The sequence below is a fragment of the Chionomys nivalis genome, chromosome 7 (assembly GCF_950005125.1).
Source record: "Chionomys nivalis chromosome 7, mChiNiv1.1, whole genome shotgun sequence".
Lineage (NCBI taxonomy): Eukaryota > Metazoa > Chordata > Mammalia > Rodentia > Cricetidae > Chionomys > Chionomys nivalis.
The window spans coordinates 62163253-62235341 of NC_080092.1; positions in this window are offsets into that span (position 1 = coordinate 62163253).

Below are 72089 nucleotides of genomic sequence, written 5' to 3' on the forward strand. Positions count from 1 at the left end.
CCATCCTTAGAACTAAATATGTTTCTTTTCTTTGTCTTAGCATTATCTTGGAAGGGAAATGGAAAGAGCTCTGTATAATGAGAGGCTCATCTTGGCAAAGGAGGCCAGAAACCGAGAGCACCGAGGCAAAAAGAGATAAAGGGAGAGTGACTCCAGCAATATCCCTCCTCACGGGAAGTGAGCCCCGCTGAATCCGTATTTCTACATAATTAGCTGTTTGGTGGAGGCTTCAATGTCTCTTCATCAGCACACGAGAGTGTCACAGAAATGCCCGCGCCCCTGGAAGGAGGTCTCTGTGCCTGCCAGTCTCAGAGGTAACTGGCCGCCAGCTGGGTCCCTCCAGATGGTATCCTATGCCCTTTCGGCTTAAGCTGAGGCTACCATGTGATCTGAGTGCTGAGAAATCACTTTGTTTGGTGAATGGCTCTCTTCTTTCGAGGGATAAAGATGTCACGTGGCACCACGCTCACGTAGTCATTGGCATATTGTTAGATTCTTCAAGAGCCACAAATCTTCCGGGGGCTGTTACATGGTTAAACTAAATCTCAGACTGGCTGGGGAGATGGCCCAGTGGATAAAGTGCTTGTAGTGCAATCATGAGGCTCAGAGCTTGGATCCTCAGAAGTTCCTTCCAATTCAGGCCAATATAGCAGGCACAGTTGGGGATCTCTAAGACAAGCTGGGTAGCTGGATTGGTTGGAATCAGCAGGCCTCAGATTCAGTGTGAGATCCTGTCTCAATAAAATGATGAGTTATGGAGGAAGACATCCGTCCAAAGTCAGTTTGGAACCTCGTCACATATGTATGCATAACTGTACAAAGCACACACATATGTGAACATGCGGATACACACATGCAAACCACAAACATGCAGTAAATAAATCAATCCAGGCTTTTCACCATATTTCAAGATTTCACTTCCATATGTGTGTTTGAGAGTGTAGTAAATAAGTAAGCCATGGCCTTCTCGTCCTTGCCAACCACACATCTGTTTCCTTCCTTATTCTGTTCTCAGTGCTTAGATTTGATTCCAGGACCCACTTCTTCCTTGAAGCAGTCTTGGGTATTAGCCAGCCTTTACTCTGTGGGTGAGCTGAGCTGGCTTGGTCCGACCTTATGTCCTGTCACTGGGTATGTGAGATGATTTGGGCAAATGATATATGAGGTGTCCATTTGGGCTGGGAACGGTGGACTATGAGGGAGGGATTGTGGTGGGAGGGAAGCCCTCCTCCTGGCCTAGGATGATGTGCTCTGAGGCAATGAGGTGGGAGGTGCTAGTGTTTTTTTGGCATCATTGTGAGGAGGAGGGGCATAGACAGGCAAAGGAGGTCAGAGAGCAGGGAGGGGTTAGGCCTGGGTCCTGTATTGAGTGCTCTTCTCCTTGCAAACAATATGAGGATGGAAGAGTTTATTTTGGCTCCTCATAATGTGAGAGTACAGTCCATTGTGATGGGAGCAGGGGAGCGGTAGACAGCTGGTCACATTGTCTGGATAGGAAACGGAGAGAGGAGGGGACGAGAGAGAAAGGGAGGGCGGGAGGAATGGAGGAAGAGAGAGAGAAGCTGGTGCTTAACTTGGCTTGCTTTCTTCTTTTTATTAAGTCTGGAACCCCAGACCATAGGGCTATAATTTTAATTTTAATTTATGCCCTGGCAATGCTGAAGCATGCATAGGCAGCCCATATATGGCGGTTCTGATGAACTTGTCCATATTGAGTTTCATAGTCTAAGCTGATGAGGACGACTGACCAGGTCTCAAGAGGGCACCAGATTTCATTACAGATGGTTGTGAGCCACCCTGTGCTGCTGGGAATTGAACTCAGGACCGTTAGAAGAGCAGGCAGTGCTCTTAACCACTGAGCCTTCTCTCCAGCCCCAGCCCATAGAATAGGGCCTCTCATACTCATAATGGGTCCTCCTTCCTCAGTTAAACCTTTCTGAAAGCACTCTCACCGACAGACCTACGGCACAGGTTTCCACAATGATTCCAAGGCCCACCAAGTTGACAGTGATGATGAACCCCCACAGGTCTTGATAACAGCCCCATTCTCTGTGAAAGGACACAAGTGAACAGAACCCCTTCTGGATTTTTCGGTGATGTAAGCCAATTCAGTTGCAAAGAGCCATTTTGGAACAGATAATCTTATTGGCTACAGAACTGGGAAAGCCAAGGCCAAGTGGCCATTTCATCTGCTCTCAGTGAACTCTATTTCTTTCTGCTCCAAATTTATAGATTCTATGAGAACCAATGTTTACTGAGGAAGTGTGCCAGGAATTCACTTAATATTTTCTTGCTTGTTGAGTCCCTCACATGACCCAGCGAAATGCACACTGCCCTTTGATCCTTTTGAACATGGGGAAAAGGAGGAAACAGAAGTAATTCTCTCAAGGTCAGAGAACAGTAAATGGCTGAGCCAAGCTTTACTCTGACACCAGGTTCCTCATGTCTCCTACAATTCCTGTGTCCTATCACCGCAATTTCCAGAAACGAAGCCCGTGACTCTTCCCTCAGGGAACTATTAACCACATAGCAAATTTCTCTGCCTAGAGCGTTCTCAGCTTTTCTCAATTCTGTCTCCTAATAGTCAGTTGTGTTCTTACCTCATCTCAGATCCTCCCCTATGTCTGGCACTTTGGTGTCTGTAACACATCTCCATAGCACTAAAATTAAGTTGTAGCCAACCACGTCCACCTGCTGTTCAGCACCTGCTGTTCCAGAATAGTCCCGAATGCAAGGTTCACAGGCAGAGGACATGCTAATATAATGTGGTTATAATAGACCACATTGGGCTAGGGACTAGATTCCCTGGAAATCCCCAAGACTTGTCCGTGTACAGCGTGCTAGTTCTGTCTAGCTCTAGGGTTGGGAATGGAGTTAACACATATTTCCTACAGGTTTTTCTTCTGCCTATTCCAAGTCTATCCTTCAGGCCCAATTAGAACTACAGAAATTGCCATTCTCCCCACTCCCTGTCCAGTGTTTGCAGTCAGTCTTTCCATACTTTGATATACCGAGTGTGCTTACTTTTGGTGCCATCCTAGCTCTCCTTGCTCTCACCTGTCACTTCATATGACAGCAAGGACAGGATCTGAGATGGGCTCTGCCTGGCACAATTGTGGTCACTCAGAGAGAAATATAAAGAGGCACATACTGGCAAGCAGAGAACAACCGTCTATTACATCAAAGTTCTGGGTGCTGAGTAACACCCTGGCTTTCCAAACGCTCACATCCTATGTGATCTATTGTTCAGCACACAGGAAAGGAATGCCCTTGTGTGTACGGAGCCAGCACGTATGCCAGCCATCCCAGCTATACTTTCTGTGTCAACCAGATAGTGTCTTACTTACATGAATAAGTGTGCTCATGTGACTATACATTAGAGGGGTTACTGCCACAGACCACACAAGAAAACCTTCAGGTATCCAACTGTTGAGTGGTGTATTGATCCAGTCACTTTACTATTCATCCAATTAAACTTTCTTTTTTTTTTAATTTTTATGGTTTATTTAACTTTATTTTATGTGCATTGGTGTGAAGGTGTCAGATCCCCTGGTGAGCTGCCATGTGGGTGCTGGGAACTGAACCCGGGTCCTTGAGAAGAGCAGTCAGTGCTCTTAACCGCTGAGCCATCTCTACAGCCCCAAACATTTATTTATTTATTTATTATGTATACAATATTCTGTCTGTGTGTATGTCTGAAGGCCAGAAGAGGGCGCCAGACCTCATTACAGATGGTTGTGAGCCGCCATGTGGTTGCTGGGAATTGAACTCAGGACCTTTGGAAGAGCAAGCAATGCTCTTAACCACTGAGCCATCTCTCCAGCCCCCCAATTAAACTTTCTTAAGGACCTGGTTGAGCCACTTTATCTGACACCAAGGATCTAAAGATGAAAGATGTGTGTTTTATGCCCCCAGAGTTCATACTTTAGTGAAAAAGAGACAAATAAATAGACCATTTCTGAGTGTTCAGGTAAGCTTAACAGAGTTCACCACGAGGATCGTAAGAAGACAGAAGAAAGGCCATGCTCAGAAGCCAGAAAAAGGCTTCTTAAGCAAAGGCAACTCCAGGGATCAACCGCTGCGAATCACAGTGGCGGTTCCTCCTAATCACTTCCCACCGTCTGTGCTCTGTTCCTTCCCTCTGGTGGTAAAGTCAACCAGGGTTTAGCTGTGCACACTGGCCAGAGGCTCACCCTCCCTTCCATCTGGGTGGAGCCAGGGAACTAAGTTCTAGTTAAAGCAGGATCTGAACAGAAGAGATGCACACAGTGTGCTGACATCCTTGACAAATGTGTCGTCCTCTACTCCCTTTCCCCACACTCAGGCTGATGATAAAACGGAGGTGTCCTGGCCCAGATAGTGTGGAGCAGAACCAACGTTTCCTGGTTAGCTTTTTGCCAACTTGGCACAAGCTAGGGTCATCGAGGAAGAGGGAATCTCAATGAGAGAATGCCTCCATCCCGTTACAAGTCTGTGGGGCATTTTCTTGAGTAATGCCCTGCACACTGCCTACACTGTGAGCGTCACTACCCCTGTGCAGGGCGTCCTGGGTTATATAAAAGAGCAAGCTGATCAACTAAAGGGATCAAGACAGGAAACAATGTTGCTCCTCAGCCTCAGTTCCTGCATCCAGGGTCCTGTCTTGAGTTATTGCCTTGACTTCACTTTGGAATAGACTGTAACATGTAAGCTGAAACAAAGCCTTTCCTCTCCAAGCTGCTTTTTGGCCATGGTGTTTATCACAATAAAATAATAATAATAATAATAATAATAATAATAATAATAATAATACAGAAGAATTGACTGGGCTGTAAGACAGACAGAAGAACTGAGATGCTTGGGCAATGCTGTGGGGCGGAACTGACCACTTGCCCCTCTTCTAATGTCATGTGTAGATGTTCTTTGCCTGTGTCTTTATGACATAACTGACTTCCTCCAGGCCTGGCTCTTGTGAGACAGACTTTTCCTGGGGAAGAGCACACACACACACACACACACGCACACACACACACACATACACACACCGTATTGATTACACCAATGTCTGAGTTGGTGAGCCTGAGTTACAAACAGGAGTACAAGTGAGGGGTGCTTACAAGGAGCAGGGAAAACTCAAAAGCAGCAGCCACATCCAGAGAGCTGCTCACCCCAGCACAGGAAGCAGTTCCTAAAACTACAACTCTGGCGCTCTCCAGGATGGTTCTAGGCAGCTCTGCTGCCCACACATCTTTCTTTCCGCAGTTTGGCTGTTCTGACTCTCCACCCTCAGGTATTGTTTATTCCCTTAACACTGTTGGTGAGGGCCCTCGAGAATCTCCCAAGTTTCTATTCTTCCTGGACCTGTGGCCTTCTGTTTACCCTTTGTTTGCCACCTACAGCTGGCGAGCCTCACTTCCCTCCAGGGGCAATTGCTTCTGTTCGGAGGGAACATCTCGCACACCTGTACAAGAAGATGTGATCTCTAAGCCTGTGGTGGTCACCCTTGGGCTCCGGTGAGGCTTGGAGCCATAGGGAGAGTTCCTACTGTGTGTAACTTCCTTCCTTACCCTTCTGTCAGGTCGCTACTCTGACGGCTGCTTGGACAGAAAGTGATTTTGAGGTGGGCCAGATGACAGGCAGAGGGTAGCTTTCTTCAGCCTATGACTGAGGGTTACACACGCCCTGGTACACTGCCTCCCACCCTCTTCTTGTTGGGTCTGCGGCTGCTCTTCCCAAGTCTCATGCCATGCCACTTCTGCGATTTAAAGACGGCTTTGTTTATTTCTTGTATTTCTGCAGCCTTCTTGAGGCTGTGTTCTAGTGAGTTCTTTTGTACTGGAGCCTAAGATTTGGGATCCTTCCTAACTGAGCCTTCAGTCAGTTCATCTCCGTGACCCTGTCACTGGACCCAGTCTGTGGCATCACTTTCTGCCCTCTTGCTAGTGTCCTCGCTTGCTGCCCTATTGCCTTTGTCCCCCTACTCCAGGAGCTCTGGGTCCGGCTGAAGCATCGGAGCTGTGCACCTGCCAGAACGTATCTTAAGCTTCCTTTCCTATGCTGCTGTATCATCCTCAGCTTTTGCTTCCAAGTCATGCGACCAAGACCAGATCCAAAACTCCTTTTTGTACTAAACATTATCAGAGGAAAAATGCCAAGGACAAAGCGAAATCTTCCCTCCTCTCCAGTGTTTCTCACGTCTGTCGGCCAGGGAATGACGAGAAAGTAGTCAGCTTTCTCACCCGAGAATCTAAATAGGCAAGGTAACAGGGCAGGCAGACGCAACAACCCCATGCTAGTCTTTATTCCAGACAACCTGCTCTGGCCTTTATGAAACAAAAAGAAAAAGGAAGCCTATAGGAGCCTTTGGTGGTTTTCTGTTGGGGCAGGGCTGGATTTGTAGGCATTTCCTTTCCTATGATCCTCATCCAAAGCCTGGATGTCCTGGAACTGCAGGCCCATCATGTATGTGACATCCAGCCCTGGTGCACACCTCTGTGATCCTATTGCCCACGTTGAGAATGAGTCTCTCCTGGAAGGTGAGTTACTGTCTTCATACTTCTTGGTACACCAGAAGAGCTTTAGGGGTGTTTGTAAGGCACGTGGATCAGCTGAAAGCATGGTTGGCCCACCTACCTGTCACAGACCCTTCTGAGAGGCCCGTGACTACCACCACATCCCCAAACACTGCAGGCCTGAATCTGGGTACCCATGACCCTCAGTTCCTCACCTCTGTGTACCACCATAGAGCACTTGTAGCCCATCTCACTTGTTGCTTGCTGTTGGAAGAAACCTTGCTTTGGAAGAAACTTCTCCCTTTAAATGTTTTGTTTGCTTTCAAGTACATTTGAATTCAGAGATCTAATGGAATTCCATTAAAATAATGTCCAGGGCTTAGGGATGCCAGGATAAAAAGCAGGGAATTGCCCAATTCTTTATGCCAAGCTTAGAGCCTTGAGCTTCTTAGGGAGGTGACAGTTCCCGGATGAGTGGGGAAGTGGGCTGTCAAGAAAACTTGTGGGCCATATTTCACGCTGGTGTCCAGCATCCTGCCCGTTTTTCTTAGTGTCACCAGGCACTTCTAAAGCCACAACACAACAGTCAGCTTCCAGCACTTCCCCCAAACACTGAATTATCTAATCATTCAACAGGAAGATTGTCCCTTAGCCTCAAGGGCACATTCTGAAGTCTCTTGGAGGAAGGTAACAGAATGAGGAAATGTGGGATCTGCCAGAGTGGACTTTGAAGATAAGTCACTTTATAAATTTCAGAGTTGGAAAGATCTGCCCCCATTCCCTTGAAATATGCTTGTTCTGAGACCCAGAAAGGGATCGGAATAAACACAAGTCACACAGAAAATGTCTGGTTCCTTCTTGTCTTTGTCCCCAACTTATGTGGGATGGATAGAAGGTTCTACACTAGAATATTCTTGACTGCTGTTAGATCCAAGAGTTAAAGACTGGAGGGGCAGACCTGGGAAAGTGCCCCAATAAAGTCACAAAAACTATAGCAAGGTTGAATGTAAGATCTTAAAGACCGAGACCCTGGGATTCTGAAAAGGGAGACTTCTATCAGCCATGGACTCATGGACTGCACTCAGGAACTGAATCATATTTTTTGAAAGGGTGTTGAAAATAGAATGAATTCTGAGAAAGTCACCAGTGTAGCAAGACAAAGATTAGATAACCTGAAATTTACTTTCCCAGAAGTTGTTAAAGGTGAGCTCATGACTATCTCTAAGTGGGTTTAATGTCTTCAAGCAGTGGGCAAATGGGAGGTCTGGCAGGTCTCCCCAATGAGCCGGCATACTTTAATACTTACCAAGTGGCTCCTCCCTCCTCCTTCTCAGGACCAATGTCTCAAAGGACCTAGTCAAGCCCTTTTAGGACTAAGAACACTGTCCAGGGAGAGTCAGAAGAAATCAGCATCTGCTTCCCTGGCCTGCCGGCCAGATGTGAATTCACACACAGGTGCAGTGTGGGGGAGGTGGTTGACAGACAAAGACCCCGTGTCTCTCCCCCCACACCAACCACTTTGCACTTCGGATTGCAAAAACAGTGACTACTAAGCCTTCCCCCAGGATGAGGATTCAAGGTGGAGTAAACTTCCTGGTGAGACAAATGAGCTCCTTTATACACAACCCATCAACTATATTGTGTGTTTCTACAACAAGGCTTATTAAAAGAATCAGTGTCTAGCTGCTTCAGAACAATTATAAAATATAGTTATTCTTTTTATTTTTTTATTTTTTTCAAGACAGGGTTTCTCTGTAGCTTTGGAACCTGTCCGGGAACTCGCTCTTGTAGACCAGGCTGGCTTTGAACTCAAAGAGATCCGCCTGCCTCTGCCTCCAAGTGCTGGAATTAAAGGTGAGCACCACCACCTTCTGGCAAAACATAGTCATCCTATGCTGAGTATTTATAACAATAATGTTAACTATCCTACATATTATCTATTTTAATCCTCACAACTATTTTGTAAAATGAAATATATATATGTATCTTAAACGGATTAAGGAGGGAGGACCTTTTTTAAAGGTAGCATTTTTGTATGGGCATGGGTTTATGTTCATATAGGTTCAGGCATATATGCAGGTGCATGTACGTGTGTGTGTGTATGTGTGTGTGTGTGAGAGAGAGAGAGAGAGAGAGAGAGAGAGAGAGAGAGAGAGAGAGAGAGCGGGTCTCTCATTGGTCTGGAGCTCACTGAACATGCCAGGTCGCCTGGCCAGCAAGTCTCAGGGATCCACCTATCCCACACTCCCTAGTTGCCCCTCTGTTTTACCAGAGCTCTGGAATCTAACTCAGATCCATGTGCTGGCAAGGCAGAGTACCTTATTTCCCGGTTTTGTTTCTGAGGAAGAGTTTCACTATGTGAGACTTCAGGTGGTTTGGAACTTGCAGTCCCCTGTCTCAGCTTCTGACTGTTGGGGAGGAGAAGTATACAGAGTTGACTTCCAGCTGTTTTCCGGTTGCAAATCTTCAAGAGTCTCTTGATCTCTTGGGGAGTAGCTGACAGCAGGTGGGGGAACCTGCTAGAAATGTGGGCTCTGAAAACCAGACACTGGTGTGCTGGGCTGGTGAATGACAGTTCTGGTGTTGGTTGTTTTCACTCTTTACTCTTTTAGGGGCTCACCACCCAACCCCCCAAAATAAATACACGGAGGCTCATTCTTACTTATAAACACCTGACCTTTGGCTGGTTTCTGGCCAGCTTTCCTTAATTTAAATTACCCCATCTACCTTTTACCTCAGGGTTTTTTCCTTTTTTTACTTCTGTATCTCTTATCTTTACTCTTACTCTGTGGCTGGCTGTGTGGCTGTGTGGCTGTGTGGCTGGGTGGTTGGCACCTATCATTCCCCCTCTCCTTGTTCTCTATTTTCTCCCTTTCACTCTCCTCTATCTTTTCTTCCCAGATTTCTTCTCCTTTTTATTCTCTTTGCCTGCCAGCCCCGCCTATCCTTTCTCCTTCCTAGCTACCGGCCATTCAGCTCTTAATTAGACCAATCGGGTTTTTTAGACAGGCAACATACCACAGTTTCAGAGAGTTAAACAAATGTAACATAAAAGAATGCAACACACCTTTGCATCCTTAAACAAATGTTCCACAGCATAAACAAATGTAGCACATCTTCAAATAATATTCCACAACAGAGGCCAGGGTAGTTCAGGAAAAGAACCTGTACCCCAGCAGTAAATCTCAGTGTCCAAGTGGGTGTGGAAACCTGGCGGAGCGCCTCTTGGCACTGTTAGGACAGGAATGGCTGAACATTAAGCAGAGACTAGTAGAATGGCTCTCTTGGTAAAGACAGATACCCTGCAAATACCCAATGTTTGAGAGCCAGACTCCAGACAGACTGACCTGCAATGCAAGGAACAGAGGCCAACCCCAGTGGCACTGACTGGTGTAGACAGAGTGATTTGGGGGTCCACACCAGGTGAGCTGTGGTTCAAGGAAGGGGGTCAGACTACGCATAGGGCAGGATCCACTTGGGCCTGGGGCAGTTGCCAGGGGGACTCCTTTAGCACTGAGACTCCTTAGCTCACTTGTACCTAGAAACACGGGGTTCATCCCATGTCCGCTTTCTGAGCTCCCATTGACCCCCGGAGCATCAGAAAAAGAAACACAGGGAACAGGCTGGTCTTGCATCAGAAAATGCATGCCATCCCTGATTGTCTTGTCTGGAGGCATCAGAGGAATCAGAAGACACAGGGGCATTTTCAGTTGGTGGCATGGAATAGAGTCATGGTTGTAGGCTCTAGATTTTAACTGAGTCCTGTATTCCTACCTACTGAGGCCTGTACTTTCACTGGACAACATGGCGAGAGTTGCAGCTGCCATTCAGGGTTAGGTGACGGATCTGAGGTGATGCTTTATTTAAAAGCATACAAAGAAACTCACATTTCATCCCCCGAGAGGGAAAATGAGCAGTTACACGTGGTTTGTTTAAGAACGGAGAGAGGCGAGTCTGAACTTCTCAATGTTTGTAGTGTAGCAGCTAAAGAAGGTGATGGGCACCTGCAATGGGCCAAGCGCCATGCTAAGTACTCTAGGGAAACAAAGAGGACTGAAAGCTTGGGCTCTGGGGGCTGGAGCAGGTAGTCAGAGTCTACTGAAAGAATCACAGCAGGGCAAGTTTTAATGCAAAGCACATGAGCGTGGAGCGGCCACAGGGGCTCAGAGCCAGGAATGATGTCTTGAGAAGAGAAAGGCCAGGAAGGGACTCACAGGGCAGCTGGTCTCTGAACGGGGTGGTGTAAGATTATAATTGAGAATAACAGCAGATTCTGGTCAGAAAACCATCAACTGTGGGTTTGCATCCTAAACCAATAGGTTTGGCTCTAGAGGACTGAGTCCAAATGGTAAAGTCTGCACAGTGACCCCCCTCCCCGTTTATTCTATTGAGCAGCTGTCCTCAATAATGAACTTGCTTGAACCTCTCCCAAGCTTTAGTCAAGACTCTGCTTAAATACAGTCCCTGAGGGAGACTTGAGAGTGTTTCTCTAACATGTCCCCAGGAGAATGCCGATGCTGGGGCCACACTCCTAAGAGTAGCGCTAAACTAAATGTCACCTCGTTCTTTGGTTCCTACTGGGATAGTAGGATGTAGAATTAAGAGGCATCTTTAAGCAGAAGATGCTTTTGAGGCTGGGGAGATGGGAAAATGGTTTTGAGGTTAAGAGAGTGGCTGGCAAAGTGCTTGCCTTTCAAGCATGGTGGCCTGAGTTTGATCAGCAGAACCCAAACTTGAGAGGAGAGAGAGAGAAAGAGAGAGAGAGAGAGAGAGAGAGAGAGAGAGAGAGAGAGAGAGCACGAGCTGGGTGTGGTGGTGCACAGATGTAACCCCAGTCTTGGCAAGGTAGAGACAGGAGGCTCCCTGGGGCTTGTTGGCCCCATAACCTAGGCTAATTGGTGAGCTCGAGGTTCCAATGAGGGGCTTTGTCTCCAAAGTAAGTAGATAACTATTTGGGAACTGCAAATAACGTTGTCTCTTGTCATCCACCTACACGTGTGCATACATACAAGTGTACTCACAAACACACATGGACCCCACAAACATGCATGTGTATACATATGTGCACACACACATACACACAATTTTGAAAGTAAATGAGAAAGCTTTTCTATTCTGAATAATGAAGAATTCATATATACCCAGTCACCTCAGAACTATTGCCTGTTCAAGTAAAAGAAAGACTCCCAGGAGTCATAGAGCACATCTGAGGCCATTGTACCTGTCTTCACCTGACTTTGTCTGCACTGGTACCCGTGTCTTAGTTAAATTCCTCTTTCCGCATCTGATCCATGAACGCCCCTGAATCTGAGCATCCATCCTGTCTCCGACCCAGAGATTTTGTTTTGGTTTTGGTTTTTTGAGATGGAGTTTCTCTGTGTAGCTTTGACTGGCATCAAACTCACTTTGTAGAACAGGCTGACCTCAAACTCCCAGAGATCCACCTGCCTCGGCCTCCCAAGTGCTGGGAATAAAGGCGTGCACCACCACTGCCCGGCACTGTCCCAGAGATTTTAAAGAAAGATATTCCTGATCTTTTTGTCTTGTTCCTCAGAGCTCAGCTTCCAGGCAGTTTCCTTGATGGGGTGATATGGTTCACACCAGACTGCTAAGACCAGACGGTGCTTTGTGTGGCTTCACTCCAGTACTCGCTCTGGGAAGGTTTGTGCAATGACTTTGGGTCACATTTGTCCTTTGCTCCTTATAACCTTCATTTCCGAAGAAAGCCTTGTCCAGAGGAACAGTCTGTGAGTGGTTATAGTGTGAGGTAACCCTGAGAAACCAACCCTGCCTTTTGGTTTGAAGAAATTGCTTGATGGAATCACTGGACTGGCTGACCCATTGTGAGATTGGGCCATTTGAACACTTTACCTATTGACAGAGGACATCCGGATTTCAGGACCTCAGCTTTTGGCCTTGTATTGCAGGTTCCCAGAATTCCATGACTCCTGTCTGGCTCCTACCCCTTTGACTTTAACCTCAGCAGCTTGCTTTTTTAGAAGCAACATTCATGTGCATCTCAACGAAATGGCACAGTCTTTTAAATTTTTTTTCTTGTTTTCCCCCTCCCAATCAAGCCTTTTGTGCTAAGAAAAGCCTTGGATGAGATGCTGCAAATGGAGTGATGAACTGGATTTGGTCCTCTATCCTCAGGGTGCTCCTGGACCACTGGAGGATGATGCATGAGCACACTGCACAAAGCCAGACCACCCTCTGTTCGGACAGAGTTGCCTCCATCAGATCAGCCTGTGGACATGTCTGTGGGACATTTACTTGAGTTATAATGGATGCTGGAGGTTCCAGAGGCAGTGCCACCATGGCCAGGTAGTCCTGGGTTGTATATGGAAAAAAAAAAGCTGAGCATGACATGAGAAATAAAAGCCAGAACACAGCGTTGTCCTATGGTCAATGCTTCAGTTCCTGCCTGGACTTCCCTTGACGATGTAATCTACCCCATGAGAGGTAACAAACCCTTTCCTCCCCACGTTACTTGCAGTCAGTGATTTATCACAGCAACAGAGAGGCAGACTAGGACAGCCACTGAGCCTCCTCTCCAGCCCCTACAAGGAAGATTTGACAATACTTATTCTATTAGCCACAGATGCCCATTGGACACTTTCCACATGCCAAGCTCTTAGTGAAGTAACGTTTACACGATGATGAATAAATATGTCCTTACAACAGGCCCATGAGGTGAGAGTATTCCCCTTTTCTTTGGGGGGAAACTGAGGCTTTGATTAAGACACTTTTTTGGGACCTTAAATTCCCTCCTCAAGAATTCAAACAAGGGGGTCAGGCTGCTGGGAGGAGAAACGTGAGCAAGCAGCATGGTGGGCCAGGTCATGTCACCAGGAGGAGAAGCCTAAATAGCAGCATGACAGCCTGCAATGACAGCAGTGGCCTCCAGAAATTATCTAACCACAGGAACCTCAGCCCTAACCCTGCCAACATCAGGAGAAATAACTGACTTAGCCTCGTGCCTGTGGGCACCTGGAGAGTGATCACCAAAGACTCTCCTCGACCTACACCTGAAGGAGTGATCAACAGAGCCACAGGCCCCAACTATACCAATTGGAGGAAAAGGAACCCCCCCAGAACACAGGCTCCACCTGTTCCAATTAGAAGAAGAGAAGGGTAGACAACAGGGTAAGAATACACTCAACAACATGAAGAGCAATACAGCATCATCAGAAGATAGTGGTTCTGCAACAACAAGACCTGAATATCCCAACACAAATGAAGCAGAAGAAAACAACCTTAAAAATAATTTTTTGAAGATGATTGAGGCCCTGAAAGAGGAAATGAAAAATTTCCTTAAAGAAATGGAGGAAAAGACAACCAACAAATTGGAAGAAAACAACAAATCCCTTGAAGAAAACCAAGAAAAAGCAATCAAACAGGTGAAAGAAATGGTTCAAGACTTTAAAACTGAAAGAGGCAATAAAAAAAACCCACAAACCAAGGGAATGGAAAATAAGGAACTACGGATGCAAAAATAAACAACAGAATATAAGAGGTGGAAGAGAGAATCTCAGGTGTTGAAGATGCATTATGAGAAAATAGATTCAACAGTCAAAGAAACTGTTAAACACAATAAATTCTTAACACAAAATATCCAGGAAATATGGGACACCATGAAAAGACCAACCTCAAAAAAAAAGGAATTGAAAAAGGAGAAGTCCAGCTCAAAGGCACAGAAAATATATTCAACAAAATGATAGAGGAAAACTCTCCCAGCCTAAAGAAGGATATGTCTATGAAAATACAAGAAGCTTACAGAGCACCAAACAGATTGGGCCGAAAAAGGAAGTACCCTCACTACATAACAATCAAAACATTAAACATATATAATAAAAAATAATATTAAGAGCTGCAAAGTAAAAGGGCCAAGTAATATATAAAGGCAGACCTATCGGAATTACACTCAACTCCTCAATAGAAACAATGAAAGCCAGACGGTCCTGGATAGGCATTATGAAGACACTAAGAGGCCACAGATGCCAGCCCAGACTACTATATTCAACAAAGCTTTCAATCAACATAGATGGAGAAAACAAGATATTCTATAACAAAGCCAGATTTAATCAATACCTAACCACAAATCTAGTCCTTCAGAAATTGAAACTGAAATTTGAAATTTATGCCCTGACAACGTTGAAGCATGCATGGGCAGCCCATGCACGGTGGTTCTGTTGAACTTGTCCATGAAACTTGAGTTTTATGGTATAAGTTGATGAGGATGACTGACCAGGTCTCTTCTTCAAGAGGGCACCAGATCTCATACAGATGGTTGTGAGCCACCAGGTGGTTGTTAAGAATTGAACTCAGGACCTTTGGAAGAGCAGGCAGTGTTCTTAATCACTGAGTCATCTTTCCAGCCCTACAGAAAGTATTAGAAGGAAAACTCCACCCAAGGAAGTTAGCTGCACCCACAGAAACACAGGCAATAGATAATCCCACATAAGCAAATCCCAAAGAAGAGAAACACACACAACACCACCAACCACAACAAAAATGAAAATAACAAGAACTAGCAATCACGGATCATTAATATCTCTTAATAGCAAAGCAGTCAGTTTACCTATAAAAAGACATAGACTAAAAGATTGTTTACAAAAACAGAATCCATCCTTCTAGTGCATACAAAAACACACCTCAACTACAAAGACAGACATTACCTCAGAGTAAAGGGCTGGGGAAAGATTTTCTAATAAAATGGACCTAAGAAACAAGTTGGCATAGCTATCCTACTATCTAACAAAATTGACTTCAAATTAAAATTAGTCAAAAGAGATGAAGAAGGTCATTTCATATTCATCATAGGAAAAATTCATAAGATGAAGTCTTAATTCTGAACATCCATGCCTCAAATACAAAGGCACCTGCATTTATAAAAGAAACATTACTAAAGTTTAAATCACACATCAAGCCCCACACACTAATAGTGGGAGACTTCAACACTCCACTCTCACCACTGGACAGGTCTACCAGACAGAAACTTAACAGAGAAATAAAGGACCTAACAGATGTTATAGTTCAAATGGGCTTAACAGACATCTATAGAATATTTCACCCAAATACAAAAGTATATACCTTCTTCTCAGGACTTCAAGGATCCTTCTCCAAAATCGACTACATACTCGATAACAAAGCAAATCTCAACAGATACAAAAAAAAAAAATTGGAAAAGCCCCCTGTGTCTTGTCGAACCATCATGGCTTAAAGTTAGAATTCAACAACAATACTAATTGTTGAAAGTCTTTCGACCAAAAACATCCAGGATCAGATGGTTTCAGTGCAGAGTTCTATTACATTTTTAAAGGAAAACTAATACCAATACTCTTTAAATTGTTCCTAACAATAGAAACAGAAGGAACATTGCCAAACTCTTTTTATAATACTACAGTTACCCTAATACACAAACCACACAAAGACATAACTAAGAAGGAGAATTACAGATCAATCTCCCTCATGTACATTGATGTAAAAATACTCAATAAAATATTGGCAAACCGAATCCAAGAACACATCAGAGAAATCATTCAACATGACCAAGTAGGCTTCATCCCAGAGTTGCAGGGATGGTTCAACGTACAAAAATCTGTCAAAGTAATTCACTACATAAACAATCTGAAAGAAAAAAACCACATGGTCATCTCAATAGATGCTGAAAAAGCTTTTAACAAAATTCAATGCTCCTTCATAATAAAGGTCTTGGGAAGAGAAGGATACAAGGAACATACCTAACATGATAAAGTCAGTATACAAAAAACCAACAGCCAACATCAAACTACATGGAGAAAAATTCAAAGTGATCCCACTGAACTTAGGAACAAGACAAGGCCATCTACTCTCTCCATATCTCTCCAATATAGTACTTGAAGTACTAGCTAGAGCAATAAGATAAAAAAAAAAAATCAGGGAATACAAATTGGAAAAGAAGAAGCAAAACTTTAGCTATTTGCAGTTGGTATGATAATATGCATAAGTGACCCCAAAAAATTTCACCAGGGACCTCCTACAACTGATAAACACCTTCAATAATGTAGTAGGATACAAGATTAATGCAAAAAAAAAAAAACCAGTAGCCCTCCTATATACAGATGATAAATGGGCTGAAAAAGAAATCAGAGAAACATCATGTTTTACAATAGCCACAAATAACATAAAATATCTTGGGATAATGCTAACCAAACATGTGAAAGACCTGTATGACAAGAACTTTAAATCTCTAAAGAAGTAAATCAAAGAAGACATCAGAAAATGGAAAGATCTTCCATGCTCTTGGATAGGTAGGATTAACATAGTAAAAATGGCAATCTTACAAAAAGCAATCGACAGATTCAATGTAATACCCAGCAAAATTCTTTACAGACCTTGAAAGAACAAGAGTTAACTTCATGGAAAAACAAAAAAAATCAGGATTACCCAAACAACTGTGTACAATAAAGGAACCATCACCATCCCTGACTTCCAACTTTACTATAGAGCTACAGTAATGAAAACAGCTTGATACTGGCATAAAAACAGACGGGAGAACCAATGGATTGAATAAAAGACCCAGGTATCAACCCACACAACCTATAAACACCTGATTTTTGACAAAGAAGCTAAAATTATAAAATATAAAAAAGAAAACATCTTCAACCAATGGTGCTTGCATAACTGGATATTGACATGTAGAAGGATGCAGATAGATCCATATCTATTGCCATGAACAAAACTCAAGTCCAAATGGATTGAAGTCCTCAAAATAAAACCAACCACACTGTACTTCATAGAAGAGAAAGTAGGAAGTAGCGTTGAAAGCATTGGCACTGGAGACCACTTCTTAAATATAACTCTGCTAGCACAAACATTGAGAGCAACAATTAATAAATGGAACTTCCTGAAACTGAGAGGCTTCTGTAAAGCAAAGAACACAGTCAACAAGACAAAAACGACAGCCTGCAGAATGGGAAAAGATCTTCACTAACCCCACATCAGACAAAGGACTGATCTCCAAAATATACAAAAAAAAAAAAAAAAAAAAACCCTAAAGAAACTAGACATCAAAAGAACAAATAGTCCAATTTGAAAAACAGGATACAGACCTAAACAGAGAACTCTCAACAGAGGAATCTCAAATGGTTGAAAGACACTTAAGGAAATGCTCAACATCCTTAGTCATCAGAGAAATGCAAATCAAAACAACTCTGAGATATCATCTTACACCTGTCAGAGTGGCCAAGATCAAAAACAGTGATGACAGCTTATGCTGGAGAGGATGTGGACTAAGGGAACACTCCTGCATTGCTGGTGGGAGTGAAAACTTGTATCGCCGCTTTGGAAATACCACTTTGGGTATATACCCAAAGGATGCTCAATTATGACACAAGGACATTTGCTCAACTATGTTCATAGCAGCATTATTCATAATAGGCAGAACCTGGAAACAACCTCGATTCCCCTCAACTGAAGATTGGATAAGAAAAATGTGGTACCTCATTTAACTCAGCAGTTAAAAATAATGACATTTTGAAATTTGTAAACAAATGTACAGAATTAGAAAAAAACTATACTGAATGAGGTAGCCCAGACACAGAAAGAGAAATATAATATGTACTCAATTTAAGTGGCTTTTAGATATAAAGCAAAGAATATCCAACTTGCAGTCCACAACCCCAAAGAACCTAGACAACAAAGAAGACCCTAAGAGAGACATATATGGATCTGCCTAGGAAAGAGAAAAAGACAAGCTCTCCTAGGTAAATTAGAAGAGTGGAGGGCAGTGGGGATGGCAAAGGGGGAAAAAATAAAAAAGAATTCAAATAGCCATTTTTAATTGATATGAATTATTCCACAGCCTACTGGGTACCTCAAGTAAGTAATCTTTCTAATTTTTAATGTGACCTTTCACAATATGTATTACAGCATCACTTCACAAAGGACAATTCACACCACAAGATAAAAATTTTGCACAATATACAGTCATTAAGTGAGGGGCTAGGGATAGACACCATCTCTGTCTGATTGCCTAAGCCCCTCTTCTTTTGACCTTGGCAGAATCTTGCTTGTAAATAGGATTCTTGAATATCTTAGCACAGAGAGCTGGCCGCAACCCCATGGAGTTTCCCCCACACTCAGGGATAGGATCTTTTGCTTAGAGCAGAAGGTGCTTACTCAGGGAAGAAGAGAGACAATGAAACATGGGATAGATATGCAGAGGCCTGAAAGGAGATGGAATCTCGACGTCATATTGGCAACTGACAAGACATTCTGTAAGATGGGGAGTTGGTGAGCAAAGCTCATATGAAGTCACAGAGAATAAAGCAGCAATAGAGGGCCTGCAGGGGTCTGCACCAGGGCCTCTGCGCATATACCATAGCTTTCAGTAGTTCTTTTATGGGACGCCTGAGTGTGTAAATGAGTGTGCCTCTGATTACTGTGCTTTCTCTTGGGGCTATTTTATTTTACTATGGGCTTGGCTTGCTTTGTCCAACTTCGCTATGATGGTTTCATTTTATCTTATTATATTTTATTTTGTTATGTTTGACTGTTAGCTCTTGGAAGTCTGTTCTTTTCTAATGAGAGACAGAAAAGATCTGAATGGGACAGGCGGTGGGAAGGAATTGGGAGGAAGGAGCAGAGGGCAGGGAAGCTGTGTTCAGATTATACTGTAGGAGAAAAGAATCAATGTTTATTAAAGGGGGGATGGGGTGGGGGGAGTTGGGTTGGGAGTTTGGAATCTAGAATTCTGAGTCCCAATCCTGATTTCTAATCATGGTTTAAACAGCCGCATAACATTGGCCTCATTTAGAAAGCATTTCTGAGCTCAGTCTTCTCAACTGTGAAGTGGGAATGGTAAGCACTTCCCTGAAGGGTCAGACCATGACGATGACATGGGCCAGCTGGGAGCTCAGCGGCTGGCTATGGGCATGCAATAATCAGTAAGTACCTTCATACTGCCTGTTCACTCTGGCTCCTGCTGGCTCTCATCAGGCCATGGAGAAAAAGAAGCTAATTTCTTGAGCAGGAAAAATGTGATTCCAGCAGGGAGACCCTGGGGCACGGGCTGGCGTGGGAGACTGTGGCATAATATCCATCTACTTGGTTCTTTCTCGGGCCAGAGAGCTGGCTTCAGGAGCTTTCAGGCAAGCACTAAATCCTCCTAATCAGTTTGGAAGGCACCAGGTGAATAAACATCTCCTCAACTCAGCCCTCTAAAATAACACCGGTGACATTTATGATTGAGATGACAGATACCGAATGAATGGAGACCAGGTTCCCCACAAGGCACTGCCCAAGCCTAGACATACCAGCTGCTGGGGTGGAAACCATCAGGGGTTGCAGCAGGCAGGAACAAACACCACCAGGGGCCTCCAGATAGTTAGTAATAATAATAAAACACACACACAGGTTGATATGAGAAGTAGTTTAGATCTGTCCATATCAATAAGATGTAAAATCACCACCAGGTCGCTGTTTGGGGTAAGTTGTAGATTCTCCTGAGACCTCTGGTTCCTGCCTATATGATGAGCACCTTGTATCATTTGAGATTTAACACACACAAAAAAATAGTATTTTGCAGCCATTTTTGTCAAGCATCTAATGTTCTAGAAAAAGTGAATCTTCCCTCCCAGTAGAGGTTTCCTTTCTCTGAGCTTTCTCCCAGGATCACCTTTGCTCCAAAGGAGTTTTTGCTCCAAAAACTCAAGACCCGTGTATGCCCCAGTCACAGATTCGAGAAGGGGCCCATTCTCCCTTTCTCTGATCCCCCTTTTTAATCCCCTCATTAATTTTGTTTTAGTTACCCCTGGATGAACTAGGGCCTTAGGCTACATAGATTAAAAAATCATATCTTCATCCTGGACTGGGCCAGGTCAGGAGCTCCGGGAGACAGCTGCCTTGTTTGGGTCCCAACAAGTGTCTGATGGGTGCTTGAGGCGTTTCAAGGTGCCTTTTTCTATAGAAACTAGAAAAAAAAAAAAAACCAACAACAAAAGGGTGGAGCCCAGCCAGCAGCAGTGCCACCGAAGTCATTACCCCACCCCCACCCCCCACCTCCGCCACCCCCATTTTTCCCCTAGTCCAAAGAAGAGGGCAGATCAAGGAATACAGCCACAGTCATTGTGCACGGCAAGCCACTTAGAGAAAAGTGGCCATCTTCTGTCAGGGTCATAGCTCACACAGGCCATCGTGTTTGTTAATTTTGTCCACAGGGTCCCATTGTGGCAGAAGAAAGGTGGGGTGTGGAGAGCCAGGATTCCAGCAAGCATGTGTACAGCTAATTTTAATAAACTGTGACTCAGCATGATTAATGATAAGAACAGAGAGCCACAGAGCCTAGGTGAGGAGGTCATTCCTACCGGCCCCTTCATCATACACCAGTCCACTCCTTTCCGATTCTTAGATGTGCCACTGACCTCCCTGCCTTTAGGGGGCTCCATCTCTCCCACCTGCCAGGTCCTTTTCTCCACTGCCAGTTCTCAAATGCATCCTTTCCTGGAGACCCACCACACGTCTGAGCTGTGAACCTGCCTGTTTTCACCCGAGATGCTCTTCGTCACTCCTCTCTATCTGGACAGTACTCGGCTCATCTTAAAAAGTAATGAGCCACTCGAACAGTAAGAAAGGTGCAGGGAATAGAACTCAGACTCCCACGTACTCATGCTGGATTTGAAATTTTTTTTTTCTGTATTTACTTCAGAACCAAAAAAAAAAAAAAAAAAAAGTACTGCAGATACAACAGGGACATCCGGTCTACTTCTTCCTCTCTTTATAACACTATTCTGTAGTTAATGAGTGCTCACCCCTCTGTGTTTTCACGCTTTTGCCCAATAGCTTTACTTTAAAATGTACATAATTACCATTAGTCTAGATATCCTTTTTTAGCTTGTTTTTCATACCCAGCACATATGGGGATATTTTGCTCTTTTGTCTTTTCTGGTTGGACACAGTCTTGGGAAATCTTAAGGGCTTCTTTGTAATCATGGGAAGTCAAGGAATGATTTGTGCCCCACTTCAACATCAGAAGCACAGCTCTCCTTGAGATTTCATGAGACCAAAGGTTACCACAGCTACCGAGTCTCATTGCAACATCTTACCTTCCCCGTGTAAGAGCACTTGATTGCTCATATCCCTATAATTTTGTTGGTGGGGAGACAAGCTAGCTCTCTCTGTCTCTGTCTCTGTCTCTGTCTCTGTCTCTCTCTCTCTCTCTCTCTCTCTGTGTGTGTGTGAGGGGGGGAGGGAGAACATGTGTGTGTGTGTGTGTGTGCGCACGCGTGCCTGTGCCTATGCATACAGGGAAAAATACATCAGTGATTCATCAGATATTCTGCATTATCTCTGCCATATTCCTTCGAGACAGGATCTCTCACTGATCCTGGAGCTAGCTATGCTGCTCCAGAAGATCTTCCTTTCTCTGTCTCCCCTATCCCCTACTGGGTGAAAAATGTCTGTTATCAAACAGAGCTTTTTACATGGGTGTTGGGATTGAAACCCACGTCTTCATTTCTGCATAGATAGCACTCTTATGTACTGAGACATCTCTCTAGCCCCAACACTACCGATTTCCTTCCAGTTTGGAGCAATCTTGTGTCTACCACCATCAAAGAATTTATTAAATTTCCAGAGTTATGTAGATGCTCCCTCCCAAAGAGAAGAAAGATGGAAGTTTCCAGAGGATATTATTTGGTCTTTGTTCACCAAGGGATGCATGGATCCTTCAACAAACATTTCCCAATCCTAGAACAACTTTGAGTTCAGAGCCTACACCTGGAATACTTTGTTCATGGCCCAGAACACTCTGCTGATGATACAGTAACCACTTAATACAGACCTAACCATGCCAGGATGACAGCTCCCATTGCCAGATTCAAAAGTCCAGAGAGGACACCACCACTACCACAATTACAATCGACATCATATTTCGAAGCCCTACGTGTGTTAACATGCCCAATTCACTTATTTTAGTTGGTAAATATTTTCTATTTCTCTTTTAGTTTTAAGAGAGGCCTTGCTGTGTGGTCCAGGCTTGTCTTGAACTCCTGAACTCAGCGAGCTTCCTGTCTCAGCTTCCTAAGTGGTTGGAGGTATTAGAACCCAGTACCACACTTACTTTCTACCTGCTAAATCTTATTCACTGTATGATGACATCAGAACTTTTTTGTCCCATTCCTCTGCCTTCATTGAAAGTGCTCAGACTCCTGCTCTTGTCAACAGGGCTCTGATAAAAAGTCCTTATGCTCGAATAAAACACCAGTAAAATCATGTGTCTAGGTGGGTTCTTCCACTGCAAAATGTCACTTCAGCCAGTGAGAAACCACATTTAGGACACTGGTCCCATAAGATAATAATGAAGTAGAAAAAATTCCAATTGCCTAGCGACATTGTAGCCATTATGATGTCATTATGTTTCTGTTTTTGACCAAAGAGAAGTTTAAAATATGACAAATGAAAGAAAAAGGCCACAGAGGAAAACTCCGAGGGTAAAGACACAGAGCAGGACACTGTCTCCGTGGTCTGTGCTGTAAGTGGCTCAAGAGCAGAAGCCTGGGAAATGAAAACCTGTGCATTAAGAGCGCTTATAGTAAGCCGAATCCATTTATTATTGAAGAAAGTGAAGGAATCTGAATACATTCATTGTGGCTTAAGTACAGCATTTCCAACGTCCATGTTAGTGTGCCTGCAGAAAGGCCCAAGGCCTTTGTATTCTTTGACAAGTCACTTAGTGGCTAACCTGGGCTAACATCCAGGCCTGCAAACTCCGTTCACAGGAAGCGCCCTTTACAGTGCACTTTTTGGCTTTCACCTTTTGTACCATGTCATTTTTTTCTGTAGCTTTTATAAGTTGGGATATGGTTGGAGGCACAGATGGTTGTTGCCACTGTGTTACGGGTGCTTATGGTCCTAGGCACAGTCATCTACTTTGTAGCCTAGGGTCCCTAGGCCTGATCCCACAGGCTAGCTGGGTAGGAGGCCGTGCCATCTGGGTCTGTGTAAATGTCACGCGATGAGAAACTGCCCAATGTCACATCTCTCTGGATAGATCCCCGTCAAAGGAGCATGCATAGCTGTACAGAGCATCGCTGGGTCACGTGGTACGGGCTGTGTATTTATGTACATAAACTATTGCCAAATTGCTTTCCAAACCGATGGGTCCATTCACACCCCTCCCAGTAACATCTGACTGTTTTTTCTGAAACTTCATCTTTCAAGATTTCATCTCTCCAAATTTCAGAGCAGTGCAAATGTGTCGGGAGACTGTGGCATGGCAGAAACAGCCTGGAACAGAGAGGAAAGTTGGCCTCCATGGCTTTGGCACTCTGCTCATGCCTTGATACAGGATTCATACAAACATACTTCCTGCTCTGAGCCACAGTGTCCTTATGCTTAAACCATAGGGATGGAGCTAAAACAGCTCTCAGGTTCCTTCCAACCCTGACCTTCTGCAGTCTGGATATGAAGAAGTAGTGGTATCTGTAAGCATACTATCCTCACTGCCCAATCTTATCTAAAAAGTAGTGGACATAGGAGGAAGAGGAATTTCATTCATTCATTCATTTATTCACTCACTCATTCACTCATTCATAGCTCCTTCATTCTTCCTGCCATGTCTTCATGGCACACTAGATACTACGTACACAGATAAACACAGCCGTGTGCCTGTCCTCAAGTTTCTCACTCCTGGATTGGAGAGGCGGATCAATACATGGAACAGCCCAGGCAACCCAAGTGGGGTGTGGTCAGGGAGAGTTTCCGGTAGAAGTTATACTTCACCTTAGGGATGAGAACAAGCTACCAGGAAAAGCACAAGGAAGCTCATTATAGGCAGAGGACGGCACAGAGGAGAGCCATGGCACAGGGCATCTGAAGATGGGTGATGCAAGTCAAGACTGATGTTGTCTTCATGTGTGCCATGCAGACCTGTAACTGGCATGCAGAGCCAGGCAGAGGCCACACTACCCAGCCCTTTGTGATTGAAAGCCTTGAAGTTTTTCCTTACCAATAAGACTCTTTAACTACTGTGAACCCAGGTGGGACAAGGTGGCTTATTAAGAAATGAAAGCAAAGCTGTGCGGTGGTGGCGCACGCCTTTAATCCCAGCACTCGGGAGGCAGAGGTAGGCAGATCTTTGTGAGTTCGAGGCCAGCCTGGTCTACAAGAGCTAGTTCCAGGACAGGCTCCAAAGCTATGAAAGCAGAGATTCAGGAATGTCAATGCCAAATTGCTAAGCTGGTCAACATCTCTTGCTTTGGCAGATAGCATCAATACAGGGGGGGGCTATCTTCAGAGGAGAGGTGCTTTGGTCTGGGGTCCACTGACATGAGACATACATTTTTCTATTCCAGGACTCCAAAAAGTATACAGGGAGCCTGGCCGGGCACTGGCTGAATGGCAGGTATGAACTCATTGGCCTCTTCTAGTTGTTTTCAACCTTCCTACTGCTGTGACCCTTTAATTCAATACCTTATGCTCTGGGGACCCCCACCCATAAAATTATTTTTGTTGCTGCTTTATAACTATAATTTTTGCTACTGTTATGAATCGTAATGTAAATATCTGATATGTGACCCTGTGAAAGGTTCATTTGACCCCTACCAGGGTGTCATGACCCACAGGTTGAGAACCACTGCTGGGTCCAAACTATTCACATTTTCCTATGGGACCCAGAGGTCCATGGGACTTAAAGTCATTTGGATCTGGAATTACAGGTAGTTGTAAGCCTTCTGATATGGGTTCTGGGAATCACACTCAGGTATTCTACAAGAAAGGAATGCACCCTTAACGACTGAGTTGAGTTATGACTCTAGTCCCCCGGGTCCAGGTTTTGTCCCTCCATCTCACTTGGGTCCAGCATCACACTCATGCTGACATTCTTGGTCTTCAGCAGTAACACCGAGGTCCCTCCCACCTCTGAAGCAGAAGGTGTTGATACAAATCATTTCTGCTTTGACCCCAGCCAGGCAAACACAGAGCTGGAAAGGCCCCCAGGGAGTCAGAGTTGCTTCTCTCCCCCGCAGTTTCTAGCCCCACTGCAGAAGAGGAAGGGAAATCTACTGACAAGCTCAGCCACTTCTACGTTCAGATTGGCTTTCTGTTTTTCTGAAGGAACCATTTTACACGAGGCCAGAGAATCTCAAAGTAAGACCCCAAAGAATCCTTGGGGTACCTAAGAGTCTTGCCACTTTGATGTCTCATAGGATAGAAAGACAGATAGAAGACAAGGGTGGCCTGAACTCACAGTCACCTGACGAGCTGGTGATTGTAGTGATGGTGAGTGATCAGAGTGAGACTTGTGTTCCTATCTGTGTCCCTGAAGAGACAATAGCCCACTTGGGCATGTGGTCCTGGCAGGCCCTTCTCCCATTCCCTCTGCCTTGCTGAAAACCATTTGACTCCTTTCCTAAAGCTAGCCACCAAGGTCTATTTCCTTATTTGGTTACTTCCTCCTCCTGAGGCTGACTACCTAGGTTCAGCTATCACATTATTGAAGTCAAGCAATCAAAACCCCCCTTTTCTCACCTAATTAAGGTGCCTAATTGAAATTAGACCCCTCATCCTAACACAGGGTTTCCCCTTGTACCTCCTATGTGCCACATCTGTCTCCTCTGTTCCAGAAGCAATCCTTTGCCCTCCAGGACAAATACCCCTGACCCTTTCCCCCTTGCTTCCCTCCCCTTCTCTCTTGTCCTCTCCGGTCTTTGTCTCTAATTCCCTGCTCTCTGTCCCTCTGGAGCAAATACATTGCTTCTTGGCTGAGAACTTGGCCTTGGGGGTCCAGAGTTGATATTTTTCCTTCAGTCCCAAACTGTCTTTGTGAAATAGTTTTTCTGAAAGTCACTCCCAGACATTAGCAAAGCATTGTTTTGTTTTGCTTTTTTTTTTTTTTTTTTTTTTTTTAAAGAAAGAACATTTCTTTTCAGACAGAGTTCTCACTTTTTATTACACACTCCTGAAGGTAACATTGCCTCTCTTTGGGATCAATGAACATCTTTGCTCCAGCGAGGTTGCATTTTCTCTCTCTCATATATATATATATATATATATATATATATATATATATATATATGAGAGAGAGAGAATATATATATATTCTTCTTTCATATAATATATTCTGAACACAGCTTCCTTCCCTTCCTTACTGTAACCCACGCCCTACTTCCTCTCTCCTCCAGATTGCCTGCTCGCCCATTTCCCTAGAAAGAGCAGTTTATGTTCAGTTTGTGTTTCGGAGGAGATGGGCTGCCTTCAGGGAAGTCTGGTCTAAGATTCAGTTCAGTTTTCATTTCAACTTAACATTGTTAAGAAGTGCATGGATGGGCTCATGGTGCCTGACTAGATTTTAAGACCATATTTTGAGCTTTTTATGTTTGCTAAGGGGAAGAGAACTATGAAGAGACAGAGAAGTCTAAGTGATGGGATTTGGCTTTATTTAGAAACATGTTCTGGATTTGGTTTTCTGGTCCTGTGGGCTCCAATCTCTGGCAAAGCTTGCTCAACCTTGTTTGGACTTGATTAGAAAGCTATTGTTTGGCTTAAAGTAGAAATTGTTCGGCTAAGTTTATCTATTGTGACGTCAGACGGGAGGAACACTCAGTGAGGTATTCCTCTATATCAGGGTCCTCTGAGGTTCTTCTTAGGAGCCAAACACTTTTTAGGTTCACAGATGCCATGTGATTGGAACCCTTTGGCCTAGGCCATGCTCCCTGGGACCATGATCCATCAGATCCTCTCAGGAGCAGGGTCTTCTCTCCTGACCTCGATGCTCACAGGCCCTGTGCTCCCACTGCTGAGCCCAGCTTCCCTCTGTTGGCCTCCCTTCCAGGCTTTCTAATGGTGAACTTCTAGTTCCTGGTCAATATCTCTATTACACTGGCCTCCCCATGGATGCCCTTTGCTTTCCCATGTTCACTGATGGAGACAACCTCTTTCAATGTCCCTGCTTTTCACAGAGAGTAACTTGCTTCCATGTGCCAGGCACTCAGGGCTCTCAAGTCAGCCCCATATCCTCTTCACTCTCTGAGCTACTTCCAGACCATGAACTCATCCATGCTGAAGATGAATAGCTGTCTTTGGAAGTGCATCTCATTTTCCTACGTCATTGCAAACCCATTCCATAAATATTTACCAGGTGCCATTTTATGCCAGACACTTGACTGGGAGCTAAGGATGAGTGTAACAAAATGCTGGGCTTCCTACCCCACGGAGTTCTTCGGTTAGTGGGAAACATAAATTGCAGTGGTGGTGGTTGTAAGGTAATGTAGTGACAGTAACAGGGAATTGGTTCAGATAGGATGTGGCTGTCTTCTCTGTAGAGGTGACAGTTACCATGGGGACTTGATAGATGGAAGGAGCCACATGTGAAAAGAGGGTGGTGTGGAGTCAACTAGAGGGACAGATGTGAAGACCAGAGGAAGGCATCCATATGAACCGGGACTGAAGAAAGCCTGGGAGATAGTGGAGCACAGTACCAAATGTTGGTATAAGAGAGAGAAGCTGGGTGCTGACTACATCTCCTTGGAACAGAGGGTTGGACTCATCCTGGCAGGTAAGAGGGAGGACTGAGCACTGACTCACTTCTTCCTGCCTTCTCTTTTTTCCTTCTCTTTTGCCTTTCTTTCTTTCTTTCTTTCTTTCTTTCTTTCTTTCTTTCTTTCTTTCTTTCTTTCTTCCTTCCTTCCTTCCTTCCTTTCTTTCTTTCTTTCTTTCTTTCTTTCTTTCTTTCTTTCTTTCTTTCTTTCTCTACTTTTGTCCTTTCTTTCCTTCTTTCTTTTCTTCCTTTATTCTTCTTATAAAAACAATGTGGATGTGTGAGAAGTGAATTTAGCCATCTGATTCAGATGACTCTTCATCTCCAACCCAACCATTTCCCTGAAGGTCTCTAGGAGAAATCAAGTCCAAAGCCTCCCTCAGCCTCACCATGGCCTCTTCTCTCAAGACCAGTTTAGATTTGTCTAACACCACAAAAGGCTCTACCTGCAACATTTGGCACCCACAGACTCTTCTCTCCTGTGATGTACTTCCTTTCTTGCCAGCCCCTCCCCACTTGTCTTCTTTACTTTTCTATTGCTGTGATAAAACACCATGACCGAGGCAATTTATAAAAGAAAGGATCTAGTTGGAATTACAGTTCCAGAGGAATGGAGTCCATGATGGCAAAGTGAAGGCCCGGGGGGGGGGGGAGGGGGAGAGAGAGAGAGAGAGAGAACAACACTGGGGGTGGTGTCCCTAGTAACATACCTCTTCCAACAATACTATAATCCCCAAATCCTTCCTAAACAGTTCCATCAACTAGGGACCAAGTATTTAAACCGGTGAGCCTATGGGACTATTCTCATTCAATCATTCAAACCACCACCCTGCCTCTTCTTCCAACACTGCTCTCTGACCTCTTCCAGATCCTTGGTTGTTGATCCTTGTCATAGACCTTTTCTCTCTTCCGGCCTTGATTTCACTGTCCCATGCCATTAGTCCCCAGCCGTTCTTTACTCATGTCATCGTCTGTCTTGGGTCAGTCTGTTCTGTAGAATTCCAGCTTTGCATGAGCAGAGTCCTTTCTGCCCTCCCCTGCAGTTACTGAGAAGAAACATGAAGCGGATGACTTCCTGAATGCTAATGTCTAATAAGCCTCAAATGCTGCCCGTTGGGAGCCACCTCAGTCATCTCTTTGTCTCATGCTTCCTTATTCTTCATAGCGGATTATTTCAAATCTTTGTAATCCTCCTCTGAATGTCCTCCCTTCCTGTCCTCCCACTCGCATCTCAAAGGATGACCTCATTTCCTACTATTCAGTGAAAATAAGCCATCAGACAGATGCTCACTCAGTGGCCTGACCCAGCATCTACAAATTAACCTGCGTGTGTCCTTTCTGGTTTTCTCTTTGTCAACCTGCGCACTGAATTCTAGCACCACCTCCCCTCTCTGTGAGAAGGCTGTTCCATTGACTATCCGTTCACAAGAAGGGAGCCCACGAATCTTCGTCCCTTGCTGAGTTCTCAGTTCCTAAAACAGGACTGAGCACCTTGAAGGTGTATGAGAACCATCTGTTGACTGATTTTGCTCTGCTCTGCCTTCAGTCTCTGCCTCTCTATTGACTGACTGCAGGAGAACTTGAACCCATTCAAGGTTTCCATCATTTAAAACAAAAACAAGACCACAATAGAAACCCCCTGACCCCATGTCTCCTCTGTTTCATCTCCTAAAAGCACTTAGAGGAGTTTCTTTAGTCCTGTCAGCACCCCATATGTAGGTAGCCATCACCCTTCTATCTCTGCCACTTTCTTAACCCTTCCACGGGAATCACACATCCTCTCTCTTTTGCCAAACATAGCGCATGCTTCTGAATGTTTCTGAACACCCCTTTTCTCAGTGATTGGCCCTGTGGTCTCTCCTTTGAAAACTTTACTCTTTTTTATAGATCTATATAATTTATTTATTTTATTTCAGGTGAATTGGTGTTTTGCCTGCATGTATGTATGGCTGAGGGTGTCTGGAGTTACAGACAGTTGTGAGCTGCCATGTGGGTGATGGGATTGAACCTAGGTCCTCTGGAAGAGCAGTCAATGCTCTTAACTGCTGATCCATCTCTCCAGTCCCAAACCTCTACTCTTGGCTCACATGGCTACACCATCTCCCAGCTGCCCCGGCCTTTCTACACATCTGCTCTCTGGCTCCTGCCTCCAATCTACTCTGTGCTTGAGCCAATCAGATCTCTTAAATGCAAGCTGTATCTCTGCAGTGGTTCCATTATCCTCCGAGCAACAACTAAAGACTTTCCATGTGGCCTGCTGTACTGTCCAGAATGAGTTCTTTGGCCTTAGCACTTACATCATGTGTGCCACTTGCTAAAGGCATGTTCCACTCTCTCACTGCTAGACCTGTATGATTTGCTCCTAACATCTCACTTGGCTTTGGAGACTATAACCCTAACTCAACCCTAAACTCTCTATACTTTCTGTTGTCCCAGCTTGATCTCATGTTGGGCTAGTTTGTGTCACCATCTCTGCTGTTTGACAAGTCTTTGCTAGCTGGAAAATGGAATTCTTGCTCATTTTTTCTTCTGATCATCTCAGAGGCCTTGAGGCAAGACTATCCATGGTCAATTCCTTTCCACAGACAAGGAGTCTGAGGTTTGGCATTTCAGTGACTTGACCAGTTACACTGAGGGAAACTGCTGAGCCTAGCACTCAAAGCCAACTATGCCCTTGCTCTACATCCTGTTTCCATACTCCCTCGCCATATCACCTTCAACCTGTGGAGTGAAACCCAGTTTTCTACCACTCAACTTTGGATGATTCCCAGTTTCAAGACCCATAGCTCTGAGGGAGAGCTGTTCGGCCCCCTCCCTGTGGCATATTCATTCTGAATGTGTCCGGTGAACATCTCGAGTAAACAGACAGTGGGAACACACTCCAACAACATCACCTCTTCGTTAGGATGAAGTGTTTTCCCTCCCGTTGACCACATTTCTACAGAGAATGGTAGATCTTCTGCCAACATGACTAAAAATAAGTGACGAGCAAGGACAGAGATGAAGAAGGAGAGAGAGTGTAGAGAGACAGCAAAGGGGAAGGAGCAGGCGGGGAGTCTTCAGGCTGAAGAAAGACCTGTCAGGGAAGAAAAACTGCTGCTGAGTGGGGCCTCCTGCATTCCCATACCACAGAGACCTGCCCAGCCTCCCACTGCCTCCAGCACAGTCTGCTTCCTTCTGTCCCTTATTAATAAGGCTGGCGTCACCTGCCCTGGCATGGTGTGAACCTCAGCATGGGCTTCATCAAGCCCACCATCTGTTTTAAATCCATTTTTCACTGCCTTTTGATTGCAATTTTGCTCATGTCCTGTCCTGATGGGTCCCCTGGTGCAGCCACACATCTGGGCTGCTCCAAAGGAGCTGCAAGACCATACCCTGAAGGTGTTCTGTGAAGTGGGCTCTGTCCTCGGAAAGATCACAACGCATCTCTGTCTTTGCAAAGGAGAGAAGAATGGTTTCTGCTGACCCCATGAGTATAGATGCCCATCAGGGGATCTTCCTAGCTGGAGGAGCTTACCCAAGTTCCTAGACCTGGACCACTTGCCTCATCTGTATAAGGTTTGTGATTGTAGGATTTTACGATCCTGGAGTCAGGAGGTAGGCTAGAGAGTTGCTCATTTCCCATTTCAAGGGTCAAAATCACGCACTATGATATGCTTCATCTTAAAACTTATACCAAGAGGCCATGAAATAGGCAGATGTAGTAGGCTACATAACCATCCCCAAGATGTTCACTTCCTAACCCCTCACCCTGCTTGTGTCCTTTATAGGTCAGAAAGGATGCTGAAAGTGCGATGAACAGAAAGCTCTGATGACACTGTGGGGGTCCTTGTAAGAGGAGGTATGAGGTCATGGAGCAGAAACAGACATGACGAGGAAGGAAGAAATGAGAAGCCTAAAAGGTATGGAACCAGAAAGCAAGGGATCTAGCCAGCTGGTAGAATCCAATAATGAAAGGTCAATAAAGGCAAGGAATTGCATTCTCTCCTCCTGATTCCAGGAAGAGCCAGCCCTGCCACCATCTTGACATTAGCTTAATGAACCTGATTTCCAGCCCTGGCCATCAGAGCCGTAAGAGGATGGATCTGTGTTGTTGTAAGCCATTAAGTTTATGGTAACTTTTTACAGCACCAATAAGAAACTAATATAGCAAGACTGATTTTATCCATAAGCAAAAGGAGTAATAGATTATGTGGTCCAATTCATGGCATGCAGAAAGGCTGTCTTCTCTAAAAATTGTAATCTCTGACATGTTCCCGTTAGAGACATCCCTTTGGACCAGACTGGTGTCCTCACAGAAATGCCTCAGACACTAAATGAGCACTGGCCAACAGAAATAAAGCTCAGTCACAGAAATCATTTTAGATTTTTCCAGTAGCCACACTAGAAAGATCAGAAACAGGTGAAATCAACATTAATGCAATATATAATAATATTTTGTTCATTCCGGTACATCTAAATATCAGCAGTAGAACTACTTATCGTTATAAAAATTTACTGAGATACTTTACTTTGTTCTTAGATCAAGACTTTGAGCTTAAGTATACGCTGCACTTATATTATAGCTCTGCTCAGATAAGTCACACAAGGCTGAGATCTGATGCTGTTAAAGGTTAAGGCTGTCAGCCCCTAAGCGTGTGTTATTGCAGCCAATCCTAACTGCCTTTGAGTGGACAAAGGGCCTGAGGAAGATCCCGACACATGAAACAAATGGGTGACATTCCTCATGGTGGTTAATCTTCATTGTCAGTTCAGCCGGATTTAGAGTCACCATGAAAGCATACTTCTGCATGCATCGGTTGACAGTGTTTCTGGAAAGATTTACTACCCTGAATCTGAGCAGCACCATGCAGACTGCTGAGAGCCCAGAATGGATAAAAAACAGAGCAAGCTACATTCCAGAATCGCCTCTGTGCTTCCTGACTCTGGATCCAACATGCATGGTTACTGCAAGGTTTGGCAGCCACAAAAGAACCGTTTTCACCACCGAGACCTCTTCACCACTCTAGACTGTACCCTTAAACTGTTAACCAAAATATGCTACTCCTCCCTTAAGTCACTTTCGTGAGATGTGTTGTCATAGCAATGACAAAAGAAACCAATACACCTGGGAATAGTCACTTCCGGTCAAAATCATTGCTGCCTAGAAGCAGGCCTAGAGTCCAAGAGCGCTACCTCCATGCTAAGGGTGAGAAGGGAGGAGGGGGCACAGTGGCCAAGGGCTCTGGGATCACTGTACTGTAACTTTCTATGCCCTCAGCAATGCATATGATTAGTGTGCTTCATGTTTATTATTCAATATTCTCCCAGTATCTAAACATAAATGGCATCAAACCAATAAATCATGACACATTAGCACATGTCCTTCCTTTGAGGCATTGCATCTTTCTTAGGAGTTGATCGTCAGAGCTTCTCTGAGGTGGGGTCCCACTCTCCCCATGGACGCCTTTCAAAGGTCCTTACTTAAAAGATCATGCTTCTGATGCTGTTTTTAAGAGGCCCAGGCCCCCATAGATTCAGTGAGTCTGTAGCCCTAGCAGTCCCCCCCCCCAGCAGCTTGGTTCTGGGTTCAGAGCTGGAAAAGAAACACACCCTGAAAATGGGACTAGAGCCAGGGGAAGGGACACTTTGTTTCTGAACCTAGAGCTGGAGAAAAGTCCCCAGACCCTGAAACCAGATCCAAAAGAATGCAATAAGCCCCTAGATTCAAGCAAACCAAAGATATTTGCCCTGGTCCCAAAATTAGAGTCAAAAAGGTAAAAAAGAACCAAAGAAGGAAACACAGTTTGGCTCCAGAATCAGAGCCATCTCTGTCCCTGACACAAAACCAGCCAATCCCTGAGCAGGGAAAATGGACCAATCACTGAGCCCCTAGAGGCTTGTACTTCCCCTCAGGCAGTTATTGGCAGTTTGGAATTCCCCTCAGGACTGGAAATTCCTTTACATCATAGAGGGCAGCCAATCCCAAGCCTGGAAATCTATAATTCCCCTCATCCTATTGGGGGGGACAGCAATGACAAGCCAAGCCCAGAGGATTGAAATTTTCCAAGCTTCTTCCCCTATATAAACCTCCTCTTTTGCTGGGGTAGAAGGGTGTCTCTCCTGTTCTGTCCCTGTTGCTGCCGTTGCAGGTGCTTTGGATGGAGGGACCGGAGTTACCTGACATTAAAGACTCTTTGCTTCTGCATCAGGTACAGTCTTGTGGTAATATTTTGGGGATCTGGACTTAAATGAGAAGCAATGGGACTTGACATCATTTTGAATTTTAGAGAAAACATTCAATGTGAAATGACCAGTTGAGAGTAGCACAAAGAGGCTCCTCTTGTGTTGACTCATGGTTGGTGTGTGGTTGAAAGCTCTGGAGGCCTGCTCTGTCCAGAGAGTTACATGCAGGAGTGGTTTGTCCTCTGCTGTTTTGTGATAGTTCCCTCTGTGCCTGAAACATTCCATCCTGCATGGAAGCTTCTTAAACAGAAGGTAAACAACTCAAAATGGCTTCAGGAAGTCCCTGAAACTGATCAAATTCACCAGTTCCATTCTTCCAAGATTCCCAGAGGAACCAAGCTGCAAAGACTCTGGGACCAAACCAGATGTCTGGAAGAAATAGAAATAAGCCAAGTTGCCACAGAGCTTCTGGGAAAAAGTTTAGACCAGAGTCACCTGGAAGGAACACTCTGTGCCTGCAGGTTATGTTCCGTGCTCTAGGTTCCCAGCTCCGTGATCTGTCGCCCATGCTGATATAGACTTTGGTGCTGTGTTGTCTTTGAGTCTTTTCTGCTCCTGTAAGTAACCCCTCACCTATATTCCTGTAAGCAATCCCAATAAAATTCATGGTTTAAGTTGGTCTTTGGTGGTAGCCATACTTTGGTTCATTACTCCTGATTGGGATGAGTATCTCCCTAGGAAGTTCGTCACACAACATCTCCTTCCAGTCCCTTTGCTGCTACCATGCTACAGGCATGTCTCACCTGCCATCCCACAGTCTCTTTCTTGCCCATTTTCTTGACTTGCTGTAGTATATGACTCCAACAAAACACCTGTCCAAGCTTCCCCAAATCTCTCTCATCATCTCCGTCCCGCTCCTTGATCCAGAAATCTATAGGGATAACACAGGCAGTATGTGACCAGGGCTCACACATGACAGGGAGAGTTTGACTGGCTTTGGTGGTGTGAACCATGTTGTGGCTGTTTTCATGATCTCCATTTTAACAAAATGATGGTTGAGTACAGAGAAGTTAAGTAACCTGTGCAAGGCCACACTGATGTGGGATTCCCCTTTGTATGCTGTGATTACCATTGATTAATAAAGAAACTGTCTTGGGCCTGCACAGAGAAGAATAGAGGTAGGTGGGGAAAACTAAACTGAATGCTGGGAAAAAGAAGGCAGAGTCAGGAAAAGCCATGGAGCCGCCACCAGAGACAGACATGCTGAAACTTTGCTGGTAAGCCACAGCAACATGGCAATACATAGACTAAAAGAATGGGTTAAATTTAGATGTAAGAGTTAGCCAGTAAAAAGCTAGAGCTAATGGGCCAAGCAGTGATTTATTTAATATAGTTTCTGTGTGGTTTCGGGTCTGGGAAGCCCAAAACGAACAAGCAGCCTCCTACAGTACCACATAGCCGTGGTGGCAGAGGTAGGTTTGGCTCTAGACAGTCTGACACTGAGGTTCATGACCTTCTGACATTGAACTGTTTCTCCTCTTGGCATTTCCTAGAACCTGGCCCATGCCCAGCTTGTGGTTCCAGCTCCATGGGAGGTAGAGAAAGAAAGAATTGAGCAAGTCCTTTTTATGGCTTTGACTCCAAAGGTCAATATTATCCAACATTTTGTTAAAGAGGCTTTATCAGCCTTTCCTGGGAATTCATCTGAAGTGACAGAAATAAGGGAGGCTATACCTGCCTCTGCCCTCTAAGACAGTTTCAACCTTCTTAATGTCGCGACCCTTTAATACAGTTCCTCAGGTTGTGGTGACCCCCAGCCATAAAATTCTTTTGTTTCTCTGTCATAACTGTGAGTTTGCTACTGTTATGAAACATAATGTAAATATCTGATGTGTTATTCTGTGAGGGTCGTGGCCCAAAGGTTGAGAACCCTTCTCTACCTTGTAGAAAGGTCCCAATATATGACAAAGGGCTAATGGGACCCAAATAGTCTGAGGGACTCCATGGCTGACTTGGGGACTTGGACAACTTCCATGTGCTGAGTAGTGATCACGGAGCAGAATAAGCCACATGTATGTATCTCTCTTATTCCCTTCTCATAGGACCCATTTCCTCACAGTCAGACCTGTCACCTTTTTCTGAGGTGAGAAGGAGACCCCATGCAGAGCAGTGCTGGGAGGTGCTGAGTTTATTCCCTGGGGTACATAAGGGTGGACTGTTGGCCATCTGAATCCCAGTCCAGGCCTGGGCAGTAAAGTACACTTGCAAACCACCTGCAGAAATGTTATTTTTCAGAACCCATTTCTCACTAATGAAGGAGATTCTTTTCTTCTTCCTGGGAGAATTAACAATCCCCTAAGGCTTCCTTCGAAAGCCACCTCCTAACAAGGACTCCAGGCAAAGGAGAATTCATTTTGACCTGGGGTTGAGAAGAAACCTGTAGTGGTTTGTTCTTGCTGATTAGGTCAAGTTCAAGGCCCAATACTAGTCATTCCAAGTCCTCCAGCAATCACTTCTCCATCACCATCTCCTGATGTGACCATCTCAGCAAGGTGACCATAAGGAGCCAAGAGGGACCTGCAGCTGATACTGACACACCTGGACTCAGAGTGGTTTAGCAATCTGTTCATGGTCATGGCGGCTTAGGAGTCAGAGGGCTGACCTCCAATCATGGCTGTTCTACTCAGGAGCCTTGATACAAGTGAGTCACTTGATACAAGTGATTCCTCATCTCTAAGCTTTGGCTTCCTCGTGTGTAACTCAAGGAGTGACATAGCAGTTCTTAACAAGCTGTAGGGAGGATGCAGAGCTGAGGAAAAAGTTAAGGTTCAGTTTCCAAAGAGAGGGCCAGAACTACAGTAAAAACTCAGACACCCGCCTTGTTTGTCTCTCCCGGTGCTCTTGCTCTCCCACCTCTTTCCATAGAGACAGCGTCATTGCAGACCTGAGCCCAGCTCACCTTTCCTCTCTCTGTCCCCTAATCTCCAGAAGCTCACTTGTCTCTTCCAGTTTGCTCACGCCATCAAAACATCTTCCAAAACCCAAGATAAATCTCTTTTTTATTATTGTTCGCAGCAGGGCCACCTCTATCAACTTTAAGAAGAGATTCTTCTCTTTCCAAGTGCAGACATATATTTCCTTTTCATGTGGCCTGTTTGCACACCTTCACCTGTGTTGTTTGGGATACTCATACCTTGGTTACATATAGCGGATTCTTATTTTATTTCTCACTGTAGCAAAAAATACAGAATACAAAGCTGACCATCTTAGCTCATGTGTGTGTGTGTGTGTATGTGTGTGTGTGTGTGTGTGTGTTAGGAGACTCTTCTCTGAAGAATCCCTCCATAACTCCACCATATCCCAAAACCCATTCCTGAGCTCAGGCTAGCCCCACCTACCCACAGTAAGAAAAAAAGAGTCTACAGTAAGAAAGAGTCCTGGGCAACCAGCCTTCCTCAGATGGAATGCTCTGCTCCTGACCCCTTGTATTTCTCTGTTCTGATGGTAGTGTGATGGCAGAGCTGTTTTTCTGATATGGAGCCTCCTCAGATTTGAGGCTGCTCCCTAAGGAGCTTCATGGTGATTAGCCTAGGTAGCTCCTCGCTGTGAAATGACCCATATGCCTGTCACAGCCCCAGGCTCCACCTGATTAAATGGTCCTCTTAACTATTAGACCCTCAGCCATATGCCAGCAGAGTTCCTGCTCTTCCTGTCTCAGAGAGGAAAACCAGTGCTACTCCTAATGGACTGATAGTTCTGAAATAGGAAGCTTCAAGAAGCCGGTCTTAGATGACCCTGCCTGACCTATGGGCATGAGCACTTAGTGGGACCCACCCTCTGACCTCTATCCCTGTGCCTGGCCAACTGACAGCCACCAACTACCAAGGGCATCCACTTGATTTGTAAATAAAACTTCATTGGAACACATGCTTGCCTATTCATTTATATCCAGTCTGTGGCTACTTTCACACTGAGAGAAGGTATAGCTTGGCTTATAATGCCCAAACTACAATTAGATAGCCTTTTGTAGAAAAAAATTCTAGTTCTTGTGTAAAAGCATTGATAACATGTTTCTATGTTATTATATAGTCTTTCTGTCTATGATAATAATTAATAGCTGTACAACATTCTACAGGGTGACCTGTGATTTCTAACTCAGTGTTTCCCAACAGATAGACTCATTTGCTGACCTGTAAAACTATAAGAAAGATTTCTTCCAGTCCTCCTCTGCCCCATCCATCCTCCAGTCCTCCTCTGCTCCGTCCATCCCTCCAGTCCTCCTCTGCCCATCCATCCTCCAGTCCTCCTCTGCCCCGTCCATCCCTCCAGTCCTCCTCTGCCCCATTCATCCCTCCAGTCCACTCTGTACTGTGGTCTAAGCCCCATTTCCCATGCACCTCTCATTTCCAACTCCCATACCTCAGAGGCATCAGGCATCTAGAATAGCTCGCTCAACGAACTACGAAGAGGGATTGTGGCTGGGACAAACACAGAGATAATGGGTGACAGAACAATCCATTTCAGGATGCCTTCCCTGGGCACCCAGGCCTGAGGGCCACTTGTCAAAAGAATATACGCATCTCTGTCTCAGGCCCCACCATTACCCCTGCATGCAATTCATTTCCATCCATTCTGCATCCTCTGGCTCCATAGAAACTCTACATATTGGCTTCTGATTTACTGCGTGCATAGACTATTTCTATGGGAAAGCAGCTAATAAAAAAGGAAAAGCTCTAAAAATGGATTTTTGCTGAACACTGCTTGCCAATGAGTTTCTTTAATTGTGGCATTAGGAACATAGGCAATTACTTTCATTGACGTAGTTATTTGGACCCCGGAAGAAGTCAAATTATTCTGGGAGTCCAGGCTCCAGAAGCTTGGAATGCTGGTCCAAAGGTCTCATTGCTCCCACTGAGGGACAGTTCTCTGGGAAGTTAGGCCAGAGAGGAGATTGAGAGAGCTTCTGCCCAGCAGTCCACATCTCGTGCCTCTGGCCTAGTCTCCCTGCTCTCCACAGGGGGAATAGGGCATGTGAACCAAAGGCTAGACGTTTGTCCATTTGAAATGCTTCTCACTTGGGTGGCACTTATATCTCAGACTTTTTAATCTCCTGGTGGCTCTAATTTTGCCTTCCAAAAAAGGCCGAGCCAATTTGATCTTTTGTAGCAGTTTTTTTTTTTTTTCTGGATACTTAAGGATAAAGATCCTGCCTCCCTGTAATCTTCTCCTCGCAGTTCAGATATCTCCAATTATTTCAGCCAATTTGCTTGTGTCCTTAGTCTTAGGTCTCTTGACTAATGAGAGCTTTCCTGGGCTAAAAAGAGTGTGCGGTTGTGGGTTCGAATGTGCAGACCGTCTGAAGAGAGTGTTGCGATAGTATGAAATTAGAACTCCAGAGCTTCTAAGGAGAGATGACAGGGAGGGGGCGGGAAACGGATAGAAGAATCCCTTGATGCTTGTGAGGCAGCTAGCCTGGTATACACAACATTGAACAAGGTTGTTCTCTGACCTCTACATACATGGACATGTATACACACACACACATACATGCACTCACGCACGCACACACATGCTATACACCCTCCTCCCCCATAAAAGGACCTTCTAGAAGTTGCAGTACTGACAGAAGATAGCAGTTAGGAAGCAAAGTGCTGAGTAGCAGGCTCTAAGAGCTTCACACAGTCAACTCACTTGTCTTCATAGCAGTTCCAGGAAGGAATGCTGCTTCCACTCCATTTGACAGACAAGACAACCTAGCACACAGCAAGGTAGTTCAACCAGGACTTGGGTACAGGGACATCTGCTTCCGGGCTGTGGGAGGCATCATGGAGGTTTAGCAGTTTCCTCATCTGTGATCTGGGAATGAGGAGTCCCACGCCACAGAGATGTTAGGATTCTGAGAGGAAGACCGTGTGAAGTCAGCAGAAGGCTTCCTTCAGCCTTTTCTGGAGAAGGTATTTTTTGGAGGGGTGGGAGTTGGGCCTAGGAACTTGGGTTTGCTTTTAACAGAGGTGCTGGTGAGGTAGACTCGGGCTTATTGCTTAGAAGTCCATCTGCGCTACTGTGGCCCACACCCACACATGATCCGTGAATTGCCGTGGCTCCTTCGCTCTCTTTCAGGGGTACTGACTGGTTTGTAGAATAGGGCAGAGCTGCCTAGTTACCTGTTGGATGGATACCCTTGGTCTGTGTGGAAGTGAATCACAGTGGCAGGGGTTCCTAGTCACAGGCAGCTTAGGCGTTGTTTAAATGTCATAGCTATAATTGACGTGGTTTTCTAGAGGAGTAGGTGCAGGCACACAAACCAGGCTGCTAATTTAGTAGATACTGCCTTCTCAACACAAACACTTGAGAGGCACGAGTACATAGAGAGCATTTGGGAGATTGGTAGTCACAGAACATAGGAAAGAAAAGGGAATCTGGTTTCTGCCAGCCTAGGATGCTTGCCCGAGGCTTGTCTTCATATCCACGGTTATCCTTGCCCACGAGCTGGACATATTCAAAGGACAAAGGGCAATGGAGTCTTCTGTGAACAGCTTGTCCTTGCCGTGCATCTAAAACAATGGCTCTGTGATGATGTTTACTTTTAAGTATTTTGAAATAGCACTGTTGTAAGGAATGAGAGAGAAAAGAGAGAAAGATGGGGGGCATCTTTCATCCAGTTCCTGCTGTTGTGTCCCCACCCTGTCTAATTACAGCAAAATCTCACAACGAGAGAACAGACTTGATTGCTGGTCCTTAAAAATATCATGTGTCAATGTGGGTGTATGGTTATGCATAAATGTATGTACGGTGTATGAGAACATGGGTCTGTGCACAATCATATGTGTTGGTGTAGATGTGGGCGTGCCTTGGTGAATGTGTGGGGGTCAGAGGATAATCTCAGGTATCTCTCTTCACCTTCTGCCTTTGTTTGGTACAGACTCTCTTTCGCTCTTCACAAGCTAGCTGGTCCGTGCATTCCCAGAGATGCTCTACTCCACTTCCCGGCTCACTGTAGGAGTGCTGGGATTGCAGACATGCTCACTTGTGCCTAACTTTAATGGGTTCTGGGGACTGACACTCAAATCCTTGGGTTTGTGTTGCAAACACTTTGCCCACACCTGCTGGTCTCTTTCAATCCCTTACAGCCTCCTTGGGGCTTTCCTTTCTTTGAGAGCATCATCTTTTCTCTCATTCTTTCTTGTGTTTTTCAGCCTGGCTTTCTCTCACCACCTTCCTTGCTTTCTCATCTGTTTACGCTTCCTTCTCCTTGCTTCTTCTTCTTTTCTTTTCTATTTAAGAAATCTTTTAGCTGTCAGCTCAGTATGGGTTCAAATTCATAATTCTCCTGCCTCAGCCTCCCAGATTGAAGAAATCACAGTGTGTACCACCATGTCTGGCCATTTCCCCCCTTCTCTTACCGTCTGTTCCTTGAGCCTAACTGTACTCAGTGCTCCGATAAAGCTCCCCTTTCAGATCCTGTCTGGGGAACTACATCTACCTTGTTAGGAGTCTGCCACCGTCCCCTAAGATGGCACTGTCCCCATCCTCTACTGTGAGTGAAGTCTACATCTACCTTGTTAGGAGCCTGCCACCGTCCCCTAAGATGGCACTGTCCCTATCCTCTACTATGAGTGAAGTCTTAACAGGGAACCACTTCCAGGGCAGCTGCATTTGGAACCTATAGAGTCCAGTGTGGTCGGTGGCTCCAGGACTCCATCCACCTATCAGACTAGAGCACTTAGCTTGGCTCTTGCTGACTTACTCTCCACTGCAGGGAGTATCAGAGGCCACACAGGTAAGGCACTCCTGTGGCTTACCAGCTTCTATTTGTTCCTGTGATTTGGAAAAACTGAGAGTTGAGAGAGAGAGAGAGAGAGAGAGAGAGAGAGAGAGAACAAACAAACTGTCTAGATCCCACAGGCAAGCTGGACACAGAGCTAGGGGCAGGAGCTAGTTCTTTGATTCCTCCCCCAGCCCTTGTCACTCACTAGACACCTGCTCCTTTCCCTCCAGTCTGCCCTGGAGAGCAGAGACCAAGCCAGTGGCCTTGGAGCCCCGTGAAATGGCAGCTCTGGCCTCTGAGCACTTGCCCTGTCTGGGATCAGTAGGAAGGTCTTGGCCCTGGACTCATGCTTAATTTTCCTTTGATCCCTGGAGACACGGTGACTTCTGATGGGGAACTGTAAATCACTTGACTGCTTCATCATGCTCGGCGTGTTGTCATGGAGACAGAGAGCCATGTTGGGAGTTGTGCCGAAGATCATGCACGCTTCCAGACTATGGCAATTCTTTCTCTCTCTTTTTTTTAAGTATCATTTTTTCTTTATTTTGAAAGGAGTATTACAAGACTTTCTTACAAAGATATTGGGATGGGTCAAAGAAATGAAGTCTACTGGGCTTTTTGTAGAGCCAATGTCACAGCAAATGACCAAAGAATAGTTAATTCCACCCAGCAAATTCTGGGTCTAGGTGACATACAATATCTTGTGTGTACACTGTACTGATATCTGGGGGGCCACTGGGTTTGAAACAACAGGCCACACATCAAGTTAGAAGCAATGTGAGAGGGTCTTAAAGATGTCTGGGCAGAGATGTCCCCAAACTAAAACCTATGAGAATACAATGGATTAGATGACCCATCCTGCCTCATCTATAGGATTCTGCACCCAGATTTCTTTGGATAGACCTCTTCTTCCTAACTTCATCATTAACTCACATTAGCTCCACAGTCCAGACATGGAGACAGACAAGGGATGACATCACCCGTCCTCTTCAGTCTCCTTGCCTAGTACAGGACTCAATCTGCAATATCCCTAGACTCATTCTGTACTCTCATCCTCTCAAGAGTGATAACTAAGTGGTCCCCAAGACTGCCTGGGCATCAGAACCACCTAGAATGGAATACTGGATTAAAGGCTTCCGGAGTGTGTCTCTGGTCTCTTCCATCAGGCAAGGTTCATACAAGTCTGGGTTGAGAAGTAAACCCATCTAATTCCCTGGAGGCATTACGGAGATTCAACCCAAGGGAAAGGTGGAGGGACAAAAACTGTTGGTGGAATTTAGGAAAGAAAAGAGGTTGGTTTAGACTACAGCGAGTTGGATACTCAGAGTCCATTCCTGCGGGAAAAGTCAGGCTGTGGGACATGTCCTCTCTACCCACTGTGCCTCATACTATCTGGAGTCAGGGCCCCACTCATACTACAGTCTGCCCTGCTTAGTAAATTATGTATGCATGACAACAGGAAGCATGGGGTGCTTGAATTCTGACCCTTCTGGGTGGTAGCAAGGCACCATTCATAAATAATGTTATATACTGAAGACCTGACAACCAGCAGTTTCCAGATACCCCTGAAAATTCCTAACAGCTTCCAGCCTGTGGGTTTTGGATACGGAGCAGGGGAAGGTAAGGGTATAGTTATAGTGGATTTTAAAAATGTTTCTTCTAGGAGACTATAGACTTTGTGAGCGGGACCTTATATGTCCATACATCATTGTACCTCCAGAACTCAGCACCTATCTGCCCTACACAAACACCTCTTAAACATGTGCTGAACGGGTAGATGGATAAATGAAGCACCCCCTCGAGCCTTCTCTAAAGCGCTACCCTCCTCTGATTCTTGGTGAAGAATCAAGAAGGCCCTCACCCCCATGGACCACAGATGGGCACTAGGAGGAAGGGCCCAAAGGGCTGCTTTCAACCAGCTGTCGCCTTTATCTTATTCTGGGTAGAGGTCACCTTGGGGCATATAAATAGCAAGCAATTTTCTGGATGAAACTTGTTTTTTCATTTTATAAGAATAGGAGGTCAGAGGAAGGGCCCTGGGGGGGCAGTTTGAAGGATCTCAAAGGACAGGCCCAGGAAACAATCAGTGCAAACAGACTTCCCCAGATTCATTAATACCCTGAGGTAGCCGGCGCTCTCAGGAAGCCTGGCTCTTCTGAAACACTCTCTGCTTCTCTTCTGAGAAATCCACCTGGCTTGGGGCTGAAAGTGCAGAAGAGAGAGCAGAAAATGTCCACTGTGCACGGCCCAGGAACCACCACCTCAGTCCGCACAGCCCCCAGGAAGAACCCAGTAAAGGATTCTTAGTTCCATTTTGTAGATAAGTGGGTGGACACTTATGGCATTAAATTGCTTGCCCTAAGCCTCATAGCTAGGTGCAGAAAGTCACAAGATCAGACCCAGGTTTTTCTTTTCCCCAGGAACTTCCCAGTCTCTGGACCCAAGGGTCCAGATTAGCCTGCTGAATACGGAAGGGTGACATGGTGGGAGTTTCCAGCCAAGGATGGGTACAGAAGGATGGTTGTACAGACCAGGGGGAAAACATCAAGAAAAGGAAAATGTGTCCCTTTGATCCCAAAGTGTCTTGGTGTTTGGGAGAACTAAATCACCCCGTTTTTCAGATGACTAAGAAATAAACTTATAGTCATTTATACCCTGTGTCAGCAATCATCCCCTCTGCTGAACCCCTGTGATCTGCGGTCCCTGCTCTGGGAAACAAATGTTCTACAGGAAGCCACATGTTTTGAGTCTGAAATAGCTTGAGCATCAGGCTGTGAAGTCCCTCAAAGAGCCATATATCCAACATTTTGGAACAAGATGCACGGAGAGGCACCACATGGAGTTTGCAACAGAAACAGGACAGTATAACATGCCTGAGGGAGTTAACTTTCAAAGAGGGAAGGTTCTATCTCCATGAGGGAGGCTTTGGTCTGGGATCAGTTGGCTGCATTGCTCTGGGGCTGGTGGAAGGTTACATGCTATGGTAGAAGCACCCAGAGGATGCTGCTGCTCACAGTGAAGGAGATTCCGCATTGCATATAGGTCTTTACTGTCTTCCTGTAGCACCAAAATAGAGACTGTAGTTCTTTAACACTCAGGCTTTGAGGGAGGCTCCAGAACACAGCACAGACTCCAAACTCCTCATGAATGATTTGGGACCGTGTCCAGAGTTTCCTGCCATTTAAACCTCACTCCAAGGCCACCTCAACCCTCTCTGTTTTCTTCATTCTGTAACAGTCCACTGGCTCCACGTCTAGGCAGTAAAAGTGACGTCGTGAACAAACAAATTCACTCCAAGTTAGAGACAGTTTTTATTTAATTTGTGACAGGAACAGTTTTGACTGAGTTTAATTTTAAAAAGACAAAAATATAAAGGGATTTCTTTGAAGAAGCCCAAGGCGACATGAAGAAACATGGAAGAACCACGTGGAACCACAGCAACACCGAGTCGTGAAATGATAGCTAGGAACAGACTCTCTGAGAGGTGGCCTTTTTCCTCACATAATAGCAGACCGATGTGCCAAAGTGTCATGGCTGACCCCCACAGAAGCTTCTCTGGGTCACACACTTAGAGTCCTAATTACTCATCTAGGACTTGTTCAAAAGTCTCAAAGAAGAATTCTGATTGACCCCCCCTAAAACATTACAGTGGCTTATAGGTGGCTTCACCTTCTTTCTGAGTGTCTGGAGAGATGACTCAGTGGTAAAAGCACGTTTTGCTCTTCCCAAAGGACCCAAGTTCAGTTCTCGGCACCCACATCACATCAGGTGGGTCACAACATCCTGTAACCCCAGATCCAGAAAGATTTGACGCCTTTGGTCTTAGATGTATGTGCACACGTGTGTGCACGCATGTACACACACACACAGACACACACACACTTCTAAAAACAATAGAAACAAGTCTTTCAAAAATTCTCAGTAAAAGAGTTTCATGGTCAAATAAAGATGAGTAACTTTGAACTAACCACTTAATAGGTTTTCAAGAACATGAGAGTGTTGATGGCAGTAGGGACTTTCTGGGGGGTGTGGTGGAAAGATGGGTAATGTTTCTGAACATAATTAGTAATGCCTTTATCACAGAGCACCTGAAGGACTAGTCTTCCTTAGAATAAAGTTTAAGAAACACTCTAGTTCTTAGTAGTAAGGAACATATTTTCTTTGTGTCTCTTTTTATCCCTGTGTTTGGGAGACCTTACACCCAGGAGACAGTCAAAGGAATTCTAGCTGGGCAATGGTGGTGCATGTCTTTAATCCCAGCACTTGGGAGGCAGAGGCAGGTGTATCTCTGTGTGTTTGAGGCCAGCCTGGTCTACAAGAGCTAGTTCTAGGACAGGCTCCAAAGCTACAGTAAAACCATGTCTTGGAAAACAAAACAACAACAACAACAAAAGTCCTAGTAGCTCGGGGTAAAAGGAGGCAGTAGGCATGCTGGCTAGCCCATTGCTCCAGGTTGCTGTGTAAATATGCTCAGGGCTCCACTCCCACCCCTCCGCTCCCTCTGACATTCTCATTCTCACAGCGGCTTTAATTTAGTTGTTTCAGAGTCTTTAGTACCTCACAATGGTCCTTTGGTAATCCGGCTTTTAGCATGGAAGAAGATCATGGGTCTGAATCCTGACTTCATCCCTGCATGAACCACCATCTAAATTCCCAGTGCAATTCCTGAAACTTAACAATCCCAGTAAGGATCATCTGGTTTGAGCTACCAGCCACTCTCAATGCCTAAGCCATTAGGGTGCTGTTAATGGCATATGATGCTGACTAACTAAAAACAATTTTCTACACCTAGAAAGTATCCCACAAGCTTTCAAAGCAGCCCCCTGAAGGCTCATTGTCCTGAGTCTTGCTAGCACAATGCTGTTCTCCATCTATCGCATGTTTGCTGTCCCAGCTCCAGAATACAGAGACATCAGAAAACACAGAGGAATGAATCAGAAAATATCAGCGCCAGAGGGTAGTTTCAGGGACTGTCTTTCCTGGCTCCTACCTTGCTTTGATTTCTTTTTTTACATACAAATAAGCAACACAGAAAAAGAAAGTGACTTGCCTGAAGTCAAACAGCAAATAAATGACAGCATTGAAACTGGTCCAGGGAAGAATGTGTTCTAAAAGATACTCCTAGCAGACTTCGGTCTTTTGGGATGGGCAAGACTATGTGGAAGACAAGGTGTTCAGTATTACTCATAGGTGAGCATGTTATGGATGAGCAGGTAGAGGCTTTGAAGAGTCCTGCAGCCAACATGCCCAGTGCATCCTGTTCCCGCCATTGCACATGAAGTTCATCCATCCGGCAAATGTTGTCTCTCTTTTTGCAAGAAGGCCATCCTGAAGAATGATCTCCTCAGAAGCCACATCTGAAGGGGCAGACTCTGGGTTCACATGCATAGCTGTGTCACTGGGGAGTGGAGAAAGGTGGGACAGGAAGTGGAGGGACCTCTGGATGAATGACAAGGAGGCTTCTACCTGAGCAGAAGCCTGGGCACTAGGATGTGAGCAGAAACCATATCCCTGAAATCTCCCTTCATCGTGACTTCATCTCTCTGCAGAGTGTTGTGTGGGAGACCAGAGATGGTCTCTTTAGAGCAGAGGCTGACCCTGGAGACGAGGTGGGTGAATGGTTTTATATTGCTAAATATATCCCAAAATGGATGGTTTTATATTGCTACAACTTCAAGGGACAGGAAGGTGACATACACAGATGCCCTACAAAAAGTCTGGTAGAAGACACAGGACTTAATCTGAGCAATGGAAGAACAAGTGGAGTTCATTTTAGAGAGGCAACTGGGCAGTGACGAGGCCACAGGGACAAGCATTCCAGGCAGCCTGGTGATCTGGGCAGGTGTGGGTCCAGGGGAGCTCTCCATGGTACATGTACACATTGCATAGCAACCTGAGGGTCCAGCCTACATCTCCCAGCACAGCTGGCTTGCCAACTCCAGACAGAGGGTAAGGACAATTACCGGGGCCTCCAGGCTTCCAGCAGAATCTAGTCACAAGTTTCCAAACACTCAGGGATTCACATTACAATGCTAACCACACCCTGAAATCAACTTATGTAGAATAGGCTTTGTAATGTATTTCCTCCTGAGACCTCAATCAGAGTAGAGCAACCCTAGGTTGGTTTCTTGCCTGCTGGGGTTCTGGGTTCTACACATCGCTCTTCCTTTTTATTTCATAAATCTAAAATGAGTCTCTCACCCTAGAATTGCGAAAGTGGAAAATTGCAAGATGACTGTGTGCTTCCTTTATGACCCTAGGAAGGCACGCTCAAGAGATGTAGCTTTCCCGGGGAAGCACCGCCAATAAAGTCACATGAGTCAGCTGGAGCTGGAGCCTTGTGAGTCATAAGGCCTTCCTAGGCCTCAGCTTCCCGTGGGTAACCTCGTAAAGTAATTGGAAGAACCAAGAAAGACTGTGGGTACAAAAATGGTCATAAAGAGACCAGGACTGAGAAAATGGTAGTAGTGATGATAATAAAATTGAAATTTAAAATTGTGATGAGAACTGGGGTCATGGCAAGCAAGACTTGGCTATATTTCTGACCTGGGACAGCAGCTGAAGCTGCTGTCAGTCAAAGCAGCAGAGCCCACCTCTGGCAGAGGAGTCAGCCTATCTGACCACATTCTCCAGGCAATAGTGGATGGGTGGGTAAAGGAGGATCCAGGATCCAGGGTTATCCAGCGAAGTTGCCCAAGAAATTGGCTCACAAAAGCAGTTCTGTGACTAGGACAAGCCTAGTGTGTAGTCTCCTTATCATAGCTAAGGTTTCCGGCCTATGTGTCCTGTCACCATCACTACTGCTGACACAGCCACTGCCTCCTCTTCCTCTTCTTCCCCCTTCTCTCCTTCCTCTTCCTCCTTCTCCATTCTCCCTCCCTCTCCTCTTTCCTCCTACCCCTTCTTTTTTCCTATTCTCATTCCTTGTCCTCCTCCTTTCTCTTCCTTTTCCAGTTTCTCCTCTTCCTTTTCTCTTCCCCTTCCTCCCCTTTTTTTCTATTTCCATTTCCTGTCCTCCTCCTCCTCCCCTATTCCCCCTTACTCCCCCTCCTCCCCCTCCTCTTCCTCCTTCTCTGTTCTCCTCCCTCTTCTCCTTCTCTCCCCCTTTTTTTCCTATTCCCATTCCTTGTCCTCCTCCTTTCTCCTCCTTTTTCTCTTTTCTTCCTCCCCTTCCTCCCTCTTTTTTCCTCCTATTTCCATTCCCTGTCCTCCCCCTCCTCCCCCATTCCCCCTTATTCTCCCTTTTCTTACTCCTCCTTCCTTTTTCCCTTTCTCCCACTTCCCTATTCTTCCATCACAGTGAACAGTGAGCAGTTGGGTGAGTATGGAAGTAACCAGGACACATTCCAGAAAGAGTGTCTGACTGACCTCATCTCCAATCCTCGCTTAGCCACCAACACACTCTACACCCTTGAGAAAGCCACAAGCCTTTCCTGAGCTCAAGATTCTTCACCTGTTTAAGGCAGAATTGGTCCCTAAAGACAAGATCTATTTCACATTCCAAGATGAAGATATGCAATGGGGAGAGAATTTACAGCAAACCCACTATTCTTGGGATAAATTCGGAGGTGCTGACCAACCAAGGAGGAAATAATGGCAGGCATTTGTGTTAGCTGAGTACAGGGTTCTGCCAGCCATGGCTGTATTCCTCGTTAAGGTTTCAGAATTTTCTATAACCATCACCCCTTTCTGCCCTCCAGGGTATACTTGCCTGGCAGTATCCATGTATGTTAGCTGGGATCTAAACAATCCAAACCAAATGCCCGGTGGTGACTTTTCTCTACCTGGACACTTGTTAATTCAGCCTTGAACTTTGTTAGTGCTATTTTGAATCCATCCATTGCCTCATGTTCCTAGCGACGTCTGGGCGCCTGTCCTGCTCCTCTGCCACTCTCCCTAGATGTTTCCTTATCATTACTGCAAATCAGTTCTCCTCATCCTGTCCCTGTGATTGATTTCTAGGCTCACTGTGTAGAACTTGACATTTATCTCTGCTAAATTTCATCTTGTTGGTTCAGGTCCATTGTTCCTAGCTGTCAAGATAGCAGGAATCTACCATATTAGCCTTCTTCGCCAGTTTTGTGTGGGGACTTGGGGGCGGAGGGTGGAGTTGGCTATGTCAGAGCTGGGGTGGGTGGGTGCTGCTGCAAGGTTAGGTTCAGTGTGGGCCGGATGGAATATAGAAGAAGGGTCTGATCCAGGACTGTTAATACAGGATATTTAACAGGTAAATTGGAGACAATTTGGGGAGTCAGTTTGATGTGGTAGGTGGCTCATGCCTTCATGGTCTGAGGTAGGTGTAATGCCAGAACAGCTGAGATTTCAGTGGTCTCAAGCATTGAGAATATGTCCCAGTCGAAGGATGAGAATACAAAGCAAGGGGCCAGCTCTCTGAAGGAGGGATGCAGCTGAGGTCTAGGGGAGTGCTAACGGAGATTCCTCCCTCCTCCCTCTGTTTCATCCAATAAGCAACCAAGACATTCTGGTTCCACCAACCATCTTGCAATGAACTTTTCCATACCTCTGCATTTTTTTTCCTCCAGCTTAAGCGTTGCAGCTTGCTGCATCTATGGAAAGCTGACCGACAACGCCCTTGCATATTTAACCCAGCTCCAGGAGTGTTCACACTTTCCAGTTTGCCCATATTACTTAAACTCTTTCATGCCTCTCATCATTGTTCATGCAAATTATAAATCCCTCTGTGTATTGCAAAGATAGTGTACATGTCCACACTACTGCATGTACTATGGTCCTGTAACACCTGTACTCCATGTACAATGATACTATGCCTGCAGTGTACTGCCTGCACTACGGACATTGGCAAGCCAGGCAAGGGGCTGGAGATTGAAACAGACACGCAGACACACACAGGGGCATGGGTCATCCTTGAATTCCCCAAGAATGCCCCCTTTATTGTGTTCCAGGGCAGCTTATACAGTGCCTTTCCTGACCAATGGCCACGCCCTAGCTCTTGGGATCCTTCAGCTGCAAGCCACCAGAAACCACTCCCCTGCCATCAGAGTCTCATGTTCAGAGCAGCTGCAAGCACAGGAAAACAAGTTGTTTTGCTCAGAGCAGCTGCAAGCATAACAAGTTGTTTACTCTGGCAGGCAGGGGGGTCACAGGAAATTCAGGGTCTGGGTGTCACAGTCCCCAACAGATAGCCCCAGTGATCTGGATCCCACTTCCTCATTGGAAGCAGCTGAAGCTCCATCTGTGCAAATCATCCAGCCATCCAGCATCCTAATGTCTCTCCAGGTCAAATACTCTCCCTTGTGTGTAAACTCTGGTTACTTTGGATGGTCAGGCCTGGGGTTAAAAAAAAAAAAAAGAAGTCTTGTTAAGCAATGTCCAGACTCAGAGATGCTCCAGTCTTGGGCTAATAGCTATGACAGTTCACTCGTCCATTAGCTTACATTTTTCTTTTAGGCTGAATATTTGTCTACCCCTTCACTAGATTCCAAGCATCTTAGAAAATATTTTGTTCATCTTTGTATGAAATCAGTGCAAAGCATGTTCTTGATGAAATTGAAATGAACATGAGGGATTCCAGTCAAGTAAGTCTGAGTTTAGACCAGAATCTAGGGCCTAGGGATATAGAGTAAAGAAGGCTGGACAAAGAAGTAAGTCAGTAGTATGGTAGTATGTGTACGTGTGTATGCGTGTGTGTGTGTGTGTGTGTGTGTGTGTGTGTGTGAGAGAGAGAGAGAGAGAGAGAGAGAGAGAGAGAGAGAGAGAGAGAGAGAGAAAGACCATGTCAGACAGATAGACAGGTTGCTCCTGTGGCCTGTCCCAGACACCAGTCCATACACATGGATTCTCTTGCTCGACACTAATTGTATATGTGATATGTGTGCATGCACAAAACCTAGATGTGAGCATTATTGAAAAAAATCAGGCTTCTGGACCAGTTTACCACAATTTGTCTCTGCCATTTGGTAGTCACATACTCATTGATTTCTGCAGCCCTCAATTTTCTCATGTATAAAATGGAGATTTTGTATATTCATCTCTGAGATAATGTAGATACAGAAAAGCATCTCTGCCGATGTCTCACACGCAGCAAGTACTCAACTAATAACGTGCACTTGGTTGTGGTGACTCTTTGTCAAGGGAATGCATGCTCAGCACACCAGCTGAGCAGAGCATGGGCCTTTTTGAGGAAGTTCCATTGTCATCAAAGAATTTTAGGGGCTGGCTCAGTTGTTAAGGGTGTTCACTGTTCTTGCAGAGGGCCCAAGTTCAGGCTCCAGCATATCAGGTAGATAACAGCCACATGTAACTACAGCCCCAGGGGAATCCAGGGCCCTCTGCTGGCCTCTGTGGACAGTACACTCATGTGCATAAACACTTAGGCACAAACACACATACGTGCATAAAAAATAAAAAAAAATTTAAGCAAAGACTTTTAGTAAGTTAAAGTTGGAGACCCATCTTAATAGCCAGACGATTGGGCACATATCTTGACATCCTCACTGGAACTAAGAATCCAGACCCTTGACTTTCCCCCAGGAGGCCAGAGTCTGCCTTCTGATACCCACTCTATTTCCGCCCTTATACTAGTCCCTAAAACTGGTTGCTTTGACCATGCTGTTTCATGACAGCTGGGTGGGATTCCCATTTAGCTCCCAATGGAGCTTTGTAAATGTTTGCACCCCAATGTAAGCGAGGCTCCCAGGTCCTGTGCTGAGATGGAGGTGGGCAGCCTATCCTTATCAAGAATTTATGACAAGTCAAAGCACTTTACACCCCAGGGGGTTTTGTTCGTTTTTTTTTTTTTTTTTGTTTTTTGTTTTTTTTTTCATTCTGCTGTTCTATATTCTCTTCTCTCAGTTTTCCATCTCCAAGGTGGATACTTAGCTATTTCTAACTGAGTCTTCAATTCTTTCTAGTTAGGGTCTTCTTCCTCTTGTGCTAGGGGGTCAACAAACACTGCCATTGAAACACAGATAGTAAATATTTTAGGCTCTGGGACATGACGGTCTCTACCAGATGTTACATATATTTCTCTTCCTTTTGTAGCCTTTGAAAATGTAAAGACCATTCGCAGTTAAAGACTATACAAAAGCAGGCCACAGTCCAGACAGGACCCTCAGTGAGAAAGCTACTACTTGATGACCATTCTCAACACTGTTTACTGAATGAATACACTCAGAAATAGTCTCCTCCTCGCCATCCTCCCTAGCTCTGCTTCCTTTCTCCTCCTTCATCACTTTTCTTTCCATCTCTGCATTTTCTGCCTTCCTCCATCTTCTCTTCCTCCCTATTTATCCTTCCTTTCCTTTCCTTGCTCTTTTTTCATGTCCTTCCCTCCCCTTTCTTTCCCTTCTCATTTCCCCTCTATTTCTCCTATATTTGTGGAACATTTTCATGTCTCATGTGCTGGTCCAGAGATGGAAAGTCAGACCCTAGAGGCTGTCTTTCAAGGAGCCTCTAGGGTCTGAGCTATTCAGGATGTAATGGCAGATGACAAAGTATACTAACACAATTGTGACCTGCTTGCTGATGATGTATGTCAGGAGCGCAGTGTGACAAGCATTTCCGGAACTGACAGCAGGCAACTAGGCACTGGGAGCTCATATAAACTAGCAAAGAAGATCTGCCTGCCTTTGGAGTGCAGCCTGGGAAGGTAGGCTAGGAATTGGAGCTCAAGAAAAACTTTACACAGGCACAATTACCAAGTAGTAGAGACATCCAAGCAAATGGGAAGGGCAAGAAGGGGTCCTGAGAAATTACATGGTGTCCAAAACCTTCTAAGTGTGGATGGAGGTTTGGATGAGGGGAATAAAGGAGCAAAGCCTCTCTCTATGTATAGCTCTGCTCTCTCACTAGTAGGTAAGTCTTTGGACCTTTATTTTTTTAGCTCCCCATGCTTTCCTTTCTAACTGGTCACATTAGCAGTAGGAATATTTGGAGGAACCCATAAGGCAATGAGTATCTTGTGCTGAGCTCAATGCCTGGCACAGAGAAAGAGTTCCATAAATGTCAGCTGATTCCATCAAGAGAGAAGAGAAAGCTTGCACAGGAGGGTGGCCAAGGGGACTGGTACTGTGTCATGGTGGCCTCTAACTGAATGATTTGGGGCTTCAACTTGCCCACCATGAAAACCTTGTAAATATTTGAAATGAGAGATTTCATTTGTCTTAGGTTTGACACCTCCTTCTGACCATGCACTCTGGTAGTATCTGTGGTGTGGGTTCTTTGATGCCCACTGCACAGATGCAAAGGATGCTTAGAGAATAGGAACAGCCTCTTTCTTGAGGTCAGCATGTTCATCAGCAGCAGGACCCACACCTGGTCTTCAGGAATCCTCATGCTGCTTCTCTCCCACCTCTTTTGCTAACCCACCAACAGACAGCAGGCAGCGTGCCGGCCTAGCACCAGCTCCAATTAGCAGACAAATAGGAACTGGCTGGCGGGCTCTGTGTCTGCTGCAGACATGTTTATCATCCATCAGAGAGGATAAAGGTTGTGCCAGACTGGTGAGTCGACCCCCCATAGAGAGAAGAGTTAAGGTGATGCCACCTGGGGGCCTGGTTCTGGGGACTGTGTAATGAGGATTGTCCAATTGTTGGATTGTTTAGGGATAGAATATTTTAGCAATTTACCAAAAGCTGAATATAGTCCTCACCCTGGGAGGTCTTCAAGTGCTTAAAGAACTGGGGAGGGCAAGGCTGGCCTAGGGGTAGAGATCTGGGATCTGCCACAGCCTTGCCATTGTTTAAGGGGAATGCATATCTTGTTTTATTTCCAAGGTTTCAAGTTCCTTTTGTATAAAATAAGGAGCCTGGGGAACTTTAGCTAAATGGTAGGTATTTGTGTAGTGAGTTTATGGGAAAGTTCAGGTCCTTTCTCTTCAGATGGGCATCTAGGGGGTGGTAGAATTACAGAGTAACAAAGAGAGCAATAACTAGAGAGAGTCATGGTCTGAACTTCACCCCAAGCTTTCTGTGTGTCCTCAGGTTTTCAGCTGTGTCTCTGAACTGAGGTTTTTCACCCACATGGCAGGTGGGTTGGGCTAGCGCAGAGATCCTTACTGATGACCCATGGATAAAAACTGACTGGAAGAGATTCTATTTCTGTCTTGGACAGCGTTCTTTTGCTTTTGTTTTTTTAATATTATGTTTTCTTTTTGTGCATGTGTGTGTGTATGTGTGTGTGAGTGTGACTGTGTGTAAATGCCACAGAGGCTGGAAGAAAGTATCAGATCCCATGGAGCTGGAGTTACAGGTGATTGTGAGCTGACCAGTGTGGGTGCTGGGAACCAAATTCAGACCTTTTGCAAGAGTGGCAATGCTGTGGGACAGTAGTCTTTTATCCTGTCACTTGTATTATTTTAATAAAACACTGATTGGCCAGTAGCCAGGCAGGAAGTAGAAGCAGGGTGACAAGAACAGGAGAATTCTGGGAAGAGAAAGAAGTCAGTCTGCAGTCATTACCTAAACCCAGAGGACGCAAGATGAGAATGCCTCGCTGATAAAGATACCAAGCCATGTGGCGAACACAGACAAGAATTATGGGCTAATATAAGATGTAAGAATTAGTTAATAAGGAAGCCTGAGCTAATAGGCCAACCAGTTTATAATAAATATAGACCTCTGGGTATTTCTTTGGGATTGAATAACTGCGGGACCGGGCGGGACAGAAATTTCCATCAGCACAGCAAGCACTCTTAAACATGAGCCGTCTCTATAACTCCCCAGCTTTATTTTTCTAATTAATTTTTACCACTTTTTAAATGAGCAACAATTGAGAGATTTCTCATATAGTTCTGAATCCCCAGACATTCTTGAAAAAGGGGTAGGCTTGGTGACTCCGAGTGCCCATCCACCTAGAATTACATGCTGGAACCTGGCAACTCCTACTTTAGTAAGGCAGATGGGCAGCTAGGGTGCATAGTCTGACAGCACACTCAAATCCATCCCACCTACACCTGGGGGTGTAAGACCTTCTTAACAACACGTTGTCTGTCCTTGTACATCGCCATGTTACCGTATGTGCTTCAGCTTGTTTTAAGGCTCATATGCTTCATCATGGACCAGAGTCAATGGAACCATGAACTATGAACTTCAACATCTGAAAACATGAGCTGAAATAAGTCTTAAATGTCTGGCCCATGATTTTGTCTCAATGACAAAGATCTGATGAGTGAAGAATACTGCTTATAATACTCTAGGCCAGGCCCAAGTTCCAAGTTGCTTGGAGCTGCCTTCACTTCCTGAGTTTGTCCTTCAAATCTGCCATCGCCTTTTATGTCAGCTTTCTGTAATTCAGGCATTGGGACAGTTCCAATCACTCAGTGACATCCTGGGAGGCCAACTGCCATAAATGAAGTCCAGTTGACAGCTGTTGATGCCAGCAGGGAGCCTCAGCTTCTAACATACAGGTTGGAAATCTAGGCACGAGGAAGAGAAAGTGGCATGGAGACAATCATGGTGAACGTAGTTGTAGAATTGGATGCCCCATGGTCCAGTCTAGCACTCTGTGAATGCAACCAAACGGTCTTCTCAGTCAGTTCTATAAAGACAAGGAATGCACCATATAGACACGGGTGTTTAGCTAGACTTCAGAACAAGAGTGTGGGGGTTCACAGATACAAAGTTTCCCCCCTGGCACCAAGGGGAAACAGAAAAACTGGTAAGAATTAGCGTAGAAGACTTTGGTTGTTTTCTAACGCATTAATTTTAGCTTTTGTTTTCATGAAATCACATCTCTGGTGCTGCTGTTAATTTAATTTAAAGTTCTTTATCTAATTTCTTCATCTGAATACTTAGTGCAATTACTTCCAGCTTTTTCCTCAAAATAATAAAAGCGCTGAAGGCTATGGAATGTCCTCTGAGCACAGCGTTAGCTGGCCCCTCAGGGCCCCACCTGCCATGTTCTTTCAGTTGTTTCCCGGGAAATGTGTGAACTCTGTCATTTTTTGAATGAAGATTGTTTAGGAAAGCCTTTCTTTATTCCAGCATAGCTAAGATTTAATTTTTTATTTCTACTATGAAATGGCTATTAATATTGCTGCCGGGAGACAGAATGAAGTCCCAAGGAGAAGGTGAATGTTGAAACAACAACTTCTGGAACCTGGGAGATGACTGCACGGGGAAAGGATTTGATTTGCAAGCACAAGGGCTTGAGTTCAAATCCCAAGACCCACATGAAAAGCAGGGCATGGTGGTACATGCTTGGGATTCCGTGCCAGAAAGGTGGGAACAAGAGGGTCCCTGGAGCTTACTGGTCAGTCTACACTAGTCACCAAGACTCAAGTACCAGCAACAGCCTGTGTCAAAGGAAAAACAAACACACAGAGCACCAAAGTGGACAGTGATTGAGATCACAACAGAGGGATAACCTTTGGCTTACCCACACACTGCACACACGGGAGCATGCACACACTCAAACACAATAAGTAAAATAAAATAAAGCAATTCCAGTTTTATCCGACACCAGCTAAGTCGAATGCTTTAGTGCTCTTTTCATAGATTTGAGCTGTAGGATGAAGAAGAAGTGGGTGAACACTTCAGTGTCTTCAGCAGTACGTGGGTTCTGTTTGCTATGACCTGGTGCCTTGCTTATGAGAATGTCTGAAACCTACACGCCTCCCTTTGGGGATGGAGATGGGGCTAGGGATGACCTGTGCCTCTGACAGCTCCATTTTCAGGAGATGCCTTAGACCCCAGCACAGATGTATGGAAGGAACCAACCCTGATATCAAATAAGGAGAGCAAGTAAAACTGGTACCCACTGCGACAGACACGCTGCTGGGTATGGGATACACAGAGCCTCGTGTGCCTCATGGCCAGATGTCACTCTCGTTGGCAGAAGCAGAAACTGGATAGCAGCCCTAAGCAATTTCCCCAGGTCACATAGCCGGGAACTAGACACAAATACAGTTGTCTCTGGCTTCTGATCTCTTGTCTTTAGCTGCAAATGCTTGTCAACTTTGACCCCGCCCACCATTATTTCTTGCAAAGGATTTTCAGATAAAGGAACTTGAGCCCAAGTCCCAAGGGACTTTGCTGTGCCTGTCACAGCCTGACCAAGACAAATTGGATTTAAAAATCAATGGAGAAACTACATCCACCTGCCGTCTTCCTGTGTCTCTCAATTCTGCCATCTCCCTCACCCCTCATCCCAGCCCCTGGGCTCATAACTGGGCCATGTGAGAAGTATGGGAAGACTTAGAGGCAGCAGCAGGGAACAGGCTCCAGGAGGAACATGCTGCTTTTAGGTACGGGGTTGACAAGACAAAGGGACTGGAGTGCAGAGCATTTCTGAGTCACCCCGCTCCCTTGGATGTTTGTACCGCCCTATTGATCCTTCCAGGGCATTTCCCTAATGGCCAAGAATTATGGGCTTTTCTTTTGGACCAGGATCCTGTAGCATTGTAATAGGTCATTTAAGGAGTTTTATAACTACACTGCCGGGAACTGGGATTTTAAAGCCAAGAAAGGTCACGTGGTCTTGGAAAGGCTACTACACTCTTCCCTCACCTCCTGTTCTCCGACCTGCAGCCTTCCAGGCTCCCTGGGTCATGGTCTCTGAGCCCCCGGCTCTGTGCCCATACAGCTACAGGGAAAGAGTTCACTCCCTTGGAGTCTCACCTGCAGCACCTCTGGAGCAGGCCCTCATACCTTTCCTCCATACTGTCTTGTTTCTTTCCACCCTGAATGGCAGGCCCCAACACCACAGCCTTGGGGGTCATGCTTTCTTTGCTATTGTGTTCATGGCTGTATGCCCAGCCATGAATGAATTAAGGAATTTTGGCTTCTGAGTTAGCATTTTGTTGTAGAAGGTGGGGGTGGGGAAAAACAGGACCGAGAAATTACCACGTAGCTGTTCTCACAGCTTTGGAGTGGGACAGGGTAGGAGAGAAGGGGATTTCTCGACCTCAGTCTCTTCAGACACTCAAGACAAACCAATGTGTTCAAATCCAGCCTGTGCTAGTCCAGTCATTCTGTGGGAGCTGCAGGTTGTCTTAGAGAACCTTAGAGTCAACCAAGATGCTCATGGCCTGATTTGCTGGGCACAGTCCTGCAATCAAACATATCCCATGGCCTGTGGTTTTCTAAAAGGCCTGTCAGTTTAATAAGTTCTATCCGGCTCTGTTTTCTCATCTACAAAATGTAGATAACAATGCCATGTGCTTTTGCAGGAAGAGCTGGAGATACAGAATTTGGCAAGATAGCTGTGTCTGGTACCTGAGAGCTTTGCACTCCTGTCTTCTTCCACTCATGGTCAACTATACCTTGCCTGTTTCAGGCTTTGTCTGATCTTCAGCGCCTGCCCTGAGAGGCCGCCCACCCTCCCTCACCTATAGACTTTACCTACCTACCCATCTCTCCAAGGACAATCCTGATGTCACCAGTCCTCACTTGTAGACCTTGCCTACCTACCCATCTCTCCAAGGACAATCCTGAGGCTGAAACAGCCCTAGACTCCACTCTAAGATTTTACTTGCCGATCTTGTATTACCCCCTGCCTTTGCTGTCTACAATGTAATGCAGAATTCCTGCAGGGCCCAGCTGAGGCTTGGAGCTGTGCTGAGAGGGGCTCTCCCCTCCTCTCCACCTACCCAGCACTTACAGCTTGCATTACTCAATTGGGAACGGCCAAAGTTATTAACCAAAGTGTGTGTGTGTATGTGTGTGTGTACATGTGCATACGTGTGTATGTGTGTGTTGCTGTCTTTTCGTCTCTCATTATAGTTGTGATTCTTAAACTGACTGTCCATTACAATCTCCTGAAAGAGTTTTAAAGATGCTAATATCCAGGCCATCTGTCAAAACTCTGATTTCATTGGTCCAGAGTGGACCCCACACCCTGGGACTGTTAAAGAGCACCTCCAGGTAAGTCTAACCTGAGGCTGGTGCGGGAAAGACTACTGACTAGATTAGTAGTGGACTGGGCATCAGGGGCACAGCTTTGTTTTCATCTCCTCCAACATTTAGAATTACATGCACACAATCAGAGGTCACCGCACTTGGCCCCCTTCCCAGCCTTCTCTAGGTGCCGAGCGTCCTTCTTATTAAACCGGGCTTGATTTCCTGTTGCTTTGCTCTCTAGCCAGACAATGGACTGCCCCGAGGCCGGATGCAGACTCTCCTCTTCAGATCCTCTGACAAAGGCGTCTCACATCAGCGTTCACCAGGCCAGTGGATCTGAGGACATATATCACGTCTCCTCTTTTCAGTTTCTCTGCTTACAAATGAAGCCCCGCCTGCCTTCTAGACAGCTTCCCCTGCTTCTGGGCACTGTCCTTACACCCTCCCCTCCTGCGTATTAGTCATCTCTGCTGCTCCATCAATCACCCTGCAACTTAGCAGCTTGAAACAATAAACATCTCTTACTGCCCGGGTTCAGCAGGTCGGCAACCCAGGGAGCTCAGCTCAGTGATTCAAGATCAGGTCTCTCATGAAGGTTGCAGTCAAGATGGCCATGAGGGCTGTGGGTTTGTCAGCCTTAGCTGGGGTGATAATCTACTTCTGAGGGGTCAAGCCCAAAAGCAAGGGCAGAGCCACCAAGCCTGAGGCCACTGTCTTGCTAAATATACACCATCTCTTTCTCTGTGGGTTCTAGAGACCAACCTGTGTGATGCAGATGAGAGATACTGAAGGAAGAGTCACGGGAGTCTTGCCCAAGGTTGGAGGCTGGCCTCGGAGCCAGGGAGGACACTCTGGCCCCCAGTTAAGGCCCTCGTCACCACCATCCTTTTTACTTTTGGATACTAGTCTCAGAGTGAGAAGTGGGTTTGATTCCAGCTTCTTTTTGATGCTTTGAGAAGGGCAAATAGGATCCCGCCCCAGCTAGCTGTTCTTAATCACGCTTGAGTTCTGTGTGGAAATTTACAAATGGATACCTTGGAGCTAACCAGAGCCTTCAAGCACCTCTAGAGCTTGAACTTGATTTTTGTGGCTGTGCACGTGAGATCTGTAGGAGGAGGGATTGGCGGGGCGGGGGGGGGCACTGGTTATGCCAGCTTTGAAAGGGAAGAGACTAGTTGTGGTGGCTCAACCCCTGCACCTGCCTCTGAGTCTCAAAACAGGGAGAAGGGCGATCCCGCTGCTAACATGAGGTGACTGTCCAAGGCAGAGAGACGGGGCTAGGGGGTGGTGGCAGTGATCATCAAACTCTGTGGGTGATGGAGTGCTTTCGTGTGTGTATCTGGGCTAGTGAATGTGGGTGTGTGTGTGCTATAGTGTTGCACACATATAGGGGTGGTCAAAGGACAACTGCAGGTATCGGTCCTTGCATTCCATCTTGTTTGACACAGGGTCTCTTTCTTTTCCTGCCTATACCAGACTGGTGTCTAGAGATTCTCCTGTCTTTGGCCCCCATTTTCGCATAGAGACCCTGGGATTGCAGATGCTCACACAACCTATCCAGTTTTTACATGGATTCTAGGGATTTGAACTCAGGTCCTTGCCCTTGTGCAGCAGGTACTTCAACCCACAAAGCCATCTCCCTAGCCCTTATTGCTCTTCTTAAATGCTTTTGCACACATAATCTAACATAATCTCTTCAATGGCCTTGTAAAATAACAACTTTTTAATCATCAGATTTCACAGTGGATGAAGCCAAAGCACAGAAAAGCAAAGGACTTGGTCTAAGGTCACACAGTTTGTGACTTGAACCAATGCAGGGAGACCCAATGTTTGCTCTGAATTTCTCTGCTTGAAGTGTGCTCATGACTGTGGGGAGTGAGGGGGTGGAGGTGGGGGGTTGTGGGGAGGAGCGGGGGGGGGGGTGTTGCAAGGCCCCTGGCTACTCCTTCTCTCTTGTTTCACTGAGCACCCTCTCAAGCAGTTGGAACTCCTGAGCCCGTGGAGTCTTTTGCTTTATGTTGACACTTGACCCGTGGCTGTATTTCTCTGCGTGGGCTCTGCGGACACCTCCTGAACCATCTGGGAAAGCATAGCTCTCCAGCCAAGATCTGGGCATCTGGGCGGAGCCTGAAATTTGAGTGCACAGGGGTGGGGTGGGGGGCTTAGTCTGCTAAGGTGGCTTAAAGAGGAACTCCAGCATCTAGGCTGTGGGTGTGAATGTGGGCCGGCTCAAGCTCAGCTGGAAAAAGCTGGATTTAGCCATTTTCTTAAGGAGGGAAGAGACAAATCTGACATCTCTGTGTCTGGGGGCTTCTAGCCCAACTGTCAAATTTGACCTTACCTCAGTCCCACTTACCCAGGTCACAGTGACCCAGAGTGAGAAAGACTCTAACTGCCCAAGAGCAGAGAGCCTGGTCATTGCGACATTCTGGACCACAATTAATCAGCGCATCTGTGAACACACCAGGTAACCAGAGAACAGTTTCCTGCTTCGCAGAGAAAACAGTTCTCAACACTGCTCAGCACAGCCCAGGAATCTGACAAACAAATGGAGTAAACATTCTCATGTTAATTATTGTCATTCTTTGAGGTTGTCACCACCCAGGGGCTGATTAGGAGCCTGGCTCCAGAGTGTGTATTTACACCAGACACTGTGGATTATGTGGCTTTCCCCTAAAGGTCTCAGGCTGTTCGGATTTAGAGGAAGATCATTAATAAATGCCTGTGGCCACGGGGGCATTGTGTCATGCTTATGAATTAGAACCTTTCCATTAGAAAGAAACACAGTCCTAACTGGGCTAGAAATGAGACAGCAAGGCAGGAGTTGGAAGGTCTTGCAATCTTCTTGAGTTCAGCTGGAGTCCTGACCAGGACATTCTGTGACTGTAAATATACTATACTGTAATGTGCCCCGATGTGACTCCTGTCCCATGGTTCCCTGGGCTGGCTTGTCTATTAGCATGCAACACTGTATCCAACTTGGAAACAGTCCTTCTGCCTTCCAGGAGGAACAGTTTTGAAAATCGCCACTAGAGGGAGGCAGTGAGAGTCCGTTTTCCAGCTGATTGCTCTCCCCAATGAATTGGCTCCGGACTCCAAAGCTTAAGTCCATCTATCCTTCCTTCCTTCCTTCCTTCCTTCCTTCCTTCCTTCCTTCCTTCCTTCCTTCCTTCCTTCCTTCCTTCCTTCCTTCCTTCCTTCCTTCCTTCCTTCCTTCCTTCCTTCCTTCTTCCCTCCCTTCCTCCCTCCTTCCCTCTCTCCCTCCTTTTCTTCCTCTTTCTGTCTCTTTTTTTATTTTTCAAACAGTCTTTTCTCTTTTCACATACCTATCCCAGTTCCCACTCCCTTCCCTCCTCCTACTGTCCCCACCCCACCCTGCATCCATTCCTCAGAGAGGGTAAGGCTTCCCCATAGAGAGTCAACAAAGTCTGACACATAACTTTGAGGCAAGACCAAGTCCCTCCCCTCCTATATTTAGGCTGAGCAAGGTATCCCTCCAAAAAGAATGGGCTCCAAAAAACCAGTTCAAGCACTAGCGATAAATCTTGGTCACTGCCTGTGACCCCACAGACTGCCCAAGACACACAAATATCACCCACATTCAGAAGGCCTAGTTTGGTCCTATGCAGGTTCTGTGCTATCAGTCTGGAGTCAGTGAGCTCCCACTAGCTCAGGTCAGCTGTTTCTGTGGGTATCCCCATCATGGTCTTGACCACTTTGCTCATATTATTGCTCCTGCCTCTCTTTGACTGGTCTCCGGAAGCTCGGCCCAGTGCTTAGCTGTGGATCTCTGCATCTGCTTTCTTCAGGGTCTATGTTAACAGTTAAGATAGTCATCAATCTGATTACAGGGGAAGGCCCGTTCAGGCACCTTCTCCACTACTGCTTAGAGTCTTAGCTGGGGTCATCATTGTAAATTCTTATTTGCTTCAGGATAAAAGTGTCCCAAGGCCCCACCTGTGTTCTTGCTTTGGAATTCTGAGAGATCGGGGTTTATATTCTCTTTTAGAAGTTATTCCCAGAGAGAAATTACAAAGGGTATTTGGGGGTTGACTTCCAGAGAACTGGATCCCAGCTAGACGGTTCTTGCTTCATCCTTTGGATCATATGAGTATTGGGCTGCTGGTGGCTTTGAGGAGCAGATACTTCTCATTTTGAAGTAAAGGAATCAAGGCAGGATGCTAGTGTGGGCACACTGGCGTTTGACAGCCTGGAGTCCAACTAGGAGTGATAATTTCATATAGGCAGCTGACACTGTAACCACCATGAGAAAGGGGCTCCCAGGCAAGTATTGATCATGTGAGAAGCAGGGTTTGATAACCTCAACACAGTTTTATGGCTCTGTGGTAGCCTGAATCTGAGAACAGGGGCCACCCTGAGCCATGCTAAACTTTGATTCCTGGGCGGGAAACAGGCTAAAGCTCTGGGCCCCACGTCCTGGCTTCTAAAGACTCCTTTTAAAGGCTTTATCATTGGTCACAGTTGCCCTGCATGGAGAGGCAGGCAGGAAGGCAGGCCTTGGATAACGAGACCCATTTCTTGAGGCAACACTTGTTGATAATGAGGACCCTGAGTGTGTTTGCCAGGGACACAAGAGAAGCAGTATCCATGGTTATTGGATAGCCCCGTTTGTTTGTGGGTAAGGACCTCCACCATCTCCGAGCTAGAAGAGCCACGTGTCTAGAGAATTAACCTCCTCCAGTGGACACCATATGTCTAGAGAGTTAACCTTCCCCAGTGGACACCACACGTCTAGAGAATTTACCTTCCCCAGTGGACACCACATGTCTACAGAGTTAAACTTCCCCAGTGGGCACCACATGTCTAGAGAGTTAACCTCCCCCAGTGGACACCACACGTCTAGAGAGTTAACCTCCCCCAGTGGACAAGCCACAGAGACAACAGCACCTGAGAGAACAGAAGGCAGAATGACCGAGCCGAGCCCGAGGACACGTGCATTATGCATTATAAGACTGAAGACTGAAGACGATTGTGCCTTGAGGGAGAAGGACTATTTCCTGTTCTCCACCCAACTCCAAGTGCTATAACCTACCACTGACTCACTGTCCATCCTAACCAGAACCTCCCATCCCAGACGTTCTTTGTTTCTCTGGAAATAAAGTCCACCAGTTTGAGGATGCTCTTGCAAGATTCACAAGGCCTCTCCCCAGGTTACACGTGCAATGACAGTTCCTGGAATAGAAGACTGACCACTTGCCTACCTTCAGGGCTCAAAGGCAGCTCCAGGGCTGCAGCTTTTAGGAGCTGTTACCACGTTGGGGTGCTGGGGTGGATTTTTAGTGACGTACCTGTACGGCAGTCCTTACTTATGTTCCTGTGAGTAACCCAATAAATTCATTGGTCTATTAAGCTAGACTTGAATGGAACTGTTTGCACAGCCTTCATCAGAACACCTCGAGCAGCAGTCCATCTATGGTAGATGCTCATGCCCAGAACCAGCCCTGTGACATTGCAATCATCCACTGAGCACTGGGAACAAGATCCCAAGCACTGGCAGCTGCTCCCCGGGGTCCACAGTCCTGGATCTGCTCAGCACAAAAGCCAGAGGAGCTTCTGCCTTCCCACACAACATGAGAAGTCACAGAGCAGAGTCACAGCACAGTGCAAGGGAGGAGACCTGTAAGAAAGAAGTTCCGGGAGCCCGGTCTTCTGGGCCCAGGTCTTCTCTTTGCGGATTCTTTCACCACTTAAAAAAATGGGAGGGTTTCTTCTCTCTTTCTCTCTCTCTCTCTCTCTCTCTCTCTCTCTCTGTCTCTCTCTCTCTCTCTCTCTCTCTCTCTCTCTCTCTCTCTCTCATTTTGAGACAGGGTTTCTTTGTGTAACAGCCTTGGCTCCCCTGAAACTTGCTCTGTAGACCAAGCTGGCCTTGAACTCATAGAGATCTGCCTGTCCCTGTCTCCCAAGCGCTGGGATTAAAGGCGTGCACCACCACTGCCTGGCAAAACTGGAGTTTTGAAGACAGCTTTGGGGACAAATGTCAGCCCTGGACTGGCTACTCCTGTGATGTCAAGCTCTGTGAAGTGACTGTGACAGACTTCTGTGGTAGGCTGTTTGGAGGGCTGACAGAGTGTGTACTTGACCATGCACAAGCGGGGAGTTAAAACTATTTACTGTAAGCAATCTCCGAGCTACTCAGGCCCTCTGTGTGAAGCCAGCCAAGTGCGCGGCTTCTCTCTGCTCAGTCTTCTAAGAAAAGGACTCTCCCTCTGCCTGCACTGGGTGGCAGCATGATTAGTCTCCAGGCTCTGGATGATCAGAGTGAAAATAACCCCATTGTAACGACAAATTTGGCCAGCCTGGATCCCAGTATTTGTGAACTCCCTGATTCAAGTGTTCCGATGAGCCTTGAGCTCCAATCGAGCCTTCTTTGTTTTGTTTTCAAGACGGGGTTTCTCCGTGTAGCCCTGGCTGTGGACCAGGCTGGCCATGAACTCAGAGAGGCACCTGCCTGCCGAGTGCTGGGATTAAAGACGTGTGCCATTACACTAGCTCACCCGAGCCTTCTTGTCTCCATCAGTCAAGTCCTCCCATGGATCCTCCCCAACCTTTGCCACTTGAAACGCACCCTGCACCCTTCTCTCCTCCTGCGTGAGCTTTGCAAGTCCCTGTGGGCTCAGATACATGAGGCTTGACTCAGGCTTCCTACTGCCTCCCTCCCCTGCAGCCTCAGAGCTTCTGGCCACTGTCACTTGTTCCTTCCTCCAACAACTTCTTGAGAATGCACTGAGCCATAGTTGTTGAGTTCCTTATAGAGACACGTGTGACATGGTGACTCCTCCTGCTACTCCTCTCAGCACGACTTCAGGGTGAGTGTTGTTATCCCTATCTCAAAATAAAAGCATGTGACACCCTCAGACAGATTTCATGACTTGTCCAAGGTCACGTGCCAAGCACACTGTGCGTCAGAGTGGAAGTCTGGTTGGTTTGATTGGAGAAGACGGAATGAGTTCTCTCCACATGGACATGATGGAACTGAGAAATTTTGCAACACAGGATCAGTGGTATTTTACCATATTGCTTATGTGTGTTCAGGAGAATGTGAAAAGCAGGCAGGCATGCAGCATAGGGAGGAAGCTCGGAGAGAAATATGTGTTGTGCATCTCAGAGCATCAAGTCACTGCACTAAGGGCTAAGACAAGAACACACTGAGGGCTGGCTTGGTGTGGCAGCTTTGTCATGCTGAAACTCACTGCTGCTAGAGTGATTATGGTCCTAAGTTTCAGTCTCTCCACCCTCCAACTGCCCCTGCAGCTGAGAGTGTGCATGGTGCATCTCCTGGGAGACAGACAGACAGACAGACAGACAGACAGACACACACACACACACACACACACACACACTGCAGGGTACTGAAAACTACAAGGTGGCCCTCAAAGGTAGCCTTCACCGTGCAGACAATATCAACTCATTTCTTCTGCCCTTCCCATACCCCACATCTCTTTTCATCCTTTTGACCGTATCCCTGCTGTTCCCTCTACCTGAAGCACCTTCTCTTGCCCTCTCACTGTGGCCCACAGTTAGGGACATCTAACGAAAGTGTGTGGTCCCTGAATCATGACTAGTTGAACTTGGTTAAGCTCTAGCCTCTGGCACCAGCCTCTCTGAATGGGACTCCTTAGGGACACTGGAAGACTGAAGACAGGCTCTGTACCTTCCCACTCCTCCTGCTATGGCTGGTGGGGTCCTTGCTGCTGGGAGATGGTAGACTTCCTGATGATGCTCCACCATGCTTGGAAGCCTCTACAGCTTCCATGACATCAGCTATGCATAGAATCTGGCTCAATAATGAAAAGAAGCCATGTTTTACTGAAACTTGTGCCACAGAGGACAAATAACCACACTGGCAGGGTCTTTGTTGGTCCTGATGTGCTTCAAGCTCAGGATTTTGGGTTCTGAATCTTCCTTCCTCTCATGCCTCCCCCCTCTTCTGCTTCCGACACACTGCCGCATGGCCACTGAGATCCAGTATCACAGACAGAGATCACAGCCTTTAGGGAACCGATGGAGCAGCTCACACGCAGGCCAATGCTCTAATTACCCTATTATTGTTTATGCCCACTAATGGCCTTCCATTTCATTCTCACTTCATTGCTGCATCGTTCATTATGTACGATGGCTAATGATGACCCATGACTCCTATCCATCCTTCAGAGCCTGACCCCATCTCTGCCCCCTTTCTGAAAGCCTTCCCAGCTCTCACCAGCCACCAGTTGGCTTCTGAGACACCGTGACCCTTTGAGAGTTGTTGTCTGTCCCCCAGTGGGTATCTTAGTGTTTAGGTTAAAATTTCCTACACTTTATAGACGATACAAATTCTAGTCCCTCACATGTCGCAGAAGGTTTTGATTTTACAAGCCATCTGATGGAAGAGCTACTTAAGACATCTAAACCTGACTAAGTAGTGAGCCCTGTGAGCATGGGAGCCGTGTATTCAATTTAAACGACAGTGACTGCTCTGGTCAGTGATGGCAGTGGTAGATGGAGGGAGGGAAAACAACCTGGCTCAAATTGCCTAAGGCTCAGCTCTCTCAGATTTATTCCTTTGTCCTTGCAGGGAGGCAGGGTTTGAAACCCCCATAGCTTGGGTCCTGGGGATGTGGCGAGTTAATGCTTGGCACTCACATCTACCTTGCTTTGCACTTGCTCTCCCTCTACCCTGTACCTCTAAAGAGAGGACAGCCATCAACACTTCATCCACCTCATAGGGCACCCAGTGATGGAGCCTGACAGACCCTCCCAGTTTTCCTTCCCCTGATTTTCTCAGCACTCTGAGTCTTGCCTAGTCACCAAGTAGGTGTCAATGTAAACAGGGGGTGGCCTGTCCTCTAGTCAGGCCCAAGGCTGCCCTGCCCTGACAGGAATGTGAATAAGATGCTATAGGAGCCACGCTGGATATGCTCTGAGCCCCAGATGGCCCCGTGTCCGTGAGATAGCAGCCCTGGTGTCTGTGACTCAGTCAGCTGTCTCCCACATGATAAAAACTCATCTGAGATGATCTCTAAAGAACGGGCCTGGCACCCATAGTAGGAGCTTTTGCTAGAGCCCTCATTTGTGGAACTCACGCACAGTGGGGACAAAAATCTGTTCTCCAGCAAGACGGCTGTCACTCACCCTTGGTGGGGCGATGCTGTGCTGGCTGAGGCTATTGCTATTGAGATGCACATTATTTTCTGTGTGGAAGGGCTGAGCAGCCCTGAACCCTGCCTTCTTCTAGGGTATGATTCAGAGGATGTAGATAGGAATCTCCCTGGGGAGGAAGAAGAGTCAAGTTTTGCAATAGATATTGTACCAGGAAGGAAGGAAGGAAGGAAGGAAGGAAGGAAGGAAGGAAGGAAGGAAGGAAGGAAGGAAGGAAGGAGGCACTGGACATTGGATTGACTCCCTAGGCTGCCAAAACAAGGAGAGAGAGAGAGAGAGAGAGAGAGAGAGAGAGAGAGAGAGAGAGAGAGAAACAGAGACAGAGACAGAGACAGAAACAGAGAGAGACAAAAACAGAGACAGAAAGAGAGAGAGACAAAAACAGAGAGAGAGAGAGAGAGAGAGAGAGAGACTTACTTGAGTCTTAGAGGATGGCTAGACTGGGGTCTCTAATCCCTCCGTGGACTGTGGAGTTGATGAAGGCTTTAGGTTCCTAACTAGACAGTCAGAAGTAGCCAGAAGCAAGGTTACCCTTATTCACATTCAATTCTGTATTGGTTTGTCAACTAGAAACCCATTCATTGCTGGGGTGAGATCCAAGCTACAGCAGCAGAGGAGGACCAAGCATGGGGCGGGGGGTCGTTCCCTGAGATTTTTATCAGGGTCTCTTTCAAGAATACTGCACATGGGTGCCCATCCCTCCCATCTGCATTCATCAGAGTTGAGTTTACATGTTCATTCTGTGTGTGTTTGCATAGGCATTAAATAAAGCAGACCATCAATGAGGGCCCCTCTCCGGCTCTCAGGTTCCACTGGCCAGAAGAAAGGGATGGTTTATGGATCTCGGAGGCACTTGTAGCTTGGGTGTTTCTGCCTGGAAAGGAGCAAGGATGACTGACATTCATGGATGTTCCATGCATTCCAGGTTCTGACTACCCACAATACCTGGGTACTGTGAAAGGGGTCAGGGAGTCTTGCACCTCCCCAGTTGAAGAAGGTAACAGACAAGCAATTAAGTGAAAAAGTGGAAGGGCCAGTGATCCCTCTATTGTGTCACCACAGGACAGCACCAGAGGTAATTAAACCCCAGTGTTGGCTCACTGTGTTTATCAATGTGTGCATATGCATGTGTGTCTGCATGCACGGTGACTTCTCCTCCACCATCCTATGAGACAGAAGCAGCAGCAAGCAGCCACGGGACTCAAAGTACTGTTTCTCTTTTAAAGCAAGACAAAGCCTGGGCCATCACCTGGCCTTCCCATGAGAAAAGAGAAGCTGATCCATTTAATTAACACCCCACCAAGCCCCTGGAATCCTCCTTCTAGGGCCAGAGTATCAGCAGCCCTGATAGCATCTGAGTCTCTCTAACATGAACCTTTGGGCAATTCATTTTCTATATTTATAAATAAGTCAATAAAAAAGATGCTCGACATAATTTCCCTGGAGGATGGAAGGGAACAGAAGAAGCCTGGATGGGAGACTCCTATTATCGGCTGGTGTCTTCTTTCCAATGACAGATAATGGCAAGCCAGTGAGAAGGACTGGCAAGGGAGAGGATTAAGCGTGGGTGGAGCCAGGCCTTTAAAATGTGCTATTATACACCTGCCTCAAAGAGGAGGAAGCGGGGAGCAAAGGAGAAAGCCCTTGGACTCGTGTGTGGCTGGCTAACTGGAGCCCTTTAGACTCTCAGGAGTCACTGTGAATCGCTCCCTTCAGCTTCCCTACCAGCTCTTCAGAGAGCAGATTAATTGGTCTGATTCTTGTGGCTGGTCTTCAAGGTCTTAATTAAGAAAGGAACTGCCACCTTGTGAGTTCCCTAGGAATCAATAACCCTGAGAAAGTCTCTACCTGCCTCTCAGGGGATGGCGAGGCCAAGGCGACAGAGGCAGGGACTGAATCAATGGGACTAAAATGTTGGAACAGCAGGGAAACTCAGCAACCCAGGGACCACCAAGGGTGAATAATCATGCAGAGAGGCCTTGGGCAAAGAAGTTAGGTTTCAGGACTGAATCTGACCATGGAGGTGGGGTGGGGAGAGCTTGAGATGCATCTGGGAACTGGGCTTAGCTTTCAAGATTCAGTTAAAGAAGATCGGACAAAGCATGTCAGTTGTTTCCGACCCTAACACCCCATGGAAGTCATGAGGGGTACTTTTAAGATGCAGGGATGCTCAGAGCTGGGAGTGTAGTTCAGTGGTAGAACATATCTAGGAAGTCGTAGACTTGATCCCCAGCACCAAGGCAGAGGGAGCTTGCACCCCAAGTCAACAAAATAAGAGTCTCCAAGGAATAAGAATCAAATGATGAAGTGGTCTAAAAGCTCCTATGGGTGCCCAGGGTTCAAGGATGGAATGGAACCTCAGGCAGGATCCATAGAGCAGCTGCAGCACCCAGTAGATTGTTAGAAACACAGGACATCAGTCAGCCTCTGCTTAGAGCTAGGTAAGGAAACAGCCAAGGTGACCAGGCCTCTCACACACATTAGTTTGAGACTCGTGACTGCAGATACCAGGTTGTTCTGGCTGTTCAGACTTCAGAATTGAGGCAAATTGCTCTTGGCTGTGTGTATCCATACATTCCCCCAAGGTGGTTTCAACTAACTACAACTTTGGAGAGAAAATACTTGGGGAAAAATTGCATCTATACCACAGACAGACTTTCCCCCATCAGTATTCCCTGAGCAACAAAGAAAACCAACTTCTTACAATGCATTTACATTGTATTAGATATTGAAAGAAATCTACAGATGGTTTAAAAATAAACAGGAAGATGCATTTATATGCAAACGCGGCATCGTTTTATACAAGGGACATCAGCATCCTTGGATTTTGATGTTGTGTGGAGATTCTACACAAACAGTAAGGGACAATGGTACTTAACTTCTCATTTAATTGGTTGTGTGTGCATTTGTGTGCAAGTGCATGTGTGCATGTATGCACATCCCTGTGGGTGTCACCTTAGGTGTCATTGTTCACGTACTAAGCACATTGCTTTTGGAGACAGGGTCTCTCACTGGCCTGGAATTTGCCAAGTAGACTAGGCTGCCTAGCTACCTGTCTCTGCCTCCCTAGAACTGGGATTGCAAGCATGAGCCACCATGCCCAGCTTTTAAACATGGGTTCTCAGGTGCCCATGTTTACACAGCCAGTGTTTTACCAATTATGCTGTCTT